The 72089-nt window shown below is 39.7% G+C and overlaps 4 protein-coding genes and 1 pseudogene across 4 annotated transcripts in view; all 5 read left to right on the forward strand.

Annotated features, from left to right (window-relative positions):
* LOC100654368 (olfactory receptor 11G2-like) overlaps window positions 1-34 on the forward strand; it is a 1544-nt gene extending 1510 nt beyond the window's left edge. Inside the window, exon 1 of the mRNA XM_010601013.3 lies at window positions 1-34. This exon is cut by the window's left edge and continues 1510 nt beyond it. Coding sequence (XP_010599315.2) covers window positions 1-34 — 34 coding nt within the window.
* A 13563-nt stretch (window positions 35-13597) lies between these two features.
* Window positions 13598-14875, forward strand: LOC100654082 (olfactory receptor 11H7-like). The gene has a single exon (XM_003421617.4). The coding sequence runs from the start codon at window positions 13786-13788 to the stop codon at window positions 14818-14820; it is 1035 nt and encodes a 344-aa protein (XP_003421665.4). The 5' UTR covers window positions 13598-13785; the 3' UTR covers window positions 14821-14875.
* Window positions 14876-41593: 26718 nt separating this feature from the next.
* LOC100677793 (olfactory receptor 11H7-like) lies at window positions 41594-42804 on the forward strand. The gene is given in 1 exon segment (XM_064291931.1): window positions 41594-42804. A coding segment is annotated over 1 exon segment (945 nt). The 5' UTR covers window positions 41594-41596; the 3' UTR covers window positions 42542-42804.
* A 9246-nt stretch (window positions 42805-52050) lies between these two features.
* LOC135232541 (olfactory receptor 11H4-like) lies at window positions 52051-53078 on the forward strand. Its single transcript, XM_064291932.1, has one exon. It carries the CDS (start codon window positions 52099-52101, stop codon window positions 53041-53043), a length of 945 nt encoding a protein of 314 aa, XP_064148002.1. The 5' UTR covers window positions 52051-52098; the 3' UTR covers window positions 53044-53078.
* Window positions 53079-58858: 5780 nt separating this feature from the next.
* On the forward strand, window positions 58859-60101 carry LOC100674700 (olfactory receptor 11G2-like; annotated as a pseudogene).
* Window positions 60102-72089: the final 11988 nt, after the last annotated feature.

Consider the following 72089-nt stretch of genomic DNA (forward strand, 5'->3'; position numbering starts at 1 on the left):
AGTGTTAATCAAAAAGACTTTTGAACAATATTAAACTCATATTTAATCTTTTTCAGATAAAAAAACTGGTGTCATTCATATGATTGTTCATCCTAGTATTGAACCAAAACCTTAATCACCTGTGACTCTGCTTCTACTGTCTATTTCTTCTCCGAGTTTTTGATCATGTAGTACTATTTCTTAGCATGCCTCAATTTTTTCTGAATGCAGGACATTGCATTTAAAAAATCCTGCAGACATTGTGTATAGCAACCCAATCAAGATAAGGTGTTCTTTTAGCGTTAGATAGAGTAGAAGTAGATAGTTTTAATCCCATTTAAGTTATTTTTATGTGTTTTAAAGATGATCCATGTCAATAGTGATCCTTCTGCTGGAATACGGCCCTTACTCAGGCCTGGACTATGTACCAGGGCCATTCCTGTTTAGTGTGCCCGGACTCCTTTTTCGCCCTGTGACTCCTGAAATCTCTGCTTATCTCTTCAGACTCTCGGTTTCTGCTTTTGCTAGATTTCTTGAAATATCATCTTGCATATTAACAGATTCAAAAAAAGAAAAACCCATTGAGTTGATTCCAACTCATAGCAATCCCGTAGGTCAAAGTAGAACTGCCCCATAGGATTTCCAAGTAGCAGCTGGTGGATTCGAAATGCTGACCTTGTAGTTAGCAGCCAAGCTCTTAACCACTACACCACCAGGGCTCCATGAACAGTTAAAAACACAAAAACCAAACCCGTTACCATCAAGTGGACCCCATAGGAATCCAAAAATACCTTGAGGGAAGATTTCACCAAATTTTGGGTGTCATTCTCTGTAGTCTGTCTTTCTCAAGAATTTGCTCCTTTTGAAAACCTAGAAGAAATGGATGAATTTCTAGAAACTCAATATCTACCTAAACTAACACAAATAGAGGTAGAACAACTAAATGAACCCACAACAAAAGAAGAGATTGAAAAGGTAATTAAAAATCCCCCCCCCCAAAAAAAGTCCTAGCCTGGATGGCTTCCCTGGAGAGTTCTATCAAACTTTCAGAGAAGAGTTAATACCACTACTACTTAAGGTATTTCAGAGCATGGAAAAGGATGAAATACTCACAAACTCATTCTGTGAAGCCAGCATATCCCTGATACCAAAACCAGGTAAAGACACCACAAAGAAAGAAAATTACAGACCTATATCCTTCATGAACTTAGATGCAAAAATCCTCAATAAAATTCTAGTCAAGAGAATTCAACAACATATCAAAAAAGTAATTCACCATGAGCAAGTGGGATTCATACCAGGTATGCAGAGTTGCTTCAACATTAGAAAAACAATTAATGTAATCCATCATACGAACAAAACAAAAGACAAGAACCACATGATCTTATCAATTGATGCACAAAAGGCATTTGATAAAGTTCAACACGCATTCATGATAAAAAAAACTCTCAGCAAAATAAGAATAGAAGGAAAATTCCTCAACATAATAAAGGGCATTTATACAAAGCCAACAGCCAACATCATCCTAAATGGAGAGAGCCTGAAATCATTCCCCTTGAGATCGGGAACCCAGGCAAGGATGACCTTTAACACCACTCTTATTCAACATTGTGCTGGAGGTCCTAGCCAGAGCAATTAAGCTAGATAAAGAAATAAAGGGCATCCAGATTGGTAAGAAAGAAGTAAAAGTGTCTCTATTTGTAGATGATATGATCTTATACACAGAATACCAAAAGGAATCCTCAATACAACTACTGAAACTAATAGAAAGTTCAGCAGAGGATCAGGATACAAGATAAACATACAAAAATCAGTTGGATTCCTCTACACCAACAGAGAGAACATTCAGGAGGAAATCACCAAGTCAATATCATTTACAGTAGCCCCCAAAAAGATAAAATACTTAGGATTAAATCTTACCAGAGACAAGAAAGACCTATGCAAAGAAAACTACAAGACACTACTGCAAAAAACCAAAGGAGACCTACATAAGTAGAAAAACATAGCTTGCTCATGGATAGGAAGACTTAACATTGTAAAAATGCATATTCTACCAAAAGATATCTATAGATACAATGCAATTCCAATCTAAATTCCCACGACATTTTTTAATGAGATGGAGAAACAACTCACCAATGTCATACCAAAGGGCAAGAGACCCTGTTAAGTAAAGCATTACTGAAAAAGAACAGGTAGGAGGGCGGGGCCAACATGGCTGACTAGGTAGAAGCTACCTCGGATCCCACTTGCAACAAAGACTCAGAAAAACAAGTGAATCAATCACATACATGACAATCTATGAACCCTGACCATCAAACACAGATCTAAAGAGTTGACCTGAGTGACAGAGACTGAGAACAAACAACCACGGGGAAGCAACGATTGCTTTCAGAGCCTGGAGCCAGCTTCCCAGTCAGGAAATCTTGGCACTGGGCTTTGGACTGGGAGCAGGGGAGCTAAGCACCACATCCTAAGACGGCGCAAACATGGGACCCAGCCCTAGCTCCCGGAAGTGACCTCTGGAGAAGCCCAGCCAGTGCAAGCAGGCAGCGCAGTGACGTGGCTGACAGGAGAAGTCACCGGGAGGTAGCTACTGGTTTTGGAGCCTGGAGTGTGGCATCCGAGCCGGGGAACCTTGGCGCTGGGCTTTGGACTGGGAGCGGAAGAACTAACCGCGGCTTCTGAGACAGCACAAGCATGGGACGCGGGCCTGACCCTCGGAGGCAATCTCGACCCAGGCAACAGCACACAGGCTACACACCTCTCGGGAATCTCAGATAAAACAGTCATCACCAAACAAGATAAGTAACTTTGCCTATATTCCGGGGTGCTACTCTCTCCTATTTATCTGATCCCTCCCCTCCCCTTCACAGGTGGTTTCATTAACATTGGAATTACCTGAGCCAGAGAGCAAAGTGCCCTGCGGTTATTCCTTTTTTTTTTTTTTTTTTGGCCTTTTCCTAACCTATTCTCCTGGCCTTAGAGAAGCAGCTACAAAAAACCCAGAGACTGATAATCTTTCCCTAATTGGACTAAAAATACAGAACCAGCTCCAGCCAAGCCTATGCAATCCACAGTCTTGGGCTTTCATTCCTACAGGGAACAAGGTGGCTATTATAATGCAAAGGCAATTCTAATAGGGATCTGACAGTAATTGTTTTAGCAGATTACTGGAAAGACAAGTTTCCCAGGTCTGATATCTCTGCATATTCAACAGAGCCCTCGCTGACCCATGACAGGGAACTGAGGGCTGAAGCTCTCCCCAGACCACCTAGCCTCCTGCCTTAGGGGTCTAAGGAGGGTGACATCTACCAATCTGTAGAGGTACTTGCATTGGGGCCTAGGGTACAGCTACAGAGCCCACCCACCAAAGTGCTTTAGGAATAGAGACACACCTACCTCACTGGCACTTGCGAGAAGCCTGTCAGCATCCTACCCTCCCCCCCCCCCGGAGTGTGAACCCTGCTGCTACTAGAATCTGGTGCACACAACTATCACCACTACTTCTCTAGGTGGATAGGTGACAGTCTGCACCACACACTTCATGACCCAAAATCAGATTCTACTCAAGAATAGTGAATGGACTCTTAGGCTTATATATCTGGTAACAGCCCAAACCAGCTGGTAATAGGACATGAGTGACTCAAGGGCTACAACAATCAAGACAGCGCAATCTAGTATCCCATCTATGTATACTGAAAGAAAACAAGACAAGACTCAGTGAGCAAATATACAATAAATCACTACAATATCTTAGAGATGGCTTGGAGACAGCAGTCGATATCAAACTACAGAACGAAGCAGACCATGATTGCTTCTACAACTCCCCAAACTAAAGAATCAAAATCCTTTCCAAATGAAGATACAATCCTGGAATTGCCAGATGCAGAATATAAAAAACTAATTTAGAGAATGCTTCAAGACATCAGGGATGACCTCAGAAATGAAATAAGGCAATCTACAGAAAAAGCCAAGGAACACACTGATAAAGCAGTTGAAGAAATCAAAAGGATTATTCAAGAACATGGTGGAAAAATTAATAAGTTGCAAGAATCCATAGAGAGAACAGCATTTAGAAATCCAAAAGATTAACAGTAAAATCACAGAATTAGACAACTCAATAGGAAGTCAGAGAAGCAGACTCGAGCAATTGGAATACAGAGTAGGGGATCTGGAGGACAAGGGAATTGACACCAATATAGTTGAAAAAAAATCAGATAAAAGAATTTTAAAAAATGAAGAAACCCTAAGAATCATGTGGGACTCTATCAAGAAGAATAACTTGCGTGTTATTGGAGTCCCAGAACAGGGAGGGATAACAGAAAATACAGAGAGAATAGTCGAAGATCTGTTGGCAGAAAAATTCCCTGACATTAAGAAAGACGAAAGGATATCTATCCAAGATGCCCATCGAACCCCATATAAGAGTGATCCAAAAAGAAAATCACCAAGACATATTATCATCAAACTTGCCAAAACCAAAGATAAAGAGAAAATTTTAAAAGCAACCAGGGATAAAAGAAGAACAAAGTGAGAGGACTCACTATCATACCACCACAGTAGTCAAAACAGCCTGTACAACAACAGATACATAGACCAATGGAACAGAATTCAGAATCCAGATATAAGTCCATCCACATATGAGCAGCTGATATTTGACAAAGGCCCAAAGTCAGTTAAACGGGGAAAAGATAGACTCTTTAACAAATGGTGCCAGTGTAACTGGATATCCATCTGCCAAAAAACAAAACAAGACCCATACCTTCCACCATGCACAAAAACGAGCTCAAAATGGATCAAAGACTTAATATGAAATCTAAAACAATAAAGATCATGGAGGAAAAAATAGGGGCAACGCTAGGAGCCCTAATACATGGCATGAACAGTATACAAAACATTACTAACATTGCAGAAAAAAAAGGAGATAACTCAAAGCCCCTAAAAATCAAACACCAATGCTCATCGAAAGACTTCACCAAAAGAGTAAAACGATAACCTACACATTGGGAAACAGTTTTTAGCTATAACATTTCCCATCAGAGTCTGATCTCTAAAATATACACAATACAACAAAAACTCAACTACAAAAAGACAAACAACCCAATTAAAAACTGGGCAAAGTATATCAAAAGACACTTCACTAAAGAAGGCATTCAGGTAGCTAACAGATACATGAGGAAATGCTCACAATCATTAGCCATTAGAGAAATGCAAATCAAAACTACAATGAGATTCCATCTCACCCCAGCAAGGCTGGCATTAATCTAAAGAACACAAAATAATAAATGCTGGAGAGGTTGTGGAGAGACTGGAACTGCTAGTGGGAATGTAAAATGGTACAACCACTTTGGAAATCGATTGGGGTCTTCCTTAAAAACTAGAAATAGAACCACCATATCATCCAGCAATCCCTCTCCTTGGAATATATCCTAGAGAAATAAGAGCCTTTACACAAACAGATACATGCACACCCATGTTTACTGCAGCACTGTTTACAATAGCAAAAAGATAGAAGCAACCAAGGTGCCCATAGTTGGATGGATGGATAAATAAATTATGGTATATTCACACAATGGAATACTATGCATTAATAAAGATAAGTGACAAATCTATGAAATCTTTCAAAATATGGAGGAATCTGGAAGCATTATGCTAAGTGAAATTAGTCAGTTGCAAAAGGACAAATATTGTAAGAGACGACTCTTACAAGAACTCAAGAAATAGGGTGAACAGAGAGAAAAATATTCTTTGATAGTTATGAGTGGGGAGGGAGGGAGGGAGAGGGTACGCACTAATTAGATAGTACACAAAAACTATTTTAGGTGAAAGGAAAAGCAACACACAACACAGGAGAGGTCAGCACAACTGGACTACACCAAAAGCAAAGAAGTTTCCTGAATAAACTGCTTCAAAGGCCAGCGCAGGAGCCGCAGAGGTTTGGGGACCATGGTTTCAGGAGACATCTAGGTCAATTAGTACAATAAAATCTATTAAGAAAACATTCTGCATTCCACTTTGGAGAGCGGCTTCTGGGGTCTTAAATGCTAGCAAGATGCGTTAATTGTTCTCAACCCACCTGGAACAAAGGAAAATGAAGAACACCAAAGACACAAGGGAATTATGAGGCCGAGAGACAGAAAAGGCCACAAAAACCAGAGACTACACCAGCCTGAGACCAGAAGAACCAGATGGTGCCCGGCTACAACTGATGACTTCCCTGACATGGAACACAAGAGAAACCCTGAGGGAGCAGGAGAGCAGCGTGATGCAGACCCCAATTCTCGTAAAAAGACCAGACTTAATGATCTGTCTGAGACTAGAAGGACCCCAGAAGTCATGGTCTCCAGACCTTCTGTTAGTCCAAGACAGGAATTATTCCCAAAGTTTCTTCAGACAGGGATTGGACTGGACTATACGATAGAAAATGATACTGGTGAGGGGTGAGCTTCTTGGATCAAGTAGACACATAAGACTACGTGGCCAACTCCTGTCTGGAGGGGAGATGAGAAGGCAGAGGGGGTCAGAAGCTGGCTGAATGGACAGGAAAATAGAGGATGGAGAGAAGGAGTGTGCTGTCTCATTAGAGGGAAAGCAAATAGGAGTATATAGCAAGGTGTATATAAATTTTTGTATGAGAGACTGACTTCATTAGTAAACTTTCCCTTAAAGCACGATAAAAATTAAAAGAAAAAAAAATTTGTTCCTCAAACACCTGCTGCTTAGGCAGCTGCAAACTCCAACTTTTCTCTCTCTTCAGTTCAGTAAAACCACTGCTTCCTACTCAGATTTTGTTCCTTCACCCCCAACCCCCAGTCTCTTCCCATGCCTCCACACCTCAATATTCCCCTCACCTAGTGAATCGTCGGAGCTCTTGTGGCATAGTGGTTAAGAGCTACAGCTGCTAACCGAAAGGTTGACATCTTGGATCCACCACCTGCTCCTTGGAAACCCCGTGGGGCAGTTCTATTCTGTCATATAGGATCCCTATGAGTCAGAATCCACTCCAAGGCAATGGTTTGCTTTGCTTTGTTTTGTTTTGTTTTGTTTCATTTTGTTTTTAGTGAATTGCCAAATATCTTGAGGGGGAGGGGAAGGTGAATGTGGAGCCCACTTCCCTGCTTTTGCCTTCTTCCAGGAATTATAGTCTCTGAAGTTTTACCTGTGTAGATTGCTCTCCAGTACATTCAAAGGGTTGCTTGTATTTTGTCCGGATTTTATAGTTACTTTTCTCAGAAGGTTTAGTTGCTAAGCTGCTAAGTCATGACCATAACCAGGAAAGATACGCTAAAAAAAAAAAAATCAAGACTGAATTGGATTCATACCCAAAAACTGCGTGTTTGATTTAACATTACAAAATCAATGTAATTCATCACATTAACAAAGTAAAAGTGCATAAACATATCTTTTCAAAACATACAGCAAAACACATTAAAACTCAACATAATCCGTTTTAAAATATCTTAGCAAAATAGGGATAAAAGAATTATTTCTTAACTGATAAAGAGGTTTTATTTAAAAAATAAATAAACCTACATTAAATGCACTTACTGTTTTAATATGAAAATTTTTCTCTTTGAGATTTGCAATGGAGACAAGGATGTTGATTATAAACACTAGTGTTCAACATTGTACTTCAGGTTCTAGCCAGTGCAATTAGATAGGGAAAATAAAGTTACAAGAAGTAGCAAGTTAGGATACAAAATTGAAAAAACTATATATTTATGTGTAATATCTAAAAGAAATAAAATGGTATAATTATATATATATTATATCCAAAATAATCTCCCAAGAAAATATCACATTAAAAAGGTCAATTTTTAAAAATCATTGAATGAGTCAATATATAAATATTAATTTTATTTCTATATACCAGCAACAAAAGCTATATTTTAATGATACCACTTAAAATGGCATTAAAAAATTACCGAATGCCAAAAAATAAATCTAACAAAAGAGGTAAAAGACCTCATGACAGAAGAAAAATTGTGGAAGATTTAAACAAATGGAGGTTGTATTATTTCATGAGTTGAAATTCAGTATTGTGAAGGTATCGATTCTCTCCAAATTGCTCTATAGTTTTAAAAAAATACCAACCAAAACTCCAGCAGTTATTTTTGGGAACATTAAGAAGCTAGTCCTAATTTTAAATGATATAATTGAAATAATCATGAACAGAGAATGGGCAAACAAATTGCAGAATATTCATACAATGTAATGCTAAATACCTATTTAAAAAAAAAACAATAGTGAAGTCAGAGGAGGAGAATATGAATGGAAGAAAAAAAATACAGGTGGATGACATATTCCTAGACAGCAAGACTTATTACAGAGGTAATGACATTGTGATATTAGGGCAAAGGTAAGCAAATAGGCCAATGGAACCAATTAAAACCCAGTGCCCTCGAGTTGATTCCGACTCGTAGCGACCCTGTAGGACAGAGTAGAACTGCCCCAAAGAGTTTACAAGGAGCTCCTGGCATATTCAAACTGCCGACACTTTGGTTAGCAGCTGTAGCTCCTGACAACTATACCTCCAGGGTTAGCAAGTTCAATAAAAGACCCAGAGATATAGAGTCAATCGGTTTATGACGAAATTGACATTGCAGTGCAGTTACAAAGGGATGGTCTGAAAGTGAATAAAGGAATGAACTCTAGGGAGGATAAATATGTGGATAAATAAAAAACTGTTTATATAATAATTATAATATCTTCTGGGATTTATAACATATGTAGAAATAAAATATATGAACAAATGCATTTAAACCATTGTTACAATCTTAAATTGTTTAGGAAGTGGTAAAAGTACTAATTTAAGGTATACCAAAACCAAACCCAAACCCATTGCCATACAGTCAATTGCAACTAATAGCAGCCCTATAGGACAGAGCAGAACTGCCCCACAGGGTTTCCAAAGAGCAGCTGGTAGATTTGAATGCCAACCTTTCGGCAAGCAGCCTTAACACTTAACCACTGCACCACCAGGGCTCTAATTTAAGCTACATGCTGTAATAAATCAAGGATGTGTATTGTAATCACTAGAATAATTATCCAAGAGTGTATAACTAAAAAGCTAATAGGGGAAAATGAAATAATAAAATCACTTGCATAATCCAAAACAAGAAAGAACACAGAACAAATAGGACAAACAGAAGAGAAATAGTCTATCAGTAATTAAAGCCTGGAAGCAAAAACTTAGAGATGTCAACTGTGTGAAGCAAACACACCCTCAGAGAATATAAACAAGGTACATTTTCAACATTCTCTAGACTTCACAGTGAAAAAGACTTCCCCTGAAAAAAAAAAAAAGGTCTCTGTAAACCCATACAGACATCTCACCATTGCCTTTTTAAGACACTCTTCCTGCCTTCACTCTAGGGACCAACGTACCCTAAATTATGTGAAGACTACGGATGGAACAAAGGATGCTACACCAAGGACTCTTGAGCACAAACCATCCCAAGGGGAGACTGAAGACTTCACAATAATTTCTAAGATGCACCTTTAATTGTACCCCTTGAGAGTCTCAATAACACTCCCTTCCCTTCCTTTACCTGCACCCCCTTTTTGAAATTGCCTCATGAGTTCATACCTCAGTGTTTCCATCAACTCTGCAGGGAAATTAACTAATCTATAAAAAACATCTGATGAACTTTCTCTTCTCGGCCAGACAGTAGAAAGATCTGGGTGCCTGTTGTTGACCGAGGTCTTGAGGAAAATACCAAACTGGCAGTTAAGGCCCACGCCTCAAGGACTGATATAGGGCTGTGCTTCTTTCCATTGGCTATCGCTATTGCCCAACAGAAGTACGCTGTTGCTATAACTTTCTTTTTTGAGCTCCTCAGGAAGGGAGGAAAGAGAGGTTCCATGGTTAGCTTTGTATTTCCTAGGATTTGGAATGACATCCAGGTGTGCACTAGTGATCAGGAGAACTCTCAAGGCTCAGACCCCTGGGTCCTGATTCCATGGAACGCATTGAAAACCATCAGTGAGGGTAGCCAGACACAGAGTTTGTTCCCAGCTGTGTTCATGCTTAGTCCTATTATGAGGGGTAAGTAACTTGCTCCCTATCTAGGCTTCACTGGATTTTTCCTGAGACATCCATACATAGACACTAGCTCCAGTGGAATCCCCTTTCACTATTAATATAGTTTTGCCAAGTTTTATGGGTGTTATAACTCTGGATATGTGATTTTATCCACAGTAAACTGTACCTTTAGTAATAATCAGGTGTGTTACAATGAGCTGTGGAGGACCCAGTTACTCAGATGTTCCTCAGCTTAACATTCTCTTAAAATTTCTTGCCCCATGATTCACAAAAAAAATCTCATTATTCATAAAATTGATAAATTTCATAATTTGATGTTAGAAGACCATTCAGTGCGGTGCATAACTCAGCTTTTAGAAAGCCCTCAGTTGAACAACTTAATCTTATTTACTCTTATGCACACCCCAGCTAAAGTAATGCCCTTCCTTTACTCATTTATTTTCTACATACTGAATTGTGAATACTAGTGTGTTTTCATATCCTCTTCCTTATGTCATATCAAGCTGTGTGTTTCTGAGAGCCAGAATGTACAAGAAGATTAATAAAATAAATCTGAGCAACCTAGAGAGCTGCCTGTAGCTTTGTTATATGATACGCTGAAACAGGGTAACTTCTTAATCCGGCCTGTTAAATTAAATAAATTTATTCTTTGTCATCTGGATTTTTAAGTAATTTTTAAACTAAGTGATTATGCTAAACGTCGTTATTCCACTTACTTTCTAATCATGTTTATTAGTAGTAGTAAAAAAAAAAATCCATTGCTGTTGAGTTGTCTGTGACTCACAGGGACCCCATAGGACAAGAGTAGAACTCCTCCATGAGGTTTCCAAGGAGCAGCTAGTGGATTTGAACTGTCGACCTTTACGGATAGCAGCGGTAGCTCTTAACCACTGCACCACCAGGGCTCCTGTTAGTAGTAGTGATATTAACAATAACAGCTACCTTTTTTTTTTTTAGGTCCTCTTGTATTCTTCCAAGCACTGTGCTAGCATACTTGTTCAGTGCTATTTTCAAAATAATTCTTCTACAAGATAGGTGTCAACTTGCCCAAGGCTCCACAGTAGGTCATACTTGAACCCAAATCAATTTGATTTTATTATTTATTTTCCTTTAAGTGTGTGTCATAACAGAACTGCTGAGTTAAGTATTACTGGATCTAGTCAATCAGCTGTGAACCTGTCTCAGCTGTGGTAGGACACCCCATAGATTGCCAGAGTGGGTTTCCTCTTCCTTTCTCATCAAACCACGTGCTTTCATCCTTCCTAAAAAGCAGCCCATTTTTCTTTCTAGGTTATGTGTGTGGTTGCTGCACTCCACTACTGAACCATCCAAACAAGGAGAGCACACTTACATTGATTTCCCATGTGCTCCAGACAGATTTCAGAAACATTCAGGAGGGAAAATCAACAGGATTTGGTATATAATTAAACATAGGAGGCAACAGAATGAGAAGGTGCCTTGAATGACTGTCAAGTTTCCTGTTTAGCAAATGCTAAATGGATTGATGAATGGAGAGAAGAACCATTCACCAAGAAGCAAGTACAGAGTGGAGGCACCTAGGAAGAAAAAGATGGAATAAGGAGAAAGACAAAGCAAAATGCCAATTAAACCCATTGCCATCGAGTCGATTCCGACTCACAGCCATGCTACAGGACAGAGTAGAACTGCCCCATAGAGTTTCCAAGGAGCACTTCCAAGAATCACCTGGTGGATTCAAACTGCCGACCTTTTGGTTACCACCCTTAGCACTTAACCACTACGTCACCAGGGTTGAAATGTCAATAATAGGGTTGAAAATATGAAACAGAGTAAATGACTGGAGAGGCTTACATTTAGAGTGGACCCTAAAGGATGACAGGGACATGAGGCAAGGTGGGATTAGTGGGCCACAAGGTCTAAATGTGGCCCTGCTGGCAAGTTTGGTCAGAGTTGCACAAGATTCTGCCCAATGATGTTCAGATTGGAAACTCACTAATGGTGATGTTCAGAAACTCAGCTTTTTGGTGACAGGGTGGCAAGTCTAGAATTCATTTTTTCATTAATTCTTTCAACAAATGCCCACCATGTACCAGAAACTGAGTCAACTGAAAATATAAAGATGAATTTACATCGTCCATGAATTACAGGAGCTTTCAGTCTAGAGTGAAATATATAAATGTATAATTTAGCCATTACATCACATATATTACAACATGTATGGAAATATAATACAGGAAATTCATCTTATGTGTAATGGGGTTTTATCTGGCTGGCTTCAGTGTATGATAGGTATCAAAAGCATACCTAACATATTGATCATCAAAAATTACGGCACTCTACACTGACTAATCATTAAATAATCTAACCATCTTAAGTTTATTTTATAGGTCACGCATAAACCTATCACTAGGTGCTGATTCCATTTATGGAATAGAAGACAATGCAGTGATTGAAATGATCATGTACAGCCACAGAGTTTTACACGGAAGGAAGACTAAAACATATTAAGTTAAAAAACACATTATAAAATAATGTATTTTGAAAATCTCATTTTAGTTTTTTTCAAGAGAGGAACATAATTCTCCAAAGAGTTAAAATTGTTTCCTCCTGGGGGGGTGATTATTTCTCATTTTTCTTTGTTTCCATATTTTTTATGCTCTTAATTGTTAAAAAGAGGGATTTCTATTTTAGAAAAGCAAATTTTAAATACAGTCTTGTTAATAAACTAAAATGACAAAGATGAGGACTTCAGATTATTTGAAATTTTGTACCAAATAATATTAATAAACATCCTTGCATTTGGATAAAGCCTTTGAATATTTTTTACATGTATGTTTTGTGTATCAACAAAATGAAGGAAAAGAAAATATCATGTGTGCTCAGCAACAAGAAACAATCTTTAGCAACATTTAGAGATATGTTATGTTTGCTTATTCCATTTGTTTGATTTTTGATAAATGATCACTCTGAGTTTATTAAGATTCTGAGTTTATTAAGATTCTGAGTTTCCTGCAGGCGGGAGTACAGTCAGAAATGTGGAAACCTCTCATGTGCAATATCTGGATACCACAACGATGATTAGTTGTAAGTAGCCAAACTATGTATTTTGAAACGAATTTTTTATTAATTCGTTTTATGGTAAAATTATTTAAAATGCTGTATTTGTTTGCAGTAGCACAGATTCAGTTGATAAATTAGAGGAGTTTAAAATAAAAGCTTGAAGTAAAGGAAATTCAAGAAATGTTCCAAGGTGACTATTAGCTCTCTACTCTCCAGGAAAATGTTACTATGACCTTTCCTTTTGGCTTCTGTGTTAAAATTTATAATTTATTAATATGGTACAAGAGAAAATTATTCTGATGTGAAAAACATGGAGAAACAAGTGATTAACGGACATTCACAGCTCTGGGTTATGTGAGAAGTGTGTCACCTACTTTCCCTTGGGTGAGAGATGTCAAAAAACACAGTCATTCCACTCCTAATAAAAAGTAACTTAGATTAAGAGTGGTGCTATCAAAATAAATAAATATGGGTGTGAAAAAGAAACACAAACTGATAGTCACTTGGCTGCCTTTCACAGAGGTAAGAGGGTGATGTTTCTGAGTTTTCAAAATTTCAAAGAGGAGAGAGAAGTATTTTAAAATCTAACTCATTGATAAAGAAAATCCGTAAAATACAAAGTGCTACAAACCCAATTTTACTGAAATTTGAATCACTAGGATCATTGATTGGTGGCTTTTAAAGAAGAGTCAGAGGATGGATTATTCCAAACTAATTGCCAAATGGCCAACATATATGCCATGCATAGGTTTCCTACAGGTTTCTCAGGAAGCAAAACAGCTTGTGTAATGCTGTTCTCTGTCTTCTCTGCAGCCCTGGGATTCATGAACAATTCAGAGAAAAGCACTGTGACTGAGTTTGTCCTCCTAGGCTTCCCTGGTGGCCAGGAGATGCAAATATTCCTCTTCTCGCTGTTCTTTGGGGTCTATATATTTACCATGATGGGAAATGGCACCATTGTCTGTGCTGTGAGGTGGGACCAACGACTCCACACTCCAATGTATATTCTCCTGGGGAACTTTGCTTTCCTTGGAATCTGGTACATTACCTCCACTGTGCCCAGTATGCTGGCCAACATCCTCTCAGAGACAAAAACCATCTCCTTTGCTGGCTGTTTCCTGCAGTTCTATTTTTTTACCTCCCTTGGTACAACTGAAACATATCTCCTCTGTGTCATGGCATATGATCGGTACCTCGCCATCTGCCGCCCACTGCACTACCCAACCATCGTGACCCTACAACTCTGCTATATCTTGATGTTTCTTTGCTGGGTGTTTGGGTTCCTTAGTTACTCAGTCTCCACAGTGCAACTCTCCCAATTGTCTTTCTGTGGGCCCAACATCATTGATCACTTTGTGTGTGACATAGACCCACTGATGTCTCTGTCCTGTGCTCCAGCTCCTAACACTGAGATTGTCTTCTACATCCTGAGCTCCCTCATTATCCTCCTCACCCTTCTATACATCCTTGGCTCTTATACCCTTTTACTGATAGCTGTGTTAAAAGTCCCTTCAGCAGCTGGCCGGCAAAAGGCCTTTTCCACCTGTGGATCCCATCTGACAGTGGTGTGTTTATTCTTTGGGGCCCTCTTAGCAATGTATTTTAGCCCCACGTCTGATAACCCAGCTGAACTTCAGAAGATTATTACTTTGTTCTATTCTGTGGTCACTCCCTTCTTAAATCCCCTGATTTACAGCCTACGAAACAAGGAGATGAAGGCTGCATTGAAGAAAGTCTTAAGGATAGAAGGAGCATAAAGCAATCTACTTGAGACCAAGCAGACCACTGTACACATGTAAAGGGTCACTTAAAAAAAAAAAAAGATTTGATTTCAGCTGCCAATTTAAAGTGTGCAACTTTAAAGAAGACATTTTCTCAGCGGGGTCCTTCATTGATTTATTCCTCAGTAAAACAGGAAGAGCTATATTATAATTGACTCAAGTGTAACATTTTCAACGTCAGTGATCCCAGTAGGTATAAAGGCATATCTGTGGTATTTCTCACTGTTTTAGCTTTGCTTACTTGAAAGATGTGTGTAGAAGGCAGGAAAGCTGTTATCCCAGGAGGCTCTTATTTGATGTACTCAAGGCATATCTTAATACAGTCCAATATTTTAAAAAGTGAATAAGAATCAACCTTCAATACCTAATTACTACAGACCTAAAGGATTTAGTAACAGAACAACTTTCTAATTCCCTTGGCTCTTGATAGTTGAGAGTCTTCTAGACTAGGGACAAACTGAAAGTTTCGTGCTTACATAAGTAGGAAATGTTTTAACATTAGAAAAAGTAGTCGTCATTCTTTCATTGAACAAATACTATTGAGCACCTACTATGTTCCAGGTACTCTTCTAGGCACTAGAGAGACTCTATAATCAAAATGATCAAAAACTACTACCCACACGGAGTTTACATTCTAATTGGGGAGATAGAAACAATAAATGAGTAAAATGTATAGCATGTCAGAAAGAAATAAGTGCTATGGAGAAAGGGGAAAGAGGGTGGGAAGTATAGGATAAAAGCTCGAAATTTTAAATAGGTGGTCAGGGAAGGCCACCCTGAGAAAGCAAATTTTCAGCAAAAACTTGAAAGAGGTGAGGGAGTGAGCCATGTAGACAGCTGAGGAAAGGGTATTCCATGCAGAAGCAAGTTCTCTACAAAATCCTGAGGCATAGTGCGTTCAAGTAACACCGAGGAGGTTGGTTTGGCAGCAGAGAGAATAAGGGAAAGAGCATTGGAGATCAAGTCAGAGAGTGAACAGGGAGGGAAATTGTTCAGGACCTTATAAGTCATTTTAGGAACTTCTATTTCTGCATGAAATGAGAAGCCTTTGGAAAGGCTTGAGCAAAGGAGTAACATAATGGTATTTAAAATTACAAATATTCAGCCCCTTGGATGTTTAGTTGATAATAGTCTGCAGGTAAGAGGTTACTGTGAGACCGAATCTGAGATGAAACCCACATAGGACCTTAAGCACCCCATTTTACTATTATTTCTACTGTAAAAATGACTAAGTCCTAATGTCCTGCTAGCAAGATTAGATAAAATAGCAACTTCCAGAAAAGATGGACAAAATGTAGTCATTTTACAATTCAAACCTTTCTTGTTTGAGTCCACTAAAATTATCTCATGAAATGGTGCTACTATGACCACAAAAGGGAAAATACCAGGACAACAAGGGGAAAATCAGCATGAACAAATCTTTCATGTATATATGACTCACATGCTACTCCTTAATACCTAAGCAATACAGTTGATTAAAGATCCTCTCCTTCATGATTTTTATCTTTTTTTTTTTTTTTTAATCATGTGATCCACATACACAGATGTTTCTGGTCATGATGAGTCATAATATTGAAACATCCTAGATGACTTTAGCCGTTAAGTCTTTGCTGTTGAGTCGATCAAATGGGTCTTCTTTAAAAGGCTAGAAATAGAAATACCGTACAATCCAGCAACTCCATTCGTGGCGACCCCAGGTGTTACATAGTAGAAATGCTCCATAGGGTTTCCTTGGCTGTAATCTATAGGTAAACAGATCACCAGACCTTTCTTCCTTGGTGCTGGTGGGCAAGTTCAAACCACCAACGTTTAGCATTGTAGCCAATCACAAGTCACTTACACTATCCAGGGACTCAGGACTCTGACACAGAGGTTGAGTAATTCTTCCTAAACGCTATGCCTGCTGTTCAAGAAACTGTCATCTAGAAGATGAAGTCAAGCAGAGTAATTTAGGCTAAAGCATTACCTTAAATGTAAAAGTGGGATATAAATTTATAATACACTTGATTTTGTTTTTATCTAAAAAAAAAAAAAAAACTCCCTATTAGAATAGTAATTTGAATAGCATTTAAACTGCAATGGAGTATGTGAAGACGTTCTACTCTGTGATTTTACATGTCCTGCACAGATCACGACAAAAGTGGGGGAGAGGACACACTCAGCAAAACTGTAGTGCTTGGAATTTTTCCTTGGATATATTGAGCATCTCCGCCTCTTTCTATTCTCTCTATTTTTTTTTAATATTTGTACTTTATTATAGTCAATGAGGGGAAGTTCAGATTATTTTATTCTAAATCACTTTTGCTCCCTCTCCACCCCCATTGTACCATGTAAGCAGTCCCTTGGTTGCACAAATGCTTAACACACTCGTTTGCTAACCAAAAAGTTGGAAGTAAACCACTATGGAAAAGGATGTGGCGCTTCCTTAAAAGGCTAGAAATAGAAATGCCATACAATTCAGCAATCCCACTCCTAGGAATATATCCTAGAGAAATACGAGCCATCACAGAAATACACATATGCACACCCATGTCCATTGCAGCACTATTGACAATAGCAAAAAATGGAAACAACTTAAGTGCCCATCAGGAGATGAAAGGATAAATTATGGTACACACACAATGAAATACAACACAATGATAAAGGACAATGATGAATCATAGAAATATCTCACATATGGATGAATCCGGAGGGCATTATGCTGAGTCAAATAAGTCAATCACAAAAGGACAAATACTGTATGAGACCACTATTATAAAAACTCAAGAAAAGATTTACATACAGAAAGAAACAATCTTGAAGGGAAAGGAGGGCTGGAAAGGAGAAGTCACTAACTGGATAGTAGACAAGTATAAACTATTGTGAAGGGAAAGACAGTATACAGTATAGGAGAGGTCATCACAACCTGACCAAGGCAAAGCCATAGAAGCTTTGTAGACACATCCAAACTCCTTGAGGGACTGAGTTACTGGGGCTGAGGGCTAGGGACCATGGTCGAAAGAGACATCTAGGTCAATTGCCATAACATACTTCATAAACAAAATGTTCTACATCCAACTTTGGTGGGTAGCATCTGGGGCCTTAAAAGCTTGCAAGGGTCCTATCTTGTCTGGAGCAAAGAAGAACAAAGAAAATCAAAGACACAAAGGAAATATTACTCCAAAGGACTAATGGACCACAAGTACCACAGCCACCAACAGCCTGAGCCAAGAACAACTAGATGGTGCCTGGCTACTACCACCAGCCACTCCGACAGAGAACACAATAGAGGGTCCCTGACAGAGGAGGAGAAAAATGTAGAACAAAACTCAAATTCACAAAAACAGATCACACTTACTAGCCTGACAGAGACAGGAGGAACCCTGAGACTATGGCCCCTGGACACCCTGCTAATTCAGAACTCAAGCCACTTTTGAAGTTCACCCTTCAGCCAAATATTAGATAGGTTTATAAAACAAGCAATAACACATGTGAGGAACGTCCTTCTTAGTTTAATCATGTATACAAAACCAAATGGTCAAACCTGCCCAAAAGCAAAGACAAGAAGGCGGGAAGGGACAGGAAAAATAGACAGATGGAAAAGGGAAAACTGGTGTGGGGAAGAGGAGAGGTTGACACATCGTGGCGATTGCAACCAATGTCACAAAGCAATTTGTGTATGAATTGTTGAATGAGAAACTAATTTGCTCTGTAAACTTTCACCTAAAGCACAATTTAAAAAAAAAAGTTTGAAGGTTGGAGTCCACCCAGAGTCTGGTGATATACTTCCAGAAAAATCAGCCATTAAAAATCCTATGGAGAAGAGCACAGCTCTAATCTGAGATACAGAGGGTTGCCATTAGTCAGAATCAACTTAATGGCAACTAGTTTGTTTTTGGTTTACACAACTTAGGCTTCTTTTTTTCCTCTTGTCACTTACACTAATTTTTTCCAAAGTAATTTTTAAAAAGCTTTTTTTTATTGTGTTTTAGATGAAAGTTCACATCACAAATTAGTTTCTCATTCAAAAATTTATACACAAATTGTTTTGTGACATTCGTTGCAATCCCCACAATGTGTCAGCACTGTTCCCCTTTTCACGCCGTTCATCCAGTTTTCCTGTCACTTCCTGCCTTCTCGTCTTTGCTTTTGGGCAGGTGTTCCCATTTGGTCTCCTATATTTGATGGAACTAAGAAGCATGTTCCTCTTGTGTGTGTGTGTGTGTGCGTGTGTGTGTGTGTGTGTGTGTGTGTTTTGTTTGTTTGATTAATAGACCTATCCAATCTTTGACTGAAAGGTGGACTTCGGCGGTGGCTTCAGTTCTGAGTTAGTAGGTTATCCCGGGGCCGTAGTCTCAAGGATGTCTGGTCTTTTTTTTGCAAGTTTAAATGTTGTCCTACATTTTTCTCCCCCTCTGCCCAGGACCGTCTATTGTGTTGCCTGTTGGAGTGGCCGGTGGTAGCAGCCAGGCACCACCTAGTTGTTCTTGGCTCAGGCTGGTGGTGGCTGTGGTACTTGTGGTCCATTGGTCCATTGGACTAATATTTCCTTTGTGTCTTTGGTTTTCTTCATTCTCCTTTGCTCCCAGATGGGATGGGACTCTTGCAAGCTTTTAAGGCCCCAGAGGCTACTCACCAAAGTTGGTTGTAGAACATTTCATTTATGAACAATGTTATGCCAATTGACCTAGATGTCGCTTCTGATGGTAGTCGCTAGCCCTTAGCCCCAGGAACTCAGTCCCTCAAGGAGTTTGGATGTGTCTAGAAAGCTTCTATGGCTTTGACTTGGACAAACTGTGCTGACTTCTGCTATATTCTATACTGTCTTTCCCTTCATCAAAGATAATATTTGACTACTGTCTAGTTAATGATTTCCCCTTCCCAACCATCCCCACCCTTGTAACCATCAACGACTGTTTTTTTTTTCCATGTAAAACTTTCTTGGGTTTTTGTAATAGCAGCCTCATATACTATTTGTCCTTTTGTGATTGTCTTATTTGATTCAGTATAATGCCCTCCAGATTCATCCACGTTCTCAGATATTTCTTGGATTCATCATAGTGCTTTACCATTGCGTAATATTACATTGTGTGTAAACAAGCCATTGCCATCAAGTCCATTCTGACTCATAGGGCTCTATAGGACAGAATATGTCTGTTAGCCGCCTGAATGTCTTCTTTGGTGAAGTGTCTGTTTCTATCCTTTGCCCGTTTTTTAATTGGATTGTCTTTTGTTATTGAGATGTTGAAGCATTCTATAGATTTTCAAGATTAGACCCTAATTGGATGTTGTAACCAAAATTTTTTATCCAGTCTAGGCTCTTTTTATACTCCTTTGATGATGTCTTTTGATGAGCTTAAGTGTTTGACTTTTAGGAGCTCCCAGTTATCTACTTCTCTTCTGGTGTTTGTGGATTCTTAGTTATCATTTGTATTGTATCTATGCCATGTAATAGGGCCCGTAACATTGTCCCTCTTTTTAGTTCCATGATCTTTATCGTTTTCAGTTTTATATTTAGGCCTTTGATCCATTCTGAGTTAGTTTTTGTGGCTCATTCTATTCTTCTTTCCCCACCCTACACTCTAGCTTCAGTGTGTCTCTTGAATCCCTCACTATTACAGATTCAGAAAGAGCATTCCATCAACATTCACAAGTTTTCCTAGAAGTCTTTCATGCCAATGCATCAACTCTTTTGGGCACTTGCATTTTAAAACTCTTCTTTCTAGTTGTCAAATAAAAAGTGTTTCTCATTCACATCCCACTTTGGTGAGAGGCGTCTGGGGTCTTAAACACCAGCAAGCAGCCACCTAAGATGCATCAATTAGTCTCAACCCACCTAGAGCAAAGGAGAATAAAGAACACCAAAGACATATGGTAAAGAAGAGCCCAAGAGACAGAAAGGGCTGCGTCCCACCTTGGTGAGAGGCGTCTAGGGTCTTCAACGCTAGCAAGCTGCCATCTAAGATGCATCAATTGGTCTCAACCCACCGAGAGCAAAGGAGAATGAAGAACACCAAAAACATATGGTAAAGATGAGCCCAAAGGACATAAAGGACCACATAAACAAAAGACTCCATCAGCCTGATGGCCAGCTACCACTGATCAATGCCCTGACAGGGAACACAACAGAGAATCCCTGATGAAGTAGAAGAACAGCGGGATGCAGAGCTCAAATTCTCATGAAAAGACCAGGCTTAATGGTCTGACTGAGACTAGAGGGACCCTGGAGGTCATGGTCCCTGGACCCTTTCTTAGCCCATGACTGGAACCATTCCTGAAGCCAACTCTTCAGACAGGGATTGGACTAAACTATAAGATAGATAAAGATACTGGTGAGGAGTGAGCTTCTTGACTCAATTAGACACATGAAACTATGTGGGCAACTCCTGTTTGGAGGTGAGATGAGAATGAAGAGGGGGAGAGGAGCTGGTTGAATGGACACGGGGAATACAGGGTTAAGAGGAGGAACGTGCTGTCTCATTAGGGAGAGAGAAGCTAGGAGAACACAGCAAGGTGTGTATAACTTTTTGTATGAGAGACTGACTTGATTTGTAAACTTTCACATAAAGCACAATAAGTAAACAAAAACTTTTTTTAAAGTGTTGTTTCTTCTTAAAAGAATTTGTGTCTTTCACCTGCCCTTGAGAATATGCTTTTGGGAAGGGGGAAAAGCTAGGGAGCTTAGTTGCCCCAGAGGAATGGAAAGTCCTCCAAGCCCTAGGGAAGGAAATTCTAATTCAGAAATGATGTTTCCATGACAATCTTGAGACTAAAATGGGAAGTTAGAAATCAACCCTTTAGGCCCTTGAACTGCATATAATCTTAATTATTCCCGTATAAAAATTTACAAAACATTTTTGTATCCATTATCTCATTTTGTAATCCAATCCTGTGAATGCCAGTAAATTTCCAGTAGTCAGAAAGACTGCCTTAAACTAGCCCAAGCCAGGTTCAGCCTGCCCTTCATGCCCAAAAGGGCCAGCTGTGACCATTAGTTGACCTCAACCGAGGACAGAGAAGCAGGTGGAACAATTCAGAAGGAAAATCATTACTTGGACCCCATTCCGAAGCGACAGGTCTGAAAAGAACCATGTTTTCTGGCCACCATAATTCCTGTAACCTATTCCTTCTAGAATTTTCCCTCCCCATTAAGCCTACGTGGCTGCCATCTTGCTGCCCAAATCACATCGAAGCCCTACTTATGCATAGCTCGAGGATTCAGATCTGAGGAACTGACTCCTTGCTCCAAGCATTGCAATAAAGTTACTTTCTCTTTCTCAAAAGCTGGTGTCCAGATTATTGTTAGGTCTGAGTGCTCCAGACAGAACCCACCTTCTAGGGTTTGGCAACAATTTCATCCCCTATGCCATATCAGCCTTATGGGGTACACATGAAAGGCATATAATTTATATTTGATGAAACTGTAGCTCACCAAGCTCTTACATCTAATAAGTGAAAATACTCAGACTAGGACAAAAACTGTCTGTGTCCCAATTTTCTTTCCTTTACCACTACCTTCTCTTTAGATTCAGCCCTGCTCTCACCCGGCATCCCTCTTTATCCCAGGTCACCCACGCTCAAAAAACGTCTGAATAACCTTTTCCACCATTTCCTTGCCTATTCTACGCTTCTTTCAAAAGCTCCTCCAGTTCTTAAATCCAACTCTGCTTTTCCAGATCCTTAGATCTTAGTCCCACACTGTCATGGATTGAATTGTGTCCCCAAGAAATGTGTGTCAAGTGGGCTAGGCCATCATTCCCAGTATTGTGAGACTGTCCACTATTTTGTCATCTGATGTGATTTTCCTATGTGCTGTAAATCCTACCTCTATCATGTTAATAAGGAAGAATTAGAGGTAATTTTTTTATGTTAATGAGGCAGGACTCAATCTACAAGATTAGCCTCTGTCTTAACCCAATCTCTTCTGACATATAAAAGAGAGAAGGGAGCAGAGAGGCATGGGGATCTCATACCACCAAGAAAGCAGCACTGGGAGAACAGTGTGTCCTTTGGACCTGAGGTTCCTAGGCTGAGACACTCCTTGACCAGGGGATGACAAGGACCTTTCCCCAGAATCAACAGAGAGGAAGCCGTCCCCTGTAGCTGGTGCCCTGAATTCGGACTCGTAGCTTCCTAAACTGTGAGAAAATAAATTTCTCTTTGTTAAAGCCATCCACTTGTGGTGTTGCTGTTACAGCAGCACTAGATAACTAAGACACACACTGAACATCACGTGTAGCTCAGCTCTAAGTGACAATTATCCCTATTAATATCATCCTTAACCCTCTGTTGAAACTATTCTCAATTTATTCCTGACCCTACTGACTCCAATGCTCTATCTTCTATCACAGTGGTTGTCAAACTTTAGGGTGCACCACAAACACTGGAAAGCTTGTAAATACAGATTGCTGGGCCCCACACTCAGAGTTTCTGATTCAATAGATCAGGGTAGGGCCTAAAAATGTTCATTTCTAACAAGTTGTCAAGTGATGCTAATACTGCTGGTGCAGGAACTACATTTTGAGAAAACTTACGCTTCCTCATTCTCACTGCTAAATTCAGCCATGATCTCTACTTGAGATCTTAATAGCTCAGATTGAATTCATCTTTCTCTCAGGTCTTCAGGTTCTCTGCCTCATGTTGTTTGTCCTCCTTCCACTGATATCACTGAAAGAATTCATACTTCCCACCTCTGAACGGTTTACAATGCATAACTTTCATTTTCAGTAATATTAACCATGTCAGCCAGCAGCCTTATAAATTTGCATTTATAGATGACTAAATTTTTTCAAACAGATGTTTTCAAACTGCATTTAAAATAGAAAAAGGGATTATTTTATATCAAACATAACAAAACTATATTATGTATAGACAAAGATTTTTTTTTAATATAATTGCTTACTGGTTAGTCACCAAGAATGAAGTAAGTCTATTTTCAAGAGAAGATCAAAAACACACTCGCACTGTGATCTCTCCTCCCCCATGAGCCACCACTCCTCACCTCCCACCCCCACCCTCTCCACCCTCCTCTCTCCTCACCTTCCCCCCTCTCCAGAGTAGATTCGATCCTTAGAGGATGATTTCTCCACTAAGAGAAAAGTTTCCCCGGCATCTCTGGATAATTTTCCTGATCTCTGTGTCTCACTAATCCAGCCTTCGAGAAATATACACAAATATAGATCAGATTAGATGCAAGCACAGGGAGTGATGCCTCCCAAGGAGCACACGGAGGAACTGTGGGCCCTTGCAGGAGAGACTTCTAAACTGTTAATAATCACTGACCTGAAGAATGAATTCAGTTTGTTTAGGTTCTTCACACTGTAAGGAAGCAAGTCTCTGGAGCCACAAATATTGTTCTTCATCCCTGACTCTGTTTTTAGGTGGTGTTAATAAGGAGCGTCTTGTGGCTAGAGTTTCTCTCACAACTTCCTCTTGGAACCAGAAATGCCACCAGGTACGTAAGGAACGTGCACTCATCAGCGCATCACCGTGCCTGTGCACACTGCTTTCAGAGCCTAAGAGCATGCTGGCCCTTCTGTAAATCCACTGAGTCTTCATTCCTTTGTTCTTTATAGGACCCTGCAGTTCTCTTCTCCCAACACATTCCTGAGGAGTCCTCAAGGTGATATAGTTACATTTAGGGCTCACAAGGTACCACAGAGGGTCCACGGTGCAGCTCACTTAGGGAAAATAATGCAAGATGTATTGGTTATTATTTATTGGCCGCTAAATTTCCTTCCATTAGAAAATAGTCTGAATCTGATAAGCAGACCAATTGCTGTGGAGTCAGTTCCAACACATGACGACCCCATGTGTGTCAGAGTAGAACTGTACTCCACAGGGTTTTCAATGGCTGAATTTTCAGAAATAGATTCACAGGTCTTTCTTCCAAGATGCCTCTAGATGGACTCAAACCTCCAACCTTACAGCTAGCATCCAAGTGCATTAACTGTCTGCACCACCCAGGGAATCTAGTAGGGCTTTGTTTTTAATATTGATGCAATGCACTTTTCATTGTTGGATTATCCTTCATCAAGAGCAATTAAGGCAGGTTATTCTTATATTTTTCAAGTTGTTGGCAAGTGGCAAGGAGAAACCGAGAAAGAAGTAGCCCAGAAGACTCTCTTGTCTTTCAGATTATCTAAAGGTTAGCCATAAATACAGAAATATTTAAAAGAAGAAGAACCCCTTCACTTATAATTTAAAAAGTAAATGCTCCTCACTGATCAAATGGCTTAAAATCCCAGCAAATGGTTGGTTATTAGGGAGGGTCCAGCCCCCTTTCTAGTTCATTCAGGATGGACTGCCCAGGTTCACTGTTCCTCTTCTTCTCTACAGCTGCCCATTTGTACTAACGCTTGAGGTGGTCAGAAAGACAAGTGAGGTAAATTTAATTTTCCATTTAAGTTACTAATAGATGTGTTTTGGAGCTAGAGGCAGTAGAAAAAGATTCGGTAAGATTTCGAATTATCTGTGAACTTCATTTAGCCACATTATCCATCTTTCTCTAGTCCTGTATTCCATAGATAACTGAGATTTCACTGCAGCACAAATCATGTAGACAGAAAGAAAGGCCAAAGTTACATTACTCAAGTACTGTGTTGGGGAGGGCTATGAGCATATGAGTGTGTCATTGTATGTTTGTGGTGTTTGGGTGTGTGTGCATAGAGGCAAATCCCGATGGCTTTGGAAACTCACTTCAGTAACTTGACTAAAAGCTGCCCCAGCAGGTCTGAGATAGCTCAGTACAAGAACAGGCTGATTCCAGCTGCTGGCCAGTAGAGGCCTCTGCTTTCTAACAAGGCAACTTACTCAACCAAGGAACTTCCATTGTTCTCTAGTTTTTTTTTCTAGTCAATTTGATGGTCTTTGCTTTCCTGTCCTATAAATATGTAGAGCAAGAGTGAGCAAACCGTGGTTCATGGGTCAAATCTGGCCTGCTGCCTGTTTTTATATTCCCAGCAAGCTAAGAATGTTTTTCTTACATTTTTAAATGGTTGGAAAAATCAATTAGAGAGTAACATTGCATAAAACATTTGACATATGGAATGTTAACTATATGAAATTCAAATTTCAGTGGACATAAATAAAATTTTATTAGCTATGTTCATTCATTTAGGTATCATGTATGGCTACTTTTGCACTACAAAAATGGAGTTGAGTTGTAATGCCAGAGCCTATATTGTGCACAAGCCTAAAATGTTTAAAAATTTGCCCACCACTGGTATACGGCGTTACAAGGGATGGGGAGTCCTTCTCTACTGAAAGGCAGACCTTAGTGAGTACAATCCAAATATGCACACCAATAAGTGGGATCATGAGAGCTAAGGGAAGGGTGGGCCCCTGTTACTTTTCAGCTTCTCAGTTTTTCTGCAATGAACCCTGTTTTATATGTGCAGAGCTTATATTAGTAGAGCATGTATGCACACCCCATTTGTGAGAGAGAGAGTATGGGAGAGATTTTGATTGATAGAACTATGAGATGAGGTTGGAGATGTTTGTTGTTGTTGTTAGGCACCATTAAGTTGATTCTGCTCATAACAACTCCATGTACAACAGAATGAAACACTGCCTGGTCCTGAGCCATCCTCACAACGCTTGCTATGTTTGAGCCCATTGTTGCAGCCACTCTGTCAAACCACCTCTTTGAGGGTCTTCCTTTTTTTCACTGACCCTCTACCTTACGAAGTACTATCTTTTTCTCCAGAGATTGGTCCGTCCAGAAAATATGTCCAATGAAGTCTAGTCACCCTAGCTTCTAAGGTGCATTCTGGCTGTACAGATTTTTTCATTGGCAGTCCATGGTATATTCGATATTCTACACCAACACCATAATTCAAAGACATTAATTCTTCTTTGGTCTTCCTTATACATTGTCCAGCTTCATATGCATTTGAGGCCATAGAAAATACCATGGCTTGGTGTCAGATACACCTTAGTCCTCAAGGTGACACCTTTGCTTTATAACACTTTAAAGAGGTCTCTTTTGCAGCAGATTTGCCCAGTGCAATACATTATTTGATTCCTTGACTGCTGCTTCCATGGGTGTCGATTGTGGATCCAAGTAAAATGAAATCCTATTGGTTCAGTTCTGAGGGTTTTTGTCTTCTTTATACTGAGGAGTAATCCACACAGAACGCTGTACTCTTTGATCCTCATCCGCTAAGTGCTTCAATTTCTCTTCACTTTCAGCAATCAAGATTATGTCATCTGAAGGCATTATGCTGAGCGAAATTAGTAGAGGCAAAAGGACAAATATTGTATAAGACCACTATTATAAGATCTTGAGAAACAGTATAAACTGAGAAGAACACATACTTTTGTGGTTACGAGGCGGGGAGGGAGGGAGGGCGGGAGAGGGTTTTTTACTGATTAATTAGTAGATAAGAACTGCTTTAGGTGAAGGGAAGGACAACACTCAATACATGGAAGGTCAGCTCAACTGGACTGGACCAAAAGCAAAGAAGTTTCCGGGATAAACTGAATGCTTCAAAGGTCAGTGGAGCAAGGGCGGGGGTTTGGGGACTATGGCTTAAGGGGACTTCTAAGTCAATTGGCAAAATAATTATATTATGAAAACATTCTGCATCCCACTTTGAAATGTGGTGTCTGGGGTCTTAAATGCTAACAAGCGGCCATCTAAGATGCAGCAATTAGTCTCAACCCACCTGGAGCAAAGGAAAATGAAGAACACCAAGGTCACACCATAACTAAGAGCCCGAGAGACAGAAAGGGCCACATGAACTAGAGACTTACATCATCCTGAGACCAGAAGAACTAGATGGTGCCCGGCTACAGCCGATGACTGCCCTGGCAGGAAGCACGTCAGAGAACCCCTGAGGGAGCAGGAGATCAGTGGGATGCAGACCCCAAATTCTCATAAAAAGACCATACTTAATGGTCTGACTGAGACTAGAGGAATCCCGGCGGTCATGGTCCCCAAACCTTCTGTTGGCACAGGACAGGAACCATTCCTGAAGACAACTCAACAGTCATGAAAGGGACTGGACAGTGGGTAGGAGAGAGATGCTGATGAAGAGTGAGCGAATGATATCAGGTGGACACTTGAGACTGTGTTGGCATCTCCTGTCTGGAGGGGGGATGGGAGGATAGAGAGAGTTGGAAGCTGGCAAAATTGTCACCAAAGGAGAGACTGGAAGGGCTGACTCATTAGGGGGAGAGCAAGTGGGAGAACTGAGTAAGGTGTATATAAACTTATATGTGACAGTCTGACTTGATTTGTAAACGTTCACTTGAAGCTCAATAAAAGTAAATTAAAAAAAAAAAACTACAACGTGCTACACTGACTAATCATTAAATATTCTAATAATCTTAAAATCATTTTATAGGCCAAGCATAAATCTATCACTAGGGGTTGATTCAATTTATACAATAGAAGACAATGCAGTAATAGAATTACTGATGTAAGGCCATATATTTTTACATGGAAAAAAGAGGTTATAAAGCAATGTATTTTGAAAATCTCATTTTGTTTTTTTTTTTTTTAAGAATAGAGAGGAACACAATACTCCAAAGAGATAAAATTGTTTTCTCTGGAAAGTGAGATGATTTCTCATTTTTCTTTGTCTGTTTCCATATTTTTTATGTTCTTAATTATTAAAAACAAGGATTCTATTTTAGAAAAGTAAATTTTTAAATACTGTGGTGTTAATAAACTAAAATCACAAGGCATAAGCACTTTAGTTTATTTGAAATTTGTCAAATAAAGTGCTCTTTTTAATGTAATAAACTTTATTCTTTAGAGCAGTTTTAGGTTGACAGAAAAATTCTGATAAAAGTACAGAGACTTCGCATGCTTTTATCCTCCAACCATTTCCTCTATTATTAAAGTCTTTTTTTTAATTTTATACCAAGCAATATTAATAAACATCCTTGCATTTGGATAAGGCTTGTTGAATATTTTTTACATGTATGTTTTGTGTACCACCAACCTGCAAGAAAAGAAAATATCATGTGTGCTCAGCAACAAGAAATGATCTATAGCAACATTTAGAGATATGTTATGTTTGCATATCCATTTGTTTGATTTTTGATAAATGATCTTTCTGAGTTTATTAAGATTCTGAATTTCTGGCAGGGGGGATTACAGTCAGAAATGTGGAAACCTATCATGTGTAATATCTGGATAGCACAACAATGATTACTTGTAAGTAGCCAAACCACATATTTTGAAAGAAATTGTTTCAAATGACATTTATGGTAAAATAATTTGAAACACTGTATTTGTTTAGGGTAGCAGAGGTTCAGTTGATAAATTGTTGTTGTTGTTGTTGTTGTTAGGTGCTGTCGAGTTGGTTCCAACTCATAGCGACCATGTGCACAACAGAACAAAACACTGCCCAGTCCTGCTCCATCCTTACAATCGTTGTTATGCTTGAGCTCATTGTTGCAGCCACGTTGATAAATTAGAGGGTTTAAAATAATGAAAAAAAAAATAAAAATATTTTTTTGTTTGTTTGTTTGAAGTAAAGCAAATACAAGGAATGTTCTGAGGTAACTATTAGCTCTCTACTCTCCAGGAAAGTGTTACCATGATCTTTCCTTTTGGCTTCTGTGTTAAGACTTATACTTCACTGATGTGTTACAAGAGAAAATTATTCTGATGTGAACAACACAGAGAAACTATGTAACGGACATTCACAGCTCTGGGTAATGTGAGAAGTGTGTCAACTACGTTCCATTGGGTGAGAGGTGTCAAAAAACATAGTCCTTCCACTCCTAATAAAAAGTAACTTAGACTGAGAGTGAATCTATTAAAATAACTATGGGTGTGAAAAAGAAACACAAACTGATAGTCACTCTGCTGCCTTTCACAGAGGTGAGAGGGTGATGTTTCTGAGTTTTCAAAATTTCAAATAGGAGAGGGAATTATTTTCAAATCTAACTCACTGATGAAGAAAATCCATAAAATATAAAGCTTCTAGTGCTACAAACCCAATTTTATTGAAATTTAGAATCACTCAGATCATTGACTGGTAGCTTTTAAGGAAGAGTCAAAGGATGGATTATTCCAAACTAATTGCCAAATGGCCAACATATATGCCATGCATAGGTTTCCTACAGGTTTCTCAGGAACCAAAACAACTTGTGTAATGGTGTTCTCTGTCTTCTCTGCAGCCCTGGGATTCATGAACAATTCAGTGAAAAGCACCGTGACTGAGTTTGTCCTCCTAGGCTTCCCTGGTGGCCAGGAGATGCAAATTTTCCTCTACTCATTGTTCTTTGGGGTCTATATATTTACCATCATGGGAAATGGCACCATTGTCTGTGCTGTGAGGTGGGACCAATGACTCCATACTCCAATGTATATTCTCCTGGGGAACTTTGCTTTCCTTGAAATCTGGTACATTACCTCCACTGTGCCCAGTATGCTGGCCAACATCCTCTCAGAGACGAAAACCATCTCCTTGGCTGGCTGTTTCCTCCAGTTCTATTTTTTTACCTCCCTTGGTACAACTGAAACATATCTCCTCTGTGTCATGGCATACGATCGGTACCTCGCCATCTGCCGCCCACTGCACTACTCAATCATCATGACCCTACAACTCTGCTATATCTTGATGTTTCTTTGCTGGGTGTTTGGGTTCCTTAGTTACTCAGTCTCCACAGTACAACTCTCCCATTTGTCTTTCTGTGGGCCCAAAATTGTTGATCACTTTGTGCATGACATGGACCCACTGATGTCTCTGTCCTGCGCTCCAGCTCCTATCACTGAGATTGTCTTCTATATTCTGAGCTCCCGCATTATCATCCTCACCCTTCTATACAACCTCGGCTCTTATGCCCTTTTACTGATAGCTGTGTTAAAAGTCCCTTCAGCAGCTGGCCGACGAAAGGCCTTTTCCACCTGTGGATCACATCTGACAGTGGTGTGTTTATTCTTTGGGGCCGTCTTGGCAATGGATGTGAGCCCCACATCTGAAAACCCAGCTGAACTTCAAAAGATTATTATTTGTTCTATTCTGTGGTCACTCCCTTCTTAAAACCTCTGATTTACAGCTTTCGTAACAAGGAGATGAAGGGTACATTGAAGAAAGTCTTGAGGCTAGAATAAGCCGAAAGTAATCTATGTGAGACAAAGCAGACCACTGTCCACACATAAAGGATCACTTAAGAAAGGCATGATTTCAGCGGCCAATGCACACTTTAAAGAAGACATTTTCTCAGTGGCACCCTTCACTGATTTATTCTTCAGCTAACCAGGAAGAGCTATATTATAATTCACCTAATTGTAACAACTATATTTTCAACATGGGCAATCCTGGTAGATACAAGGCCATTACATCTGTGGTGTTCCTCTCAATTTTTTAGGTTTGATTACTGGAGGGATTGGGTGCAGAAGGTCCGAGCGCTGTTATCCCAGGTGGATCATCGTTGCTGTACTCAAGGCGTTTCTTAACACAGTCTAATTTTTTAAAAAGTGAATACAGAACCAATTTTAATGCCTAATGACTACTGAACTAAAGGATTTAGTAACAGAACAACTTTCTAATTTCCTTGATTCTTGATGGTTGAGAGTCTTCCAGACTAGGGACAAACCGAAAGTTTCATGCTTACATAAGTAGTAAATGTTTTGACATTAGATAAAGTAGTAGTCATTCTTTCATTGGGCAACAAATACTATCGGGCAACTACTATGTTCCAGGCACTCTTCTAAGCACTAGAGAGACCCTGTAACCAAAATTGTCAAAAACTACTACCCACATGGAGTTTACATTCTAGTTGGTGAAAGAAAACAGTAAATAAGTAAAATATATAGCATATCAGAGAGAGGTAAGTGCTATGCAGAAAGGGGAAAGACGGTAGGGAGTATAGGAGAGAAGGCTGAGCTTTTAAATAGGGTGGTCAGGGAAGGCCACCCCGAGAAGTCAAGATTTAAGCAAAAACTTGAAGGAGGCGAGGGAGTGAGCCATGTAGACAGCTGAGGGAAGAGTATTTCATGCAGAATCAAGTTCTCTACAAAATTCTGAGGCAGGAGTGTGTTCAAGTAACACCAAGGAGGTTGGTTTGGCAGTAGAGTGAATAAGGGAAAGACTAATGGAGATAAAGTCAGAGAGTGACCAGAGAGGCAAATTGTTCAGGACCTTATAAGTCATTTTAAGAACTTTTATTTCTGCATGAGATGAGAAGCCTTTCAAAACTTTTGAACAAGTGAGTAATATAATCATATTTACATTACAAATGTTCAACTCCTGGGATGTTTTGTTGATAGTAGACTGCAGGTTGGAGGTTATGTGAGACTGAATCTGTGATGAAGCCCACGTAGGATCTTAAGGGCCTCATTTTACGATTATTTCTACTGCGCATATGACTAAGTCCTAATGTCCTGCTAGCAAGATTAGATAAAATAGCAACTTTCATTGAAAATGGACATAACGCAATAATTTTACAATTTGAATCATTCTAGTTTGGGTCAACTAAAACTGCCCCATGAAACGGTGTTATTATGAAGGACTACAAAAGGAAAATTGGTATGAACAAAGCTTTCATGTATATATGACTCACATTCTACTCCTTAATACCTAAGCAATACATTTGATTGAAGATCCTCTCCTTCATGATTTTTATCTCTTTTTTTACATCATGTGATCCACATACATAGAGGTTTCTGATTATGATGAATTGTACTGTTGAAACATACTGGATAACTCTAACCAGGAACTTTTTGCTGTTGAGTGGATCCAACTCATGGCGACTCCATGCATTACACAGTAGAAATGCTCCATAGTGTTTTCTTAGCTGTAATCTATAGGTAAGCAGGTCATCAGACCTTTCCTCCATGGTTCTGGTAGTGGGTGTGAACCACCAAACTTTAGGTTAATATAAAAAACAAAAGCCCAAACCCATTGCTGTCGAGTTGATTCCAACTCATACCCGCAGTACAACTTCCCTATAGGGTTGTCAAGGATCGGCTGGTGGATTTGCAACTGTTAACCTTTTGGTTAGCAGCTGAGCTCTTAACCACTGCTCCATAGTAGCCAATCACAAACTGCTTGCACCACCCAGGGATCCAGGACTCTCACCTAGAAGTTGAGTACTTTTTCCTAAACACTATGCCTTTTTTTTTTTTTTTATGCCTGCTGTTTAAGAGACAGTCATCTAATGGAGGGTGAAGCCAGGCAGAGTAGCTTAGGCTAAAGCATTACCTTAAATGTAAAAGTGAGATATAAATTTATAATACAGTTGATTTTGCTTTCTTCCAAAAAAAAAAAAAAAAAGCTCTCTGTTAGAAAAAAAAAAAGAACCGTAGTTTAAATAGCATTTAAACAGCAATGCAGTATGTGAAGAAGTTCTACCCTGTGGTGCTACATGTCCTGCATAGATAATGACAAAAGAGAGGGAGAGGGCACACTCAGCAAAATTGTGATGCTTTGGAAGTTTCCTTTAGTATATCCAGCATCTCTACCTCATTCCATTCTTTTTTTTTAATATTTGTACTTCATAAGAGTCAATAAATAGAAAATACAGATTATTTTACTCTAAATTGCGTTTATCCCTTCCCCCTCACCCCCACGCATTGTACCATGCACAGAGTCCCTTTGTTGTGCAAACTGTTAACACACTTGTTTGGAGGTCAACTATTATGGAAAATGATACAGTGCCTCCTTAAAAGGCTAGAAATAGAAATACCATACAATCCAGCAATCCCATTCCTAGGAATATATCCTAGAGAAAATCAGAGCCATCACTCAAATAGACATAGGCACGCTCATGTTCATTGCATCATGATTCACAATAGCAAAATGATGGAAACAATTGAACGCCCATCAACAGATGAATGGATAAACAAATTATAGTACATACACACAACAGAACACTACACAACGATAAACAAGAATGAATCCATGAAATATCTCACAACATGGACGAATCTGGAGAACGTTATGCTCAGTGAAATAAGTCAATCACAAAAGGACAAATACTGTATGAGATCACTATTATAAAAACTCAAGAAAGGTTTACACGCAGAAAAAAAAACGATCTTTGATAGTTAAGAGGGAGGGAAGGGCTGGGGAGGGAAAATAACTAACTAGATAATTGTTGTTAGGTGCCTTCAAGTCAGCTCCAACTCAAAGCGACCCTGTGTACCACAGAACGAAACACTGCCCAGCCCTGCGCCAGGCTCACAGTCCTTGTTATGCTTGAGCCCATTGTTCCAGCCACCGTGTCAATCCATCTTGTTGGGCGTCTTCCTCTTTTCCACTGATCCTCTACCGAGCATGATGTCCTTCTCCAGGGACTGACCCCTCCTGACAACATGTCCAAAGTATGTAAGACACTGTCTCACCATCCTTGCCTCCGAGGAGCATTCTGGTTGTACTTTTTCCATGACAGATTTGTTTCTTCTTTTGGCCGTCCATGGTATAATCAATGTTCTTTGCCAACACCGCAACTCAAAGGCATCGATTCTTTTAGGGTCTTCTTTATTCATTGTCCAGCTTTCATATGCATATGATGCGTTTGAAAATACCATGCATAGGGTCAGGTGCACCTTGGTCTTCAAGGTAACAGCTTTGCTTTTCAACACTTTAGAGAGGTCCTTTGCAGCAGATTTACCCAGTGCAATGTGTCTTTTGATTTCTTGACTGCTGCTTCCATGGTGTTGGTTGTGGATCCAAGAAAAATGAAATCCTTGACAACCTCAATCTTTTCTTCATTTATCATGATGTTGCTTATTGGTCCAGTTGTGAGGGTTTTTGTTTTCTTTATGTTGAGGTGTAATACATCCTGAAGGTTGTGGTCTTTGATTTTCATCGGTAAGTGCTTCAAGTCCTCTTCACTTTCAGCAAGCTAGGTTGTGTCATCTACATAACGCAGGTTGTTAATGAGTCTTCCTCTAATCCTGATGTTGCATTCTTCTGCATATAGTCCAGCTTCTCAGATTATTTCCTCAGCATACAGATTGAATACATGTGGTGAAAGGATACAACCCTGATGCACACCTTTTCTGACTTTAAACCATGCAGTATTACCTTGTTCTGTCTGAACAACTGTGTCTTGATCTATGCACAGCTTCCTCATGAGCACTATTAAGTGTTCTGGAATTCCCATTCTCCACAATTTGTTATGATCCACCCAGTCAAATGCCTTTGCATAATCAGTAAAACACAGGAAAACGTCCTTCTGGTATTTTCTGCTTTCAGCCAGAGTCCATCTGACACCAGCTATTATATCCCTCGTTCCACATCCTCTTCTGAATCCATCCGGAATTTCTGGCAGTTCCCTGTTGAAGTACTGCTGCAGCCGCTTTGAATGATCTTCAGCAGAATTTTGCTTGTGTATAATATTAATGATAGTGTTCCAAAATTTCCTCATTTGGTTGGATACCTTTCTTGGGAATAGGCATAAATATGGATCTCTTCCCACTGGTTGGCCAGGTAACTGTCTTCCAAGTGTGTTGGCATAGACAAGTGAGCACTCCCAACGCTGCATTCATTTGTTGAAATACCTCAACTGCTATCCCATCAATTCTCAGGGCCTTGTTTTTTGCCAATGCCTTCAGTGCAGCTTGGACTTCTTCCTTCAGTACTATCAGTTCCTGATCATGTGCTACCTACTGAAATGGTTGAACATCAACCAAGAACTAAATAGTAAACAAGCGAAAACTTTGATGAAGGAAAAGACAGTACACAATATATGGGAAATCAACACAACTTGACCAAGGCAAAGCCATAGAAGCTTCCTAGGCACATCGAAGCACCCTGAGGGACTGAGTTACTGGGGCTGAGGACAGGGGACCATGGTCTCAGGGGATATCTAGCTCAATAGGCATAACATAGTTCATAAAGAAAATATTCTACATTCAACTTTGGTGAGTAGCGTCTGGGGTCTTAAAAGCTTGCAAGCGGCCATCTAAGATACATCTCTTGGTCCCATCCCATCCAGAGCAAGGGAGCATGAAGAAAACCAAAGACATGAAGGAAATATTAGTCCAAAAGACTAACGGACCACATCAACCACAGCCTTCACCACCCTGAGCGCAGAACATCTAGACCCTACACAGCTACCACCATCGACTGCCCTGACAGGATTCACAATAGAGATTCCTGGAAAGAGCTGCAGAAAAATGTGGAACAAAACTCAATTTCACCAAAAAACAAAAACCATACTTCCTGGTTTGACAGAGACTAGAGGAACTCCTAAGACTATAGCTCCCCAGACACCCTTTTAACTCAGAACTGAAGCCACTCCTGAAGTTCATCTTTTACCCGAAGATGACACAGTTTTAAAAAATAACAACACACGTAAGGAAAGTGCTCCTTAGTTTAATCGTGCATACGAGACGAAATGGGCAACATTTGCCCAAAAGCAAAGATGAGAAGGCAGGAAGAACAGGAAATATGGACAAATGGAAACCAGGAAAGATGGGGGTGTGGGGAGTGTTGACACATCACAAGAGTTGCGATCCATGTCACAAAATAATTTGTGTAGGAATTCTTGAACTGGAAACTAATTTGCTCTGTGAACTTTCACCTAAAGCACAAAAAAGGAAAAAAAAAAAAGAGGAATTTCGAATCCACCCAAAATCATCTTGGAAGACATACCTACTCCCAAGAAAATCAGCCATTGAAAACCCTGTGGAGCAGAGCACAGTTCTAAACTGAGACACGTGGGGTCGCCATTAGTCAGAATAGACTCAATGATAGCTAGTTTGTATTTGGTTTATACAATGTAGACTTGTTTTCCTCTTTCACAGATTTTTCTAATGTTTTATAAGTTTTTAAAAATTTTATTGCGCTTTAGGTGAAAGTTTACAGCACAAATTAGTTTCTCACTCAAAAATTGAGGCTTTTCTGACATTGGTTGCTTCCCACAAGGTGTCAGCATTCTCCTTCTTTCCTTTCCACACCATTCATCCAGTTTTCCTATCCCTTCCTGCCTTAGCATCTGCTTTTGGGCAGGTGTTGCCCATTCAGTCTCCTGTACTTGATTGAACCAAAAAGCAAGTTCCTCACTTATGTTATGGTTTTATATGCCTGGCCAATCTTTGGCTGAAAGGTGGACTTTGGAAGTGGCTTCAGTTCTGAGTCAGCAGGGTATCTGAGGGACACATTCTTGGGGATTCCTGCAGTCTCTGCCAGACCAGTAAATCTGGTCTTTTGTCTGTGTGTGTGAATTTGAATTTTGTTCTACGTTTTTTTCCTGCGCTGTCTTGAACCCTCCATTGTGATCTCTGTCACAGGGGTTGGTGGTGGTAGCCAGGCACCATCTAGATCCTCTGAGCTTAGGCTGGTGGAGGTTGTGGTTCATGCGGTCCCTGAGTCCTTTGGACTAGTATTTCCCTTGTGCCTTTTGTTTTCTCCATTCTCTTTTGCTCTCAAAATGGTGGCACAAATAGATGTATTTTAGACAGCCACTGGCAAGCTCTCAAGACTCCAGTTGCTGCTCGCAAAAGTTGGATATAGAACGTTTTCTTTACAAACTATATTGTATCAATTGAGCATGGTCCCCAGACCTCAGCCCCAGTAACTACGTCCTTCAAGTTCCTTGGATGTGTCTAGGAAGCTTCTATGACTTGGCCTTGGTCAAGTGGTGCTGACTTCCCCAATAATGTGTACTGTCTTACCCTTCACCAGAATTAACACTTGTGTATTATCTAGTTAATGGTTTCTTCTCTCCACCCATCCCCTCCCTTGTAACCATCAGAGATTGTTTTTTTCTATGTGTAAAACTTTTGTCGTACATTTATAATAGTGGTCTCATGCAGTATTTGTCCTTTCATGATTGACTTATTTCACTCAGCATAATGCCCTCCAGATTCATCCACGTTTTAGATGTTTCGAAGATTCATCATTGGTGTTTACTTATGTGCAGTATTCCATTGTGTGTATGTACCATAATTTATCTATTCATCTGTTAATAGGCACTAAGGTTGTTTTCATCTCTTTGCTATTCTGAATAATGCTGCAATGGACATAAGGGTGCATATGTCTATTTGTTTGATGACTCTTATTTCTCTAAGATATATTCCTAGGAGTAGGACTGCTAGATTGTATGGTATTTCTATTTCCAGCTTTTAAGGAGGTGCCATATCATTTTCCATAGTGGTTGTACCTTTTACATTCCCACTGGCAGTGCATAAGAGTTCCAATCTCCCTGAAACTCCTTCAACATTTGTTATTTTCGGAGTTTGTTTTTTTTTGTTTTGATTTGTTTTGGTTTGTTTTTGCTTTTTTGATTAATGCCAGTTATGTCATGGTGAGACAGGATGCATGCTTAACAACAGTGGTCAGAGAACACAGGACATGTTGGAACAACAATTTTTTAAATCCAAAGTTTTATCTTAAAAGTTCATTACAAATTATACTTCCTATTCACAGTGGTTATACACTTGGCTGCTAACCAAAAGTTGCTGGTTCGAACCCACCAGCCACTCCATGGGAGACAGCTATAGCCGTCTTCTCCTGTAAAGATTGCAGCCTTGGAAACCCTATGGAACAGTTCTACTATGTCCTATAGGGTTGCTGTGAGTCAGAGTCGAATTGACAGCAATGGATTTACTCCATAGTATTTTGTATAATATAAAATTTTGTATTTTGTATAATATAAAATTATTTTCTCTAAATAAAATTGGCTCTTCAGGAAAACATTTAACTGAAGGATTTGTGTATCTCATGGCACAAAATCACATACCCTGTTTGAGAAGCACAAGGAGAGATGTTTAAGGAGACTACAGGGTCTCCTTAGAGTTAAAATTGCACATTATTTTTAATAATCCCTAGGGATCAATTTATCAAATAAATGAAGGAAACCATAAGGCAAGAAATAAGAAAATCCCTAGGGAAAACATGAAAAGTTACAAGAGACTTGAGGATTCTCAACAGTGGCTACTATAAGCCATAAAATAAGACTAGAGCTCAGTTTCAACACACTCTATGGGAAATAGGGCACCAGAATCTCATGGAGCAAGGGAAGAGAAACAAGCCAAGCATGGGGCTCTCTCTAGGGTTTCCACACTAGAGCCAGGGGAGAAGAGAAACTTTGTGACCTCCCTACAGACTCTCTTCAGGATGACCTAGGAAAGCTTCATGTATGCATGGGACGTCTCCTCTGATGGGCGTTGCTGCTATGATACACCACATTGGGCCTATCCACCTGTACATTTGTTCACTCAATATGCTCATGATTTCACATACCAAAGAATATCAGTTTCTCTTCAGCTCAGTAACAAAATTTTTAAAAAATCCCACAAAGTACTTAGATCAATGGGGAATTCACACTCACCAAAATGAGAGCACTAAAAAGGGAGCCAAAGTCATCCCTGGGTGACCAGAAACCATCTGACTCTTCTAGATATTTGAGCAAAATAGTATGGAGCTAACTCTATCGACTGAGACTAGAAACCAAAAGAAAACTGGAATTTGTTTGTTTCTCTGTTTGTTTCCTCTCACCAGCTTTCCCCTCTTGGTCCATTACTCATCTGCACCTTCAGATGAGGTGATAGAAAAAAAAAAAAAATTTAACAGTTATGTCAAATAGGGCAGCATGAGGAGTAAGATTTCCCACAGAGTTTAACGGTGAATATATTGGGAACTACTTCCTACCGTTACGTTTGAAATTATCTGTGAAATTCATTTTTCATGCTTCCCTGTAGCTGACTAGCAGTTTCTGGAAGGTTGTTTATGTTTCTTTGCTTGTTTCTTTGTTTGTCAACTAGAGCGATGTATGGCTCAAATGCATGGAGTTCAGCCTTCTGCATTTTCGGTCAAAGTCTGTGACTGAGTTCAGAGTCATTGCTGATGCTGCTCTGTTCCAGGGATAATGGTTGTTCTCTGCATCACTGCTTTCTCAAACTTGTTGAGTTTTGTTTCTTGCTTAGAAAAATGGAGAACATACAGACCTCCTGGAAACCCTGGTGGCATAGTGGTTAAGTGCTACAGCTGCTAACCAAAAGGTCGGCAGTTCGAATCCACCAGGCACTCCTTGGAAACTCTACAGGGGAGTTCTACTCCATCACTGAGTGGGAATCGCCTCGACGGCCGTGGGTTTTTTCAGGATATAACTCCTATGGTGGAGAACCATTTTTCAAGATGCTTCACCACAGTGATCATCAATGCAGGTTAATTTAACTGTTCACAAAAATCCTACTTTAAAAAAGCATTTTAAATTAGGATTTATATATTTTATATACAAAGACCCTCGGCAAGATGGATTGACAGACACAGTGCTTACAAAAATGAGCTTGAAAATAGCAACCATTGTGAGAATGGCTCAGGACAAGAAGTGCTTTGTTCTATTGTACATAGGGTCTTTATGAGTCAGAACCAACTTGACGGCAGCTACAACAACATATATGTATATGTGTGTATGTGTGTGTGTGTGTATATGTATCTTTCAGTTCCTTTCTCTTCTTGGTTTCTTGTCCATTAGACTACAACCTGGTTTGACATAACCAACCCAATACAAAGGTTACAGTTTCTTCTAGATACATAGGCTCAGAGGTTACTAAACTTTATGCCATATGAATTTAGAGAGCTTGCAACAGCTACATAATACATTTCTCTTATTTCATATAACCACATTGAATAGAAGGGTTTTTTTTTTTTTTTTTCAATTTGATTATTTCAGTGAGTACTCTTATTTATATACCTTCACCCTATGTTCAATACAGGAAACTAAATCAACCTAGTCACAAAAGACACCACTTCCATGAAAAATATTTTTAAGGTATATTTTCCTCTTGTCAATCAAAAAGTTAAAGTTATCTTGTTAAATTTTTCTGGAGATTCTAATATGTTAAAACTATTGCTGTGCTCTTTTCTCTGAGTTACATGTTGTTCTTAAAAAGAAACCTCCTTTGGTAATGGTGTTCTAAACGGAACAAGGGGAAATTGTGTAACATGGGTGAATAATATTTCTTTGAAACAATATCTTTGATTCTCTTGTATTCTGTTGTTTTAGGGGCTGTTTTTTAAATGGACTAGAATAAAATCTTCCAAATCGTGAATTTGAAGCAAAACTTGTGGCGGACATAGTAAGAAGAGCTTTAGAAAAGAATCTCTTTAGTGATTGTAATTTCCTTCTCAATACATCACATAGGTTATATTTATATTTAATGACGTATCTTTTTAAATGTCTGTGAAGGATGAGAAATTAACAATCACCCTTTCAGAAGTGATAATAGTGACTTTTTTATTACTAAAAACAAAGGATTAAAAGCCAAATGAGCTGGAGTCCAATTTAAATGTATTTAGTATATATACATAAAGAATTTTATCATTTGAATATCCTTATGGATTTTTTTTTCTGGTATCACTCAAAAGTTTTGGATTGAAAATAAATTCTATGGAAATGGCTCCAAGAAAGAAAGAATCTAAAATAATGTAAAAGCACAAGTCATTCAAATTGATTAGAAAATTCGATGATGGTATGCATGTCATCACATTTTGATGTCAACAGCACTAAGTAATTGCTGTGTATAAACAGCTTTGGCTGGAAAAAAAATTAGGTAAAAGACAAACCATTTTTCCTCTAGTTTAAGGCTTCTTAATATCAGAAGAAAATGAAATTTAACTGATTTTGACCACTGCCACAGAAAGCTCAACTAGCCTGGAAGTATATATTTGCAAAGAATCAGGGCCAAAAGATTCATTCAGAATATGGAAGGATTCATTCAAGACTTTTTTTAGAATATCTGTATGTTTGCCTGCATGAATCAAACTCTCTGTCCTAAGGAAAGCTTCAGGCTGCCTCAGCAGCAAACAGAGTCAATTGTCATTATCTATTTGTCTTCTCTCCACAGCTGGGGACCATGAATAAATCAGGGATATCTACTGTAGCATACTTTGTTCTGCTGGGCTTTCCTGGTCCCTGGAAAATGCAGCTCATTCTTTTCTCAATGATTCTGTTGGTCTACATCTTGACTTTGACTGGGAATGTGGCCATCATTTGTGTGGTGAGATGGGTCCCACGACTCCATACCCCTATGTATGTGCTCCTGGCCAACTTCTCCTTCCTAGAGATCTGGTATGTGACCTGCACAGTTCCCAAAATGTTGGTCAATTTTCTTTCCAAAACCAAGACCATGTCCTTCTCTGGCTGCTTCATGCAGTTCTACTTCTTCTTTTCCCTGGGCACAAAGGAATACTTCTTCCCCTGTGTCATGGCTTATGATAGTTACCTGGCCATCTGCCACCCACTACACTATCCCTCCATCATGACCCAGAGGCTCTATGGCATTCTGGTGTCTCTTTGTTGGCTCATCGGTTTCCTTGGACATTTAATTCCCATTTCCTTCATTTCCCAACTACCTTTTTGTGATCCCAACATCATTGATCACTTCCTGTGTGATGTGGACCCACTGACGGCCCTGTCCTGTGCCCTTAAACCCATCATAGAGCATGTATTCCACTCTGTGAGCTCTCTTATTATCGTTCTCACCATTTTCTACATCCTTGGGTCCTGTTCCCTGGTGCTCAGAGCTGTGCTTCAAGTCTCTTCTTCAGCTGGTTAGTGAAAAGCCTTCTCTACCTGAGAGTCCCACTTAGTGATGGTATCTCTGTTCTATGGAACCATAATGGTGATGTGTGTGACTCCCATGTCTGGCAATTCAGTTGCTATGAAGAAGATCATCACACTGATATACTCTGTAGTGACACCAGTCTTAAACCCTATCATCTACAGCCTACGCAACAAGGACATGAAATATGCCCTCTGTCATGTCCTTTGTGGGATGAGAATTACCCAAAGCTCATGAATAGACTTTGTACAACCCAATAAATTTATTACTGTAAGCGAGAGAATAATCCTCTTTCTCTAATTCAAACTGACTTTGCTTTATTCATAACCATCACAGATCATTTGTGCAAAGCCAAACTCATTGTGTATTGATCATATGTTGATTCCCTTTTAGTTTCAGATATGTGTTTCCATGGGGAGAAAAGATTAGCCCCCCAACAAAACATAAAAATAACTTTAAAATCTTAATAGTTATCCAGGAAGGTTTTGATATTTTTTTAAGTCCGCACAACTTTGGAAAGAGAAATCAATCAAGTTACTTTCTTACATACTTTTCTATCACTTTTTTTTTTTTAAGCCATGTAACAATAAGCCTCTTGTCTTGTATTTTTGGCAGAATCTCCACATATCAATGCTGGACATACTAAGAGATTCTGAATCGGTCTCTCAGAACTCTTAGCTCATCATCCTCTTCAACAGTGTACAAATGGAGACTGGAAGTGTGATGGAGGCCATTAGTAAGAATATCCTCGATGAGAGTCTTTAGTGTGCTATGTGATCCCCCTAAGCAAAGTGAGGGGTACATCAAGAAAACCATTCAGAGAGCTTGACCTTGGTCCCTGGAGTTTGAGGGACACCAAGACTGTCCCTGGATTCTATCTGGAAAAAAAAAATCTAAATCCTGTTGAGAAGCTGTCTCTGAGAGCAGAGCAGAGCGAGATGGGCTATAATGGGAGCAAACTGAACTCCATCAAGAGTAGGACAAATATAGAATACCCACATTCGGACTGGGTCGACCTCATGGAAGGTAAGCATTTTGGGCCATCTTGAAAGGGATCCCACCCAGAAGTACTACCTGTCGAAGTAAGGTAATGCCAAAAGAGAGTCTGGGACACCAGAATCCAGGGATGAGAAGGAAGCCATAGTAGCCAGCCAGGGCAGCGTTGTCCATATCAGGGAATTGCATTTGAGGTAGCTGCTCACCATGAGAGAAAACACTCAGACTTTTGCCACAGCTAGAAGCCAAAAGTGCCTGAATAGAGATATCACGGTCAAAGAAGAACTTTCCAGGCCTTCCTTCTCCCTCACTCCAAATTTAAATAACCAGCAGCAGCCTAGCAATGTGAGAGAGGGGGAGTGGAAGGGTAGGTGGGAAGAAGCAAATCAACCCTAAGTCAGACTCAGTATGTGGGAATAAGTTTTAGTTTTGATAAAAATTAAAATCGTGGTTTGGACTTTCCAATACATGGATAAGGAGAACATATATTACTACTAAGAGTCATCAGAAAAGCTGTCATATCTGCCCGAGATATTATTCAGAAGTAGAAACAAATAGGACCTCAGAAGATGTTTGAAGTAGACATGATCAGTAAAAATAAAATTCCTTTCGATTTTCACCCTACTAAGCCCAAATCTGATGGTATAGTGGTTAAGTGCTACAGCTGCTAACGAAAAGGTCAGCAGTTTGAATCCACCAGGCACTGCTTGGAAACTCTCTGGGGCAGTTCTACTCTGTCCTATAGGGTCATTATGAGTTGGAATCAACTTGACAGCAACAGATAAGGCCAAATCATCCAATAATATAGTTACAGATGAGAATATTTAAACATTCCTGTAGCCTAAGAGAGGAAGAAAACCTTCACCTAGGGGGACCCAGTGGCGCCTCCTCGGCATTCCATGGGCAACAGGAGAGCACTGCACTTCAGGTTGGCAGAAAGACCTAAAAAGGGTGGGAAAATAAATCAGAAAACATGTTTAAGAAAGGCACTAAAGACAAGCTTGAACTATCCATCACTGTTTTACCTAAAGTCAGTCGTAATGATTCAGTCATTCACCTGAACTCATTAGCTGAAAGAAGGACAGGAAATATTGTGTATAGAACTCAATAACTTAAACGTATCCTACTACAGCAACTTTTAAATGTCAAATATGTAGCTTCTCCTGTCAAACATCTATTCTTTCATTAATATTCAACTCAGAAATCACTTCCATCAAAAAACCTTCCTAGCACTCCAGGCTGGACTTGTGTCTCTCCTTGGTGCATCAGAATACACTAACTTCAAATTCCAACCATTGTGCTATAGACGCTTTGAGGTGAGGCTATGTGTCTCTTTCCCTAGACTGTGAGGCCTTTGAGGGCAGGACTGGTATCTTTTTATCCCAAGGATCTAGCATGATGCCTGACTCATGGTAAGCACAAGAGAAAACATCATTTGTAGAATTGGGTGAATGAGCTAGTTCTTGAATTCGTCCTCACTAGAATTAAATATATTTTAGTCAAAAAATCATTAAGTGATTGTTTAGATATTTTAAATACTTAAGAAACTTATCTGTTTTCAAACCCACATTATGAAGTGTATCTTATTACAAAAGTTGCACATGCTTTGTACTATTTATTATATGTATCTCTTCACAGCTAATACTAGGGCCTCAGAACATTTTATATATCTACAGGGTGAAAAATTACTTTACCTAAAGAATTTGGTCTTTGTCTCTGATTCCTGGGAGGTGATCTCTGAACCCTTAGACTTTCTTGAATGTTTGGAGTGTAAGTGCTTGAACCACACCTGAGAGTTTAAGCTAAGGAGGTGGCTCATGTTGAGTGGGGGCTGGTCACCCCAGAAATACCCAACTGTGATATCAGTCAAAACTTTGGGGTGGGGAGGGGGACTGATATTGAATTCAGTGACATGACCAATAATTCAATCAATCATGCCTATGTAATGAACCCCAATAAAAACTCTGGACACTGAAGCTCAAGTGAGCTTCCTGGTTGGTGGTAGTAGACATCAATGCACCAGGAGAGAAAACACAACCTGAGGACACAGAAGCTGTTTGTCAGGGACCCTCCTGGGCCTCATCCTAGGCATCGCTTCTTCTGTATCCTTTTAATAAAACTGTATTCCTAAAAAAGATAGTAGTACATGTTTGTTATAAAATTTTCAAACAATACAAAAGAGTATAAAGTTAAATGTAAAAAGATCCCACCATCCTTCTCCGCAATCCCACTTCATACGAATAACAACTTTAGTAGCAGTTAGGCTTGTATGCATATACATGCCAACAAATGCATACGTATATTAAGGTTTGATATTCTTTAAACTGATTATATTATACAGACTATTCTGTAACTTTTTAAAAAATTTCTTAACATTTTGTGATCTTATTTGCAGGCCAACACAAATAGATATATGTTGTTCTTTTTCACAGTTGAATAATGTCCTATTGTATGAATTAATCTAACGTATTTAATCATTCCCCTGTTGCTAGACACACATTGCTTTAAAGTGCTTTCTTCTCACAGAGATTCAAGCCATTAAAAGAAAATTTTCTTTGGTGATCTGCTCCCTTGAAGATTATAGCCTAGGAAATCCTATGGGGCAGTTCTATTCTGTCCTATAGACTTTTTAGGAGTGCGAATCAACTCAAAGCCACATGACAACAACACTATTGTGGTAGGGAGAGAGAGGGACCAGAATCTCCTATTCCACTGGGATAAAGAAATGGGAAGGTTTTTGGTTTTGTTTTTTTTTTACAGTGTGTATGCTACATTTTTTTATTGTACTTTAGATGAAGGTTTACAAAGCAAACGAGTTTCTCATTAAACTATTAATACACATATTGTTTTCTGACTTTGGTTGCCAACCCCACAACATGTCAATACACTCCCTTTCTCGACCTTGACCTTGGGTTTCCCATTAACAGCTTTCCTGTCCCCTCCTGCCTTCTTGTCCTTGCCTCTGGGCTGGTGTGTCCATTTAGTCTCATTTTGTTTTATGGGTGTGTCTAATCTCTGACTGGAGGTTGAACCGCAGGAGTGATCTCATTACTGAGCTATAAGGGTATTTGGGGACCATGCTCTCTGGGTTTCTCCAGTCTCTGTCTGACCATTAAGTCGAGTCTTTTTTTGTGTGTGTGCGTGAGTTGGAATTTTGTTCTACATTTTTCTCCAGCTCTGTCTAGGACCCTCTATTGTGATCCCTGTCAGAGCAGTCAACAGTGGTAGCTGGGCATCATCTAGTTGTGCTGGACTCAGTCTGGTGGAGGCTGTGGTACATGTGGCCTATTAGTCATTTGGACCAATATTTCATTTGTGTCTTTGACTTTCTTCATTCTCCCTTGCTCCAGCAGGGTGAGACCAGAGGAGCATCTTGGATAGCCCCTCACAAGCTGTTAAGACCCCAGAAGTTACTCAACAAAGTGGAGTGTAGAACATTTTCTTTATGAACTATGTGATGCCAATTGAGTTAGATGTTCAAAAACTAGGAAACATTCAAAAGAAAATTAAGAGGGGTTGATCACTGGGAAGTGTAAGTGATTTATTAAGTTTTTGAGTAAGGCCATTTGGCAAGTAAGGCCATTTTCTTATGATAAGGTCACCTGAATCCTGGGAGACCTAAGGAAAGAGGGAGGGAGAAAAGGACCTCTCTAGTTCAAAAAAAAAAATCTGTTGCCATCTAGTCAATTCCAACTCATAGTGAGACTATAGAACAGAGAGGAAGTGGCCCATAGGGTTTCCAAAGCAGTAATCTTTATGAGTCGAATGGACTCGACGGCACTAGGCTGGGAATCTTTAAGGAGACAGACTGCCACAACTTTCTCCTGGCAGGTTCCAATGCCCAATCTTTTGGTTTGCAGCCAAAAACTTAACCACTGCACCATCAGGGCACCTTCTTCTCTAGTTACCCATTGCCTTCGAGTCAATTCCAACTCGTAGAAAACCAATAAGAGGGAGTAGAACTACCCCATAGGGTTTCCAAGGAGCAGCTGGTGGATTCAAACTGCCGACCTTTTGCTTAGCAGCTGATCTCTTAACCACTGCACCACCAGGGCTCCTTTTCTCTAGTTAGGTACCTGGAAACTATGAAGACTGAGGGAAAAAAAGATGGTTAGGGAGATAAAGCAGGAAAAGGCCCATCTTAAGTTTATCTGGAGTCCCTGGTGGTGCAAGCAGTTAACACAATGGGCTGCTAACCTTACCTTATGGTTGGCAGTTGGAATCCACCCACAGGTGCCTTGGGAGAAAGGCCTAACAATCTGCTTCCAAAACTTCAGCCACTGAAAACCCTGAGGAGCACAGTTCTACTCTGACACACATGGGGTCACCATGAGTTGGAGTAGACTTGACAACAACTGCTTTTAAAGCTTATTTGAAGAGGAGATCATGAAGTCAGTCTTGGTCAGTTGTTTGCAATGAACCATTCTCTAAAACATAAGAGTGGGGAAATTTCTTTAACCACCACTGCTCCCCGAAATCTTAAGGCTCAGGTAAAATTTAACTTTGTCATAACGCACGTTAAAGTGTGAGAACCTTTGGCCTAGACTGTCTTTGAATATCAATTTCATGTACAAGCTGGCCCAGGTTATAAGTGAAGATTTTCTCATTGCTCATCTCCATCACCTTTCCCCAGAAGCCATGTTAAAAAGAAGTAGACTGAGAGGATCCTTGAAAGAAGCTGCAACTTTTTACAAGAAAAACAAATGCCAAAAGATAAAAAATGGAAGTAAATCTCTGCTCACATTTGCACTGATTTCAAATTCCCTACTGCGGAGCCCTGGTGAGCAGTGGTTAAGAGCTTGCTGTAGCCAAAAGGTCGGCAGTTCGAATTCGCCAGCTGCTCCTTGGAAAGCCTATGGGGCAGTTCTACTCTGTCCTATAGGTTGCTATGGGTCGGAATTTACTCCATGGCAATGGGCTTGGGTTTGGGTTTTTGGAGAGTGAACTCAGAGGGGAACCTGACAATTTGACTCAATTAGTCAATTAAATGGCTTCTGTATATGGATAATCATGGGATTCCTGCCACATCATTAAGTAATTATTCATTGTCAGGTCACTCCAGGCAGTTCCTACCTAATACCAATCACCTGGTCATTACAGTGACTGAGTCCAGGAAAAATGAATGGACTTAATTTTAAAGTGACCAACAGAATACAGATTCCTGTTTCTCTGTGTTGTCGCATTCCATTTAAGCTAGAGAGGAAGAATTTGTTCACAGATATCTCTCAGTTTCAGAGTTAGATTCATGAGCAAAATTAACACTTAATTTCACTGATCTCCACAGAAAAAAAAATTCCTTAATGGAATGCAATCTCTTTGCAATAAAACCCAAAATCAAACTAAATCGAATGCCATCGATTACAACTCATAGCGACCCTATAGGACGAAATAGAACCTCCCCATAGGGTTTCCAAAGCTGTAATTTTTACAGAAGCAGACTACCACATCTTTCTCTAGCAGGGTGGTCAGGTGGACACCTATCCTTCAGTTAGCAGCCAAGCGCTTAACCACTGCACCACCAGGGCTCCTTTTACAATAGAAACCCTCCTGAAATTTATCCGGTATTTCCCCTGGCTTCTCTGTTTCCAGGAACCCTGGTGGCACACTGGTTAAAGCACTCGACTGCTGACTGAAAAGTCAGTGGTTCAAACCCACCAGCCACTCTGGAGGAGAAAGATGGGGCAGTCTGCTTCCGTAAAGATTTACAGCCTTGGAAACCCTACGGGGCAGTTCTACCATGTCCTGTAGAGTTGCTATAAGTTGCAATCAACACGACGGCAGTGAGTTTGGGGTTTAGTTCACTGTTTCTTTAACTCTAGCCACACCCTGGGATCTAGTCTACTAAAACCTCGGTAAACCTCAAGGGTTGGAAAGAGGATGCACTCCAGGGGAAACTTGGAGCCACAGAGACCACCTGGGGAGAGACACAGGGTTTTACAGTAATCCCTGAGAGGAAACACAAATTTAAGCATCTCCACAGACTCCTAGAAAACAAGACTCTGGAGTCTCCAGAAGTAAAGGAGGTTCAATAATACATGATGCCCTCAACTGGGGCTTTCCTCATCAGAGGCAGTGAGAAGGTGATGCTTGTTGCTGAAGTTATCTTCAAGCCCACCGTGTCTATCCCTCTCTCCAAGCTGAGCCAGGAAACCCAGCATTGCATGTAAGAGAAAAGGAACAATTTCCACATTACAACTATGGCTGTGATAGACTACCGGAAGAAAAAAACCAAACCGATTGCCATTAACTCGATTTCAAATCATAGCGACTGCATGTGTTACAGAGCAGAAATGCCCATAGGATTTTCTTGGCTGTAAACTTTACAGAAACAGATCACCAGGCCTTTCTTCTGTGGCACTGTTGGGTGAGTTCGACCTGCCAACCTTTAGTAGCTGAGAGCAAACCATTTGTGCAAACCTTTGTGATATTCTACAGAGTGCCTCTTACTACATAGATCTGATTATCACCGTTCTTCTGGAGAAACTCAAAGGAGGCAGTGTAAAAGTTCAATATGTGAATACAGGACACTTCTATTCACTAGGTGACCTTAGAAAAGTCATGTTCCCTCTCTGAGCTTCATCTGCAAATGGTTAGAATAGATCATCTCACCGTTTCTTCCAATTCTGTGATTTTATGGTTTTTTTTTTTTAGGGATGAACTTTGCAAAAAATAGCTCATTCTCTAGGAGTGATCAGGAGGTATGATTCTTCTCTCAGTCTACCTGAGCAGACCACAGTATGTCAAGTGAGGAACATTTAGGAGGAGCCTATTTAATGAGGCAAGCACTCTTGGGGTGGGTGGACTGACTAATTGGTTGATTTCTTGTAGGGGAAAGGAGTTATGAAAGAGCTGATCCTCTGGTTTATAGCCCGCTATAGAGTTGTAGTGACAATAGAATCCCGAAAGCATGAGAAATAGTATGTTTGCGGCATAAAATGATGGATATTCCATTCTAATAACCTAACTATTCCCAGATAGTAATTTTGGAGGCCTTAGAGGGAAGGGTTTATGCAGAATTTTGTGAATTCATTCATTTCATCAAGGTTGAACCTGAAAATTGATGATTTGGGCTCTTCTGTTCAGCTCCCCTCACTTATCTGCACTTCCACCAAAGGCTACAGGAAAAAACCTGCTGCTAATAGATCAATAAGAGGGTACAATGGACGAAAAGGTGTAGTTGTCAGTGTAGAACTGACAGTGTCCTGAACTATTAGTCACAGTCAGCAGACATGGCTTCTCTCTCGGAACAAAGGATGGGAATCTCAGATCCACTCTTCTGGTCCCTGGTTTACATCTGTGAGCTTGGACTTGGTTCCCAACCTGTAGCAGGGAAAGCAATTTATTTCTGCTTTATAAATAACAATCTAGGAATCATCTATTGAGCAACTTATTCAGGGAGGATAGAAAACAAATGTGTTTTGAATTTATTATTGATTGGGAAATGAACAACTTTGTAACTTCTTTTTATTCCTTTTTTAGGCCTCCTTAAAAACAACCTCCAACAGGGGAATAGTGATGTTGGAATCCAGGTCTTCATTCTGAAGGATCTTTTTTCTTCTTTGCTTTTCAGAGTTTTTTCTCTTCCATTCCTGACAAAGTTGCGACTGGTGACCTCCAATACAGAAGGCAAGAGATCTGAATTTAACAAGAAAACTCAACATCAAAACAACCATTTAAATTTTTTTTTGGTAAAGAGTCTTAATTCAGGGCTTTATGAATATTAATCAATTATAGATTACTCTGTTGTTTAAATACACGTATTTGTGCATTTTGTGTGCTCAACTCTTAAAATATATAAATGTGTTGCTACGGAAAAGGACATGCCTGTCCAAATATTTGGAAATGTCTTCTCCTCCCATTTAGAAAATGAAATAAATTCTACCAGATACAATTGCTACCCGACTTGTTCTCAGACCCCTTTAGAAAAATCTTTTATTGTTTTAATCACCTAAAAAGGCTCACTAAATAAACTAAACTTTTGTATTGGAAACACCGTTTTCTTTGTTTCAGCTAGGTAGGATCTGAATATGAACAATAAGATAGATCCTTTCTGCATAGTATGTATAAAAAACTTGAAAATAAACAGTTGCAAAAGTTAGACATATTTGGAAAATAATATTCTCACTGATCCTTATTTTGGAGCAAAGGTATTTGTTATGCTGGTATTTTGTTTGTTTTCTTGTTTTGTTTTTGCTTTTAGGTGCCACTCAAATAGTTACAGTAGTAAAAAGAAAATCTTTAAAGGAAAAATTGAAGAATAGCCTTAAGTCTTGGGTGTGGTGATATCTGTGACAAATTAAACTATTCCGAAAGGCCAGTGTCCTCGTGTGGGTTTTATCTCCACGTATCAGTCAACTAATTCTGTTGCCAAAGGCGTAATTCAACCTCACACCAGCTGTCCTCAAAATGTATGTTCTTCTTTGTGGGTGTTTGTTTTGTTTTTAACAAGGTGGGCTAGATAAGAGAAAGTAGATGAGCTTGTGCATAAAGACCTCTTATCTACATTGGAAACACAAGTCAAAAGCAGAAAAGGTCTTATGCATCAAAAAGAAAAACACATCTGGTGATACCACTGCTCTGAAACATTCTAGGTGCTCTGGATTCTGCCAAAATAATATTGAGATTTAGAGCCACAATTAATTCAAAATAAGGTGGGATTGTTCCCAAATGGTCCTAGAATACGTCATGTATTTTCCATTATAGGTCAAGCTCCCTTCTCAGTAAAATCCATGAGATACATAGGAAACAGAGCAACTAGGATTAAACTCATTTCTTTTTTCTTCATAGGTTTAAGATCCATGAACAGGTCAGCAACACACATCGTGACTGAGTTTGTTCTCCTGGGATTCCCTGCTTGCTGGGAGATGCAGATTTTCCTCTTCTCATTGCTTTTGGTGGTTTATGTCTTGACCCTGCTGGGGAATGGGGCCATCATCTGTGCAGTGAGATGCCACCCACGACTCCACACCCCCATGTACTTTCTGCTGGGCAACTTTGCCTTCCTTGAGATCTGGTATGTTTCCTCCACAGTTCCCCACATGCTAGCCAACATTCTCTCCAAGACCAAGGCCATCTCATTTTCTGGTTGCTTCCTCCAGTTCTATTTCTTCTTTTCCCTGGGCACTACTGAATGTCTCTTCCTGGCAGTAATGGCTTATGATCGGTACCTGGCCATCTGCCATCCACTGCACTACCCCACCATCATGACCAGGAGGATCTGTGGCATGCTGGTGTCTCTCTGCTGGCTCACTGGATTCCTTGGCTACCCAATCCCAATTTTCTTCATCTCCCAACTTCCCTTTTGTGGTCCTAATATCATTGATCACTTCCTGGGTGACATGGACCCACTCATGGCTCTGTCCTGTTCCCCAGCCCCCACTACAAAATTTATTTTCTATACTGAGTGCTCCCTTGTCCTCTTTTTCACTATTATGTATATTCTTCGATCCTACACTCTGCTGCTCAGAGCTGTTTTTCAGGTCCCCTCTGTAGCTGGCCAGCGGAAGGCCTTCTCCACATGTGGCTCTCATTTAGTTGTGGTGTCTCTTTTCTATGGGACAGTCATGGTAATGTATGTGAGTCCTACATATGGGGTCCCAACTTTGATGCAGAAGACCCTCACACTGGTGTATTCAGTACTGACACCTCTCTTTAATCCCCTGACTTACAGTCTTCATAATAAGGACATGAAATTTGCCCTGAGAAATATCCTGGGTAGAATGAGAATAAGTCAAAATTCATGAGTCAAAGATGTGCCATACTTCCAAGTCCTAATGAAGATGAAGATGTGCTCATTATTGCCATGGTCTTTTAGTCCTCACTTTGTGGAGTTAGGGGCCAGATATTCTATCTGCTATGTCCAACTTTAAATACCTTTCCTGTACTGATCTACTTAAACCTTAACTCACTGGGCTTCAACACTGAGTAAAAATTTTTTAGCGTCTGTCCTTATTGGAATGACACAATGCAATTGTTATCTGAGAAAAGTTAGATTTTGGTATAACATCAGTTTTAGACCAAACATAGTCACCTTTCCTGAATAATTAAGGTGCAGTGACTTTTAACCAGCCATGGGACATTTCTGAACCTTTAACAGACACTTGTTTCTTATACCTAGTCTAACAATATTATCTAATCACCCTCTCATTCTATTAAAAGAAGGAAGAAAAAAAAAACTATAACCAGAAGAAACTCTTTGAACAGATTTTCTTAGAGGTATAATTCCCTTGTCAGAAGTGTGAAATAAAACTTTGACACATGCCGAACAGTAATTTGTTGCAGTTGCTTTAATGTTTCTGTCATTACACTTACCACATTAGGATGTAATTTATTTATTTACATGTAGCTCCCTTTGCAGGAGCTCCTTGGGGACAGGAATTGCCTTTTTCATTTCTGGATCCCCAATACAGTGAGAGATAGTAAAGCAGTTTTTGACACCCGGGAACTGGCCTAACACTATCAGGTCCTGGTGTTGACAGGAGCTGGCCCGCCACCCACAGTTAGGCTGGCAGAGTGTCCTCTGCTGGACATAAACAATTTCACACAACACAGTCTCAGACAAGGCAACTCTGTGATCAGGATGGATCAGGACAAAATCAAGACCACTCCACAATCACATCTGAGCAGAGTCCAAAACAAGAGCACTATCCAAATCACAAAAAAATGACCAAATATCCCCTTTTTCGGCCTCATATGAGTGACTGCTTTTTCTTCATGAACTACAGCTTTAATCCAACTTCATTGCTACTGCCTTATAGATAAAAATTAAGGTGCCAAATCATGGAATTTTCCTCTACTTTCTCTCAGCATCCACAGAAAAAACTCACTTCCATAAGCTCTCCCCAAAATCACCTAACAAAAGCCCAAATCACATAATAACTACTCCCTAACACCCTGACATGCACCATGGTTTATCAGGGCATAGGTTCTCCCTCATGATGACAAACCAATAAACCCCAATTCAACTTTGTTAAACCACAGGGATGATATGGTGATCTTTCATAAGATGGAAATCAACAGTAGTTCAATACTCAGCATACAATAAGGGCTTAAATATGTTTATTGAATATTTTCTATCTCAATTTTTTTTACTTACAAAAGTAATATGAGGTCGTCATAACAAATTAAAGCAATGTAAAAGTGTATAAAGATGGTGAATTTCCCTTCTCCGCTCGCATTCCCACCAATCCTTCTCTCTGCTACTCAGAGGCAATATATCTAAATTCCTCTGTTTCGCTTTCATAATATGGCCCCAATAAACCTATATTATTTGTTTCCCACTGCTTCCCAACATGAACCCTCAGGTTTAGTCAGGACAGCCACCTGACTTTTCCAATCTCTATCATCCCTGCACCTTGGCTCAGGCTGCTTTTTAGCCCACAGAGCCTCACCTCATCTTCTGCTCTGCCACTTGAGAAAGACAGTTAACATTTACAATGCCTGGGGTCTTATTTTGTAAAATGGGTACAATTTATATCTTGTAAGAATTTCGTAAAGATTAAATGAGATAATTTATATAAGAACTAAAGCACAGAAAGAGACAGAAGACTCTCGGCACATGTTCGTTCCCCTCTCCTTCCTAACTTTCAAGCCTCAGATTAACCACAACTCCTCCTTGAGGCATTTTGTGTCTACAGATGACCGGCCCAGCTGGAGCTGCGGGTTTGTGTTGGGAAACATGGAAAACAAATAATACAGATTTAAAAAAAACATTGCTCTCCAGTCAACTCTGACTTGTGGAGGCGCCATGTGTGTCAAGGTAGAACGGTGCTCCATATGTTTTTCAATGGTTGATTTTTCAGGACTTAATCAGGAGGACATTGAGGTGTTTCTGGGTATCCTCAAACTTCCCAACATTTTGGTTGGCAGCCAAGCACATTAACCTTTTGCACTATCCAGGGACTTCCACTATAGGCCATATTATGAAGGATGATGAATGCCAGACAAAAGAATTTAGATATATTGACTCTGAGGAGGGGAGAGGAGGACAAATAAATTGGAAGAAGGGAGGAACAGAAGCCTAGGTAACCTCCTTCATGACCTCAGGTATCCATGACATCCCAATCTGCCACCTGTTCTATGTCCATAAATCACATCACCTCCACCTACATACCTCCTCCCAAATGTTCCCAGAAAAAGGAGTAACAAACACCAAACTACTGCCTCTGAGTCTTTTGAGGGATGAGTTTTTGGAACAACAGCTTTTCTTGGAGTGGCTGTGAGTCAGGAGCGGCCATGAGTCAGGAGCAGACTAGACGGAAGCTAACAACAACTTCTACAATGACTCTCAGAGCTACTAATCAGGTATTGGACGAACAATTTCTGAAGATGGAGAATTGTGGTGAAACATAAAACCCATGACAATGAGAATAGTTTTCCTCATTCTCATCCAATTACTCTACTCCTCTCCCTATCATTTCTTCTCTTTTGCTTTATTAATTCTCTTAAAATTGTAGCCCTCCAAATTTTCCACCATTACAGGACACACGTTTGTACCTAGTCGCCTGTGTTCTGCTGCCCTCTAGAGGTCACTATGCTTCTATCACCTGCATAAGCATAACAGGAAAAACCTCAACCCATCCAAATGCAATGTGGAAAGGAATGTATTTGCTAATTGAATCTTCTAATTAAATGACCAGTAAAAGCCTTTTTATACTGAGTATTAAAATCATTCCAAAGTATATTTGTCCTTTTTTGGACCTAGGTATATTGAAAATGGAGTACCTGAGTAGTGCAAATGGTTCACATGCTAAGCTGCCAACCTAACACATAGAGGAGGTCACCATAAATCAGAATTGAGTCGACGGCAACTAATTCATTGAAAATAATTTAACGTTTCATCCCACAAGAACTCAGGATGTTCAATGTGGTGGCACAACCAATGAACAGGCAGTCAGTTGATGAGGGTTCCAATCTAGTTCTACTACCAACTAGTAATGTGTCTTATAAGTCACTTCACATCTCTGGCCTCATCTTCTCTACCTATAAAATAACAAGCTTGAATGGAGCGATGTTTCTAGGTTCCCTGTATTCATTCATTTTTCCCTCAAAATATTTGACCTATTTGTTATTTTTCATTGCCAACATATATTCTGGTGAGCTAGAATAATATTTGGAGGTATTAACCAAAGTTCTCCATGGTCCTTCCCATACCACATATTTTCTCATACTTTTACGCTCCATACTTTTAGAGCTAAAGTCATTGTCTCAGGGGAGGAATGGTGCCTTAGAAAACATGAAGATACTTTTAAATTTCAAAAGCTGAAGTCTTTAATTTGAAATAGCCCAGGCTTTTTCATTTCAAAAATTTATCCCATGAAAAAAATCGGGAAGAAGAAATGAAAACCAATATGTATTTTAACACTAATTTCTGTAATGCATAAAGCCCAAACTTGCTGTGGTTTAACACAACAGAAGTCTATTTCTCATTCACCTAACACTTAAAGCAGTTTTCTTCCACCAATTTCACACTGGAATGCATGTGCTGTCTAAAAGAAGAGTCTTGCCATGAGTTTATGAGATGATATAATGGCTGGAAGTATGTGAATGACTCTTACTTGGAAGATTTACCAAAGTTATTAACTTTTTAAATCTATCAAAACTCAGTATTAAGAAAGCAAACAACCAAATGAAAAATGGGAAAGATCTGAACAGACACCTCACAAAAGAAGATATGTTAAGGGCAAATAAACACATGAAAACATTATATGTCATTAAAGAAATAAAAATTAAAACCACAATGAACCACCACTGCATGCCTATTAAAACAGCTAAAATCCCAAAACCTGACAATGCCAAAAGCTGACAAGGATCTGGAATGACAGGAACTGTCATTCATTGCTGGTGGGGATGTAAAATGTTACAGTTACTTTGGGAGAGCATTTGGCAGTTTCTTATAAAGCTAAATATAGACTTACCCTATGACCCATCAATCAAACTCCTACGTATTTACCCAAGCAATTTGAAAACTTATGTTAACAAAAAAAAAAAACTGTATATAAAACTTTACTGCAGTTTTATTCATAGTCACTAAAAACTGAAAGCAGCTAAGATGTCCTTCCACAGGGGAATGGATAAACTGTGGTGCATTCTTAAAAAAAAAAAAAAAATTTTTTTGTATGTGGAATATTATTATTCAGCAATAAAAATGAATGAGCTATTGAATCACACAACAACATGGTTGATCTTAAATGCATTGGAGAAAGGAAAAGAAGATCCAAAAGACTACATACTGTATGATTCTATCCATATGAAATTCTACAAAAGGCAAAACTATGGGGATGGAAAATGTACTAGTGATTGCCAGGAGATGGGGGGAAGGGGTGTGGTTGACTACAAAAGGGATGTACAGGGGAACTTTTAGGTAAAGAAGCTATTTTATATGGTTCTAGGGTAGGTGGTGGATACATGAATTTATGCATTTGTCAAAGCTCATAGAACTGTAAATCATGAAAAGTGAACTTTAATATATGCAAACTAAAAAAAAAAAAATGATCAACCAAGATGTGAGGGAATTCCAAGATGGAAGACAGTTTGTGACAAATAAATCTATCTGTATTATAACTGTGTGACATAACTGCACTCGGTGGGTAGGGTAAAAAAGGAGGAGCCTACCTAAGTAACTTTGGAAAATGGTATTTTGACTAGAAACTGTAAGGTTAAAGGCAAAACACCTACACACAGACACTCTACTGTAGTTGGTAAATTTGTTTTCACAGGACTGTGGGTTAACAATTCTGAAACTGTTTTACATGTATCCTGTGGCTGAACAAAGAAGTAAATGAATAGTAGATGGTGAGAGCCAGGGTTCTTACTGTCTTATTAGTTTCCTATTGTTGCTAGAACGAAGCACCACAGACTTAGTGCCTTAAAATAACATAAATGCATTATGTCACTGTTCTGGAAGTCAGAAGTCCAGAATCAGTCTCACTTGGAGAAAGTCAAGATGTCAACAGGGCTGGTTCCACCTGGAGGCTCCAGAGGAAAATCTGTTTCCTTGCCTTTGCCAGTTTCTAAAGGCTGCCTGCATTCCGTAGCTAGTGGCCCCTTCCTCCATCTTCAAATCTAGCAGCATAACATCTTCCAATCTCTTTCACACTCTTCACTCATCACATCACCTTCTGTGTCTTTAACCCTCCTGCCTCCTTCTTAGAAGGAACCTTCTGATTACATTGTTCCTCTGAATATTCCAGTATAATCTCCCTATCACAATGCCCTTAGGTTAATCATATCTGCAAAGTTCGTTTGCCATTCAAAGTAAATATATTTATAGATTCTGGGAATTAGGACGTGACACCTTTGGGGGGCTGTTATTCAAATCTACTACACTGTCAAAGACTAAAGTTACAGCTAAGCAAGAAAGAAAGCCAAGAATGAACCCTGTGGGACTGATTAGAGACATTCAGTACGAATTCATGTTTAGCTTAATATAGATAGGCAGACAGACAGGAAGATAGATACATAGACACATAGATTCATTCATAGACACATAGATTCATTCATAGATACATAGATACGTGATAGATACATAGATACCTAGATGATGGATGGACGGACGGACGGACAGAAGGATGGATGGATAGGTGTTCTACTAAGTGTAAATGCTAATATAATTTTCAAATACCTCTAAAACACTCCCCTTCAATAGCTTATCATATCTGACCAAAAATTTAACTTAGCAGCAACGAAAATATGAATGAGAGCAAAAAAGCAAGCCAGGACAATATTTCAGTATTAAAGAAAGAGTAGCAATTGATAACATAAGCCTTTATTTTCTTTCCCAAGATGTCTTAAATATGTATCTGGGTCCCCATCTGTCTTTACACTGTTATTCAGTATTTGCTGGTCTTTTACAGCTCACAGACACATGAAAATCTTCAACACCCCCAACAACTCCAGCACCATCTCTGGCTTCATCCTCCTGGGCTTCCCTTGCCCCAAGGAGGGCCAGACTCTCCTCTTTGTGCTCTTCTCTCTTGTCTACCTCCTGACCCTCATGGGGAACGGTTCTATCATCTGTGCTGTGTGCTGGGATCGGAGACTTCACATGCCCATGTACATCCTACTCACCAGCTTCTCCTTCCTGGAGATCTGCTATGTCACCTCCACTGTCCCCAATATGTTGGCCAGCTTCCTTTCTGAGATGAAGATCATTTCCTTCTCTGGCTGCTTTCTGCAGTTCTCTATCTTTTTCTCCCTGGGGTCTACAGAATGCTTTTTCTTAGCAGTTATGGCATTTGATCAATACCTTGCCATCTTCCAGCCATTGCATTACCCCACTGTTATGACTGGACTTCTCTGCACCAATCTTGTGGTCAGCTGCTGGATACTTGATTTCCTCTGGTTCCCGGTCCCTATCATTGTCATCTCCCAGATGTCCTTCTGTGGATCTAGGATTATAGATCACTTCCTGTGTGACCCAGGTTCTCTGTTGGCACTCACCTGTTTCAGAGCCCCGGTGATAGAGTTCCTTTGGATGATTTTAAGTTCTCTACTCTCATTTATTCCTTTCCTCTGTATCATGGGGTCCTACGCTCTGGTCCTGAGAGCTGTATTGAGGGTCCCTTCAGCAGCTGAATGAAGAAAGGCCTTCTCCACCTGTGGATCCCATTTGGCTGTGGTTTCACTCTTCTATGGTTCAGTGATGGTCATGTATCTGAGCCCAACATCCAAGCATGAATCTGGAAGGCAGAAGATCATGACCCTGTTTTATTCTGCAGGAACCACACTCATTAATCCTGTGATCAATAGTCTGAGGAACAGTGATATGAAACATGCCCTGCAGAAATTTCTTGGAACATAAAAATTAAAACCTTGGCACCACCTCCAATATATATTGCTAAGTGAATAAATGAATACTAGTATGTAAACTGTTATTTGTGTATAAAAAATATAAACTTGTGCGTGTTAAAAAAAAAGATAGATATCTTTCAAATGAGAGACAAGAAACCTAACAGTGGTTGCATCTGTGAAGAGAGGATGTCTTGGATACGAGTGAAGAAAAACACTTATTTTCACTGCATACACACTGTTAACTTTTTAATTCTGTACCACGTACAATATTCTAAAAGGAAGAAGGAGGTAGAGGCAGGAAAGAAGAAAAATGATATGTCTACTGGTAAATTTTCTGAGAATTGAGACAATTCCTGGTTTGTTGGGGAATCTAAGAAGTAGGCTAATGGAAAAATGGAGGCGCCAGACCTGAGAACCCACAGACATTTCACCCAGACTTGTTGGTTTTGGAGAACGTGGGAATGACTTTGTCCTCTGAGGATGTGTAGAATGAAATTAACTGTGATAAAGTTGTAAGTGCTCTGTTTTCAGAATTGTTATTTTTTATCTTCTTTATTCATTAGATAATACTTAATGAACACCTTCAATATGTCAGGTGCTGAGCTAGAAAATGAATCCGATAAAGTGGATAAGTCACAGTCTAGGCTGAGAAAAAATTAAATTGTGTGTGCAGACTATGAAGAGGTGAAGTGTGAGAGAGCAGGAAAGTGAAATATTGCAGCAGGGCTCATTGCAGCTCATGGTCTATGTGTTCACCTCAAGATAAAGATCAGGAATGTCCCTAGAAAGAGTCTATGAAGCACTTCAAGAAAGTGTGTCTGATGTTTTACAATTTACTGATCCAACTGGCAGAAGAGGCTGCCTGGCAGTTTGAATCCACCCAGAGGTGACTCAGAAAAACGTTCTGGCAATCTACTTCTGAAGGATCACAAACATTGAAAACCCTATGGAGTGCAGATCTACTCTGACACACATGGGGTTGCCATGAGTCAGAATTGACTCCATGGCAACTGTTTTTGTTTTGTTTTATTTTATAGGCAAAAGAAATCTGGCTTTAATATGTGATAAAAATTAAAATCCAAAATACATTGAAAAGAGAAAAGAACATGTGAAAATAAAAGTAGATTACTTCATGATTAAGATACAAAAATTGCTCTTTGAGAGACTTGAAACCTGGAACAGCATATCTGGGGCTGATTTCCATTAGAGTAGGAGCCTTGACAGCTGGATACTGCTTCAGGTGCTTGCCTGCCCTTTACATTAAGCATATAGTTCCTTTTACCTCAAAATGTAGGTCAGTTTTTTCCACTCAATACATACTTCAATATAGTGATTACCTTTTGCAGTGAAAATGTCTTAATATCTTTTTCTTATTGTTAAGGCAAAACTGGATCATTGTAAACTTTTTTAAACAATAGAGAAAAGTATAAAGAAGTACAAATTGCACAAAATTCCTCTGTGCTAAATATGATTGTATTTTAGGTGACCATCTGCTGAGATCTATCTATCTGCACACCTGACTTTAGAGACCATCTGAAGAATAGATTTGACGCATTGTAACACTAGTGACTGAAGACCAGACGAGTTGTGGCATGACATCAAGGACATCATCCATGAAGAAAGCAAGAGGTCACTGAAAAGACAGGAAAGAAAGAAAGAAAAGATCAAGATGGATGTCAGAGGAAACTCTGAAACTTGCACTCGAATGTCGAGCAGCTAAAGCAAAAGGAAGAATTGATGAAGTAAAAGAACTGAACAGGAGATTTCAAAGGGAAGCTCGAGAAGACAAAGTAAAGTATTATAATGACATGTGCAAAGAGCTGGAGATGGAAAACCAAAAGGGAAGAACACGCTCAGAATTTCTCAAGCTGAAAGAACTGAAGAAAAAATTCAAGCCTCGAGTTGCAATACTGAAGGATTCTAAGGGAAAAATATTAAACGACACAGGAAGCATCAAAAGAAGATCGAAGGAATACACACAGTCATTATATCAAAAAGAATTACTCGGTGTTCAACCATTTCAACAGGTAGCATATGATCAGGAACCGATGGTACTGAAGGAAGAAGTCCAAGCTGCTCTGAAGGCATTGGCGATAAACAAGGCTCCAGGAATTGATGGAGTATCAATTGAGTTGTTTCAACAAACGGATGCAGCGCTGGACGTGCTCACTTTTCTATGCCAAGAAATATGGAAGACAGCTTCCTGCCCAAATGACTGGAAGAAATCCATATTTATGCCTATTCCCAAGAAAGGTGATCCGACCGAATGTGGAAATTATAGAACAATATCATTAATGTCACACACAAGCAAAATTTTGCTGAAGATCATTCAGAAACAGCTGCAGCAGTATATCCACAAGGAACTGCCAGAAATTCAGGCCGGTTTCAGAAGAGGACATGGAACCAGGGGTATCATTGCTGATGTCAGATGGATCCTGGCTGAAAGTAGAGAATACCAGAAGGATGTTTACCTGTGTCTTATTGACTATGCAAAGGCATTCGACTGTGTGGATCATAACAAACTATGGGTAACATTGCAAAGAATGGGAATTCCAGAACGCTTAATTGTGCTCATGAGGAAACTTTACATAGATAAAGAGGCAGCTGTTCCGACAGAACAAGGGGATACTGATTGGTTTAAGGTCAGGAAAGGTGTGCGTCGGGGTGTATCCTTTCACCATACCTATTCAATCTGTAGGCTGAGCAAAAAATCCGAGAAGCTGGACTATATGAAGAAGAACAGGGCATCAGGATTGGAGGAAGACTCATTAACAACCTGCATTATGCAGATGACACAACCTTGCTTGCTGAAAGTGAAGAGGACTTGAAGCACTTAGTAATGAAGATCAAAGACCACAGCCTTCAGTATGGATTGCACCTCAACATAAAGAAAACAAAAATCCTCACAACTGGATGAATGAGCAACATCATGACAAATGGAGAAAGAATTGAAGTTGTCAAGGATTTCATTTTACTTTGATCCACAATCAACCACCATGGAAGCAGCAGTCAAGAAATCAAAAGACGCATTGCATTGGGTAAATCTGCTGTGAAGGACCTCTTTAAAGTGTTGAAAAGCAAAGATGTCACCTTGAAGACTAAGGTGCGCCTGACCCAAGCCATGGTATTTTCAATCACGTCATATGCATGTGAAAGCTGGACAGTGAATAAGGAAGACCAAAGAATTGACGCCTTTGAATTTTGGTGTTGGCGAAGAATATTGAATATACCATGGACTGTTTTTTGTTTTGCCAAAAGAACGAACAAATCTGTCTTGGAAGAAGTGCAGCCAGAATGCTCCTTAGAAGCAAGGATGGCAAGACTGCATCTTACATACTTTGGACAAGTTGTCAGGAGGGATCAGTCCCTGGAGAAGGGCATCATGTTTGGAAGAGTACAGGGTCAGCGGAAAAGAGGAAGACCCTGAATGAGGTGGATTGACACAGTGGCTGCAACAATGAGCTCAAGCATAACGATTGTAAGGATGGCTCAGGACTGGGCAGTGTTTCATTCTGTTGTGCATAGGGTCGCTATGAGTTGGAACCAACTTGACGGCACCTAACAACAACGTATACATATTAGATATATACATAAAGGCCTGATGGTGCAGTGGTTAAGCACGAGGCTGCTACCAAAAGGTCGGTGGCTCAAAACCACCAGCCACTCACAGGACAAAAGATGTGCTAGTCTGCTTCCATGAAGATTCACAGACTTGGAAATCCTATGGGGAAGCTCTACTCCATCCTACAGGGTCACTATGAGTCAGAATCAACTCAATAGCAGTGGGTACGATTTTGGTTTACCACATATATCTATATTTACCTATATGATCACAGCAGACATGATGTTTCTATAGAAGCCACCCTTCATTTTTTCCTTTCATCTCCCTTCCTTCACTCCTTCTCTTCTGTCTCCACAACCACCTCACTCTCTAGCTAGATAAACAGTATCAATAATGAATAGCCCTCATCATCTTCCATGGGCATATACTTTCACACGTATATACATATACACGCACACTTTCACACACGTATATTTACACACTCATGCACACATATACACTTATCCACATATAGATTCACATAAATTTTGCAAATTGTCTTAAAATATGGAAACTTCCTATCAGAATAAACTGAATGCTTCAAAGGCCAGTGTAGCAGGGGCGGGGGTTTGGGGACCATGGTTTCAGGGCACATCTAAGTCAATTGGCATAATAAAGTCTATTAAGAAAACATTTGACATCCCACCTTGTAGAGAGGTGTCTGGGGTCTTAAACACCAACAAGCGACCATCTAAGATGCATCAATTGGTCTCAACCCACCTGGATCAAAGGAGAATGAAGAACACCAAGGACACAAGGTAATTACGAGCCCAAGAGACAGAAGAGGCCACATAAACCAGAGACTACATCAGCCTGAGACCAGAAGAGCTAGATGGTGCCTAGCTACAACAAATGACTGCTCTGACAGGGAACACAACAGAAAACCCCCGAATGGGCAGGAGAGCAGTGGGATGCAGGCCCTAAATTCTCTTTAAAAGACCAGACTTAATGGTCTGGCTGAGACTAGAAGGACCCCAGTGGTCATGGCCTCCAGACCATCTGTTGGCCCACGACACGAACCATTCCCAAATCCAACTCTTCAGACAGGGATTGGACTGAATAATGGATTGGAGAGGGATGCCGATGAGGAGTGAGCTACTTGTATGTTGGCATCTCCTTTCTGAAGGGGATATGAGAGGGTAGAGGGGGTTAGAAGCTGGCTTAATGCACATGAAAAGAGAGAGTGGAGGGAGAGAGCAGGCTGTCTTATTAGGGGGAGAGCAACTGGGAGCATGTAGCAAGGTGTATATAAGTTTTTGTGTGAAAGACTGACTTGACTTGTAAACTTTCACTTAAAGCACAATAATAATTAAAAATATATATATGGAAGCTTCCATATTATAATGTAAATTTCTCAACCTTGTTTTTTTCTCCCTTAACATTCCATTGATGGATTCCTTCAAAGTCAAATGGTATAGATTTTAACTCATTTCTCTTAGTAGCTATTTAATAGTTCCTTTTTTTTTTTTTTGTTTACCACATTTACTCACTATTCCCTATTTAAATGTATTAACTTCATTTCTTGTCCTTTTGTCCCTATAAACAATGATGCAATACACATGCATATATAAATATATGTGTGTGTGTATATATCTATATATACTTGCATTTTTATTTTATAGAATAGATCCTCAATGTATTTCTGTATTCTCAATGTATTATATGCCAATGCATATAATAGATATTCTCAGATTACCTTCACTCGAGGCAGGACACATTCACATTTCCACCAACAATATGTGTATTATCACTTTAAATTCTGCTGCCTGGTAGGCCAGAAGGAACGGCTTATTCATAATGTCATTGACACTTCTTTTATTAGTGACAAGGTTGAGAATATTTTTCTTAGCTCATTGACCATTGGAATTACCACTGTTATAATTTTTCCTCTAATATTTTTATCCACTTTTACATTATTTATATTTTCCCTAAGAAATCTTTTATGTTTTAGAGATAAACCCTTTATCCACCATACGCATAAAAATTTTTCTCTAATCCATCATTTGCCTTTTAATTTTGTTTGTGGTATTTTTACGAAAATTTGATTACACATACAGAATGTTTTTATATTAGCAGTTAGAGATTTATGAAGACTAGAGACAGGTCAGTTTGGATCAGCAGAAGAGGATTATACTTAAATGTCCCTCTTCACCAAAACAGGAAGAGTTGGTACCACTGGGCTATAAAAAGGCAATTCACGACTTTGGTTAATTCTCATTCCACAGAAGACATGACTGAGGGCAAAATGCAGATCCTTGTCAAGTAGGCTATGGACAAAAGGGTTTGAGATTGGCGTCACTACAGAGTGTATTCCTGTGATAATGTAGTGAATGCCTGCCTTTTTTAATTCCCCCCGCAAATGTGGGACCCAGGGAATGGAATAGATATTCTATGATGGGGATGATGGCCCAGGACAGAGCTGTCAGTTGGTTCGTGCCACACAGAAAGTGATCAATAATATTAGAAAAAGATGAAAATGACAATTAACTGTATAAGGACACCAGTGAGGGATCAGGGGGACACCAGTACGCCAAGAGCCACTCAGTCATGACAGTAGGGTAATGGAAAAGTTCTGATAATACTCAAAGTAAAATCTTAGTACAAACTCAGCCTTAATTGACTGATGATGAAAATGCTCAACAAGTTTCATATATGAATTTTTTCCAGAAGTACAAGAAAATCCTCTAAGAAGGCTAAAAAGGCAAAGGACAGCCAGGAGAGGAGAGGAAAGGAAGGGGGAAGAGAGGAAGGAAGGGAAGGAGGAAAAGAAAGAAGAAAGATACCAGAAGAGAAGGAAGGAAAGAAAAGAGGATGGGAGGGAGAGAGAAAGTCTATCACGAGCACACACACAAACACGGAAGAAGGGAAGGAGGGAGACTTAGCCAAAGCAACAATGGAATTTAAAAACAGAAAATGAGGATGACAAACCTGATACCAGAAGAGAATATTAAAAAAGAAGAAAAAAAGTGGTATCATTTTGTAGTTGTTGATAGTCCTGAGCCAACCATTGATATACACATCTAGGAAGAAGACCTGCAACAACCCAACAGGGGAGCTCACCTGAAATCACTTGGCTGCAGAAAATGATAGCCACAATGGGGTGAAGTTTCCCGCACGTTTCCTACTAGAAAACGGTTTTGTATCTGAGAAGTGACTCCCACCACATGGCATCAGAAAATGTGAGCAGCAGAGCAATTTTTGCAGTTCTGCTTCTAAGAGAAGTGGTAAAAAGTCTGCTCACCAGTAGGGAGTGTCAACCAAACTGTGGCCTCAGAAGGCAATATCATCTTCTGACACTTCTCTCCATACTAGAAAGCTTATTGCTGATATGTAATTAGGGGAAAGAATCAGTGATGTATCTGATGAATCCTTTATTCCTGCAACACCTTCACACATACTCCAGGTATGAATCTAGATATCCTGGTGTGTTATGGTGCTGTATAAACTTCTGCCTTTGAGAAAGAGAAAAGGAACAGAGAAATAAAGGAAGTTATGAAGGAAAGGACAAAGGTCAGATCTGGTGATTTTTCGGAAGGAGATTGCTGCTATTAGTAATGCATACTTCATATTTCTGAGTATGTATATTCCTAAAACTTTGGCTATAAAGCAAATTTCTTTAAATTACATTTCTTTAAGTTGATTCATCTTACTAAGTGAAAATGAACTCTGTTATAGATTGAATTGTGCCCCCCAAAAACGTGTGTCAACTTGGCTAGGCCATGATTCCCATTGTCTTGGTCATCTAGTGCTGCTATAACAGAAATACCACAAGTGCACGGCTTTAACAAAGAGAAGGTTCTTTTCTCACAGTAAAGTAGGCTAAAAGTCTAAATTCAGGGTGTCAGCTCCAGGGGAAGCCTTCCTCTCTTTGTCAGCTCTGGAGGAATGCCCTTGTCCCCAATCTTCTCCTGGTCGAAAGTTTCTCAGGCACAGGGACCCCGGGTCCAAAGGATGCTCTCTGCTCCTGGCACTGCTTTCTTGGTGGTATAAAGTACCCAACTCTCTGCTGGCTTCCCTTTGCTTTTATCTCTTGAGGGATAAAGTGTGCTGCAGGCCACACTGCAGGGAAACCCCCTTTACATTGGATCAGGGAGGTGACCTGGGTAAGGGGGCTGTTACAATCCACCCTAATCCTTTTTAGCATAAAATTAAAATCACAAAACAGAGAACAACCACACAATACTAGGAATCATGGCCTAACCAAGTTGAGACATATTTTGGGGGACACAATTGAATCCACGACACCCAGTATTCTGAGATTGTCTACAATTTTGTCATCTGATATGAGTTTCCTGTGTGTTGTAAATCCTACCCCTATGATGTTAATAAGGCAAGATTAGAGGCAGTTCTGTTAATGAGGCAGGACTCAATCTACAAGATTAGGTTGTATCTTGAATCAATCTCTTTTGAGATAAAAATCGGAGAAGCAAGGAGAAACGGGGGTCCTCATGCCACCCAGCAAAAAGAGCCAAGAGCCTGTGCATCCTTTGGACCCAGGGTCCCTATGCTGAGAAGCTCCTAGAACAGGGTAAGCTTGATGACAAGGATCTCCCCCCAGAACCAAAAAGAGAGAAAGCCTTCCCTTGGAGCTGACACCCTGAATGCAGACATCTAGCCTCCTAGACTCTGAGAGAATAAATCTCTGTTTGTTAAAGCCATCCACTTCTGGTATTTCTGTTATAGTTGCACTAGACAACCCAGGCAGAGTCCTACAACAGCAAATATGATCTTAACAAATAATTCAGAAAAAGCTCATTTTATGAAATAATAACAATAAAATTCCCTTCCAAAATATTAATGCTAATTTCAGCTCTGAAATCTCTTATAGCTTGGTAATATGCTTGCCTGTATTGCTCTGTTTTACCTGCATATATTTATTCAAAATGTATGACAGTGGAAGATATACAGTAGATGTTGAGTAAGAACTTGTTTCATGTCCAGGACAGCCATGCACACAGCCAGGAAAACTGTAGCCCAGAGGTCTTCTGCTTCCATGCTGTTATGGCTAAACAGATTTCCTGAAAGACCTTCCTTTTTTTGTTTGTTTGTTTTGTTGTTTTGTTTTGTTTTTATGTTTATTAGAAAGAAAACTGGGACAATTGGCAACAGTCAAAAAAAGTCTCTAGTTAGTAGCATGCTGTCAATGTTAGTTTCCTGATTTTGATAATTATATTGTGCCTATTGAAGATGTTCATATTTGGGGAGTCTCAGTGGAAAACATATGTGAATTCTTTGTACTGCTTTTTCATGTTTTTGTAAGTTTGAAATTATTTCAAAATGAAAGCTTAAAAATCATACCTCCCACCCATCGTCTCTTCTTTTTGGAAAATCAGAGGAGGTCCCGTCCCCAAAACCACTCACTAGAGTTCCAGTGAATAGCTTCCTGTATCTCAGCCATCTCAGCCTGTGTCACTTTGACAGACTTTTCCTTAGACAGCTGGCAGGCACACTGACAGAGCTTAAAAATTGATTGATTATATCTCATGCCAACCCTAAAAAGTTTGGGACTGGAAAAGTCAATTTCTACTGGAAAGGAAAACAAACCCAGAAGGCATCAGTGTCTCCAGAGAAGGCAGGCCCCAGAAGAAGGGAAGAATCAGCAAGAAACAATCTCCTGACACTATTCTCCTTCTAAAAAAAAAAAAAAATCTTTTTTTATTCTCCTTCTACAGGCGGTAAATTGATCCTTGTGGAGCAGGGAAATGGCACTCACTCCCTGGAGGTTAGGCTTATAAGCCTTCTATCCTCCAACAAACACCAAAGAGCTTCAGCCCCAACCCATTGCTACTGCTTCGCTCTTTGATGGTTGTTGTAGAGGAGAACACCTCTCCGTTCCAGGAAGATCAGAAACTGTCAGACAAACTCCAGGTTTGGATTCATTTCCCTCTTGCCCAGAAAACGAGATTGTGTAATACTTAGAGGACAAGATAACTGTAATAGAGCTGGAAAAACTACTGCTCTCTAAAAATCTTTTTTTTACTTTGCTTCAGCTATACATTATACAGCTGTCAATTCCTAAGCATTAGTATTTGTCCGACCTAGAGAAGGGACTTCCACATATGTTACCTCATTCAGAGTGCTCAGCTCTTTGATGAAAGGGTTACTGGTGCATTTTACAGTCAGAAAAATTGGGTAATAGTTAATATAATTGACTTGACCAAGTTCTCACATTTGGTAAAGTATGAGTTGTAATCCAAACCCTGAGATCCTTACTCCAAATCCATTGCTTCTCTACTACACCTTAGCTGCCTACCACTTATCACAAACGGGGAAATCGTTGTTCATTTCAAGGGCTTTGCAAAATGGGATGGATGTGACCAAACGTCCAGATCAAATGAAATAGATGGTTATGCTGCTGTGAGAGAGGGCACAGCAATAATGCTTCTAATTACTGTGCCTTCTTGGACCAGCCTTAGGGAAAGACTAAAACTCAGAGAAAATATCTTTTTCTCATGTACAGCACAGGATCTGCCTCACTGTGGTCTGATCTGTCCCAACTTTCCTGAGATATAATGGGAGGAAGGATGGAGTTTGTTTTGTTTTGCTTTGCTCATAAACTCGTTCTGTGCAGCCTATGTACATAAATACAGCTTTAACACCACTATACCCATATTCTCACTCCCTCTGCACAGAAACTTCTGTGCCAGTTCAGGGAACTTTGGTTACCCCATATGACAGCTCCAGCACAGACTTCTTCTGGGTAAACACCACAGCTGCTCTCTGTACAGTGGAGCTAAGTACTAAAAGGTGAGCAACAATAGTCTTGTTTGAAATAGCATTTAGACCCACTATTAATTTAGATAGGTCAAATGTAAAAGGGTGTGGGTACACAGAGAATCATTTTTCACACCTTGTTTTCTAGGGCAGCTTTGTGAGACTCTCAAAGTTGGAGAATTGCCCCAAGAGGGAGCTGGCCTGGATCTTTTGGCTTCAATTATAAGTGACAAATTCTCCAACCAATGTTTTTGTCTGAGAGATAAATGTAACTAAAACATCTATATCTATAAAGCCTTGGTATCGTGTGTAGTTGTCATATATTTGGAATAAGAATAAGCATTTTGTATTGAAAAAAGGTTGAGAATCATATAATCTAACTCTCTTATACTTCCTAAAGGTTAAAAGATTCCACTGGAGTGACTAAGCAACTGTGTTGCAACGCTAAACCTAGAACCTCCACCCTACCCTCTCCTACTCCTACATCCAGGACTGTGGGGTCCCAATCAGCTGTAGCCTCAGGACAGGAAACCATCTAGGGTGGAGCATGTTCTACCACCCAGAACATTCAGTCTCCCATTGCTTCCTTTAAATGGAATTCCCCTGAGTCTGGGTGAACTCTCTAGTAGCCTCAAGTCATTTGGAACCTTTCTTGTATATACCAGCTCCTCAAATTTCATCTTACAGGTTTTGTAAAGTTCAAATGAAGTAACTGGTAAGTATCTATCTACTTACCTATCTCTTTCTCTCCTTCTCTCTCTCTCTCTCCCTCTGTTGTGTATGTATGTATATATTATTTATCCCACCCCACCCCAGTGATATATAGATATGTATATGTAGAGCAAGAGTATATATATATATATATATATACTTTCTGCTTGTGACAGTGTAGACAATCATCTTTAACAAATATTTACACAATACCTACTTCCTTCCTCAGACTCTCCTGGGCATGGGCATAAACAGTGAGCATGAAAGCAAAGACCTGAATCAGGAAAGAACTTGGCCGTTTTTAGAAACAGAAAGAAAGGCCAAAGTTATATTACTGAAGTGTTTTCTTGGGGAAGGCTATGACCATATGAGTGTGTCATTGTGTGTGTGTGTTTGTGTAGAGAGACATATCCCAGTAACTTTGGAACTCAGTTCAGTAACAGCTGTTATCTGGCCCAGCAGGTCTGAGTTAGCTCAGTAGAAAAAAAAAAAACCCAGTGCTCAGAGGAAGACCAGGTTGATTCCAGCTGCTGGCCTGTAGAGGCTCCTCCTTTCTAACAAGGTCACTTGCTCAACCAAGGCACTTCCATTGTTCGCCAGTCAAATTGATGGTCCTTGGTTTCCTGTCCCTGTGAATATGTGGAGCAGGGGTGAGCGAACCATGGTTCATGAGTCAAAACTGGACTGCTGCCTGTTTTTATATTACAGCAAGCTAGGAATGTTTTTCAAACATTTTTAAATGGTTGGAAAAATCAATTGGACAGTAACATTTCATAAAACGTTTGACATATCTGATGTTAATTATATGAAATTCAAATTTCAGTGGACATAAGTAAAGTTTTATCAGAATTTAGGTATTATGTATGGCTACTTTTGCACTACAAAAATGGAGTTGAGTTATTATGACAGAGACTATATGGTCCACAAGCCTAAAATACTTAAGAAAAATTTGCCTACCTCTGGTATAGGGTG

The sequence above is a fragment of the Loxodonta africana genome, chromosome 10 (genome assembly GCF_030014295.1).
Source record: "Loxodonta africana isolate mLoxAfr1 chromosome 10, mLoxAfr1.hap2, whole genome shotgun sequence".
NCBI classification, from domain to species: Eukaryota; Metazoa; Chordata; class Mammalia; order Proboscidea; family Elephantidae; genus Loxodonta; species Loxodonta africana.

Bases quoted from the DNA above. Each gene is read 5' to 3' on its own strand.
- LOC100654082 (XM_003421617.4), top strand. From the start codon at position 13,786: ATGGCCAACATATATGCCATGCATAGGTTTCCTACAGGTTTCTCAGGA.
- LOC135232541 (XM_064291932.1), top strand. From the start codon at position 52,099: ATGAACAGGTCAGCAACACACATCGTGACTGAGTTTGTTCTCCTGGGA.